Raw genomic sequence first — 72,089 nt, forward strand, 5'->3', positions numbered from 1 at the left:
CTCCCATACCCTCCTACCCTCCTTCTCCTCCCTCTCCCCTTCCCAGTCTCATTCTCCATTTAGATTCATTTTCAATTAACTTTGTACACAGAAGACCAACTCTATAGTAAGTAAAGATTTCAACAATTTGCACAGACACACACACAAAACTGTTTGAGAACAAGTTTTATAGTTAACGCTCATAACACAATTCATTAAGGATAGAAGTCCTGCATAGGAAGTTAGTGCACAGTGATTCCTGTTGTTAATTTAACAACTAACACTCTTATGTATGATGTCAGTGACAACTCGAGGCTCTTGACATGAGCTGTTTAGGCTATGGAAGCCTTTTGAATCCACAAGCTCCATCAATATTTAGACAAGGCCATATGCAAAGTGGAAGTTCTCTCCTCCCTTCAGAGAAAAGTACATCCTTCTTTGATGGCCACTTCTTTCTGCTGAGGTCTCACTCACAGAGATATTTCATGTAGAACATTTTTTGCCACAGTGTCTTGGCTTTCCATGCCTGAAATGCTCTCATGGGCTTTTCATCAACCTATAATTTAGAAAGACTTGAAGGAGGCATAGAGGATGAGCTGTGGTCTACAGCAAGCCTGGGAAGGGTACGATTTCAAGTCCTTGTTTCCCCAGCAAGAATATTTAGGATGTGATAGGGTCTTTGAATTATGCTGTCCATGTCCCTTGGTTTTTAACTCAGGGATCCCACTTCAGGCAAGGTATTAGCTCTTTATTATCTTCCCCTGTTTTATCAAAGATAATTGTTCTTAATACTGACTTCTCTTCTTTTCTTCTAAGTTTTAGCCTGAGCTCCATTGGTACTTGCCAAAGGTAAGAGTAGGAACAGTGGCCAGAAAGCTTCTGTGAGGCACCATTAATTCCCAAGGAGAGGCAATTGGCCAAAAAACCCACATGGAGTGTAAACTAGGTAAGTTTAAAAGTGTGGTTGAAACTCGGCAAAAACCTTTCTAATTTTGATCTCCCAAAGCTTGAGTGAAAAGAATGAGTCAAATAAGGGAGTCCCAGGTAGAACCTTGGAGCAGTCTAGTTCTTTGCTGTGGAAGTTCTCTGGTCATTAGTTGGGAGAAAAGATTTCCAGGGAGTTCTGAAATTTTCTCATTTTTCTACTTTTTTTTTCTATTTAGTTGACTTTAGCTTTTTCTATAATTTAGCTCTCTATCTCAACTTTTCTTTCTTCCTCAGAAAATCTATCATTGTGTTGCACACCATTAGGTTCTTAAACTGTGCCAAACTATATATATATTTTTTTGACAGGCAGAGTTAGACAGTGAGAGAGAGAGACAGAGAGAAAGGTCTTCCTTTTCCGTTGGTTCACCCCACAATGGCCACTACGGTGGCATGCTGCGGCCGGCACACCGCGCTGATCCGAAGCCAGGAGCCAGGTGCTTCTCCTGGTCTCCCATGTGGGTGCAGGATCCAAGCACTTGGGCCATCCTCCACTGTACTCCCAGGCCACAGCAGAGAGCTGGACTGGAAGAGGAGCAACCAGGACAGAATCCGGTGCCCCGACCGGGACTAGAACCCGGTGTGCCGGCACCGCAGGTGGAGGATTAGCCTATTGGGGCCACAATGCCGGCCAATTTCTTTTTTGTTTTGTTTTTAAAAACCACTTTTATTAATTAGTTATAAGTAATATAAATATTCCAAAAATATAAACAGACACTTAATGGCGACCCACATTTTAAGTGTTTGAATATGACAAATTTATCAAATCATGAAGCAAGGTAGTCAGAATCCCATAGCCCAGGCACAGTGGGAAGCAGATTCCCACCCTCCAATGGCATTGCGAATGGCACGGGACCAGGCGGAACGTGTCAGACTTGGGGTCATCACAAGAAGCTCAAAGGCCCATAGTGTACCGCTGCCAGGCAGGCCCTGTGACATCCACAGCACAGGGCGGCAGGGCAGACCGCTGAACCCCTCTACCCTGGGTGAACACTGACACTTACTGGCATTTAAAAGGAAGAATACAGAAAAAACAAAACCCCATTTTTCGAGAGAGGCAGCTTGAGTGGGCAGATAATAATCAACTGAAGACATGAGGGGTAACCGGCTGACCACCCTCCTCCAGTGGCCTGGCTGGGTCAGGGCTCAGGACAGCCTTCCATGGGAGGGAAGAGAGGTGAGAGCCACACCCAGCCATGGGGAGGGCATGATTAAAGCAGTGAGGCGGAGGTGGGGCTCGCTCTTTGGGGTCTCCTTGTGCTCACAATCATGGCAGCACTTCCTTTTTTTTTTTTTTTTTTTTTTTTACCCAGGGATACTTGCATTCACCAATAAGGACCACTGAAGGCCAGACACGCCCAGAGAGCAAGTGCACTAAGGGCCTGCTCCCACCACTTCTGGAGGCGGGAGGCCTGGCCTTTAGGTCTGCAAACCCAATGGAACAGCAGGAGTTCTGAGGCCCCGGAGAGGAAAAGCGACAGCCAGGAAGGATGCAGGCTTGAACAGAGAGAGCTGGGGATAGGCCCGGGGGAGACAGCAGAGAATCTCCCTGCCAAAGAAATGGGAGGGGCGGGGCCGCCTGCGTGGCTCTCCCCAGCCTCTGGGCCAGCACCGGCAGAGGACGGGGACCGCGGCCAGCGAATCACAGGCCGCGGGGGCGTCTCTGCGTCGCCCACCTTCCTTGTCAGCCCAGGGATGTAGCTTCACCAAAAACTAGGCCCCAAATGGCACGTTCAGAAAGAGAATTTCAACACAGGGGTCAGGAGAACGGAAATCGGCTCTCTGCCCTCTTCCGGGGCGGGCAGAGGACCGCCAAGACTAGGACGAGGTGTGAGGAAGGCAGGCCCGGCCGGAGCTGCGGGGAGGCATGGAGCCCGCTCACGCCAGGCACTCGGCTGGAGCCACAGGGTTCTGGAAACAGGGTCGCAATTTCTCAAAAGTGTCATGTTTCTGTCTGGAGCAGCGGGCTGGAGAAGGGTATTAGAAAGGGGTGTGCCCGAGTCGCCCCGAGGCGGCCTCTGCCCTTCCTTCCTCCTTGGCACTGCGGGGCGGCCATGATTTGGCAACGGAGCCTGCATGTCTTCAGCCTGCGAAGCCCAGGAGTTCCTGGGGGACACAAACGAGACCAACTAACCTGGGAAGAGTCTTGCTCTTTCAGCGGCTCCCCTGCCCCCAAACATGACATATTCTGGGGCCGCTGCTGCGTGTGGGCTTGCACCTCAGCAAGCAGGCAGCTCCTCGGGGCGGTGCTGTGGTGCTGTGCGCCTGCGCCCATCTAACCTGCCCTAGCGCTCTTCCCAGTCCCTCCGCGCTGCTTCCAGGCCCCGTTGGGTGAGGTGCTCCGGTTTCGGCTTGGTCATAAAGGCACAGTGTGGGCGAGGCCGCTTCAGGGAAGCCGGAAGGCTATGGGCCCGCAGCTGCCCGAGGCTGGAGTACACGTCGTCCGCTGCGTTCAGCTCCTGGACGTTGGGGCTCAGGTTCAACAACTCAGTGTCGGCCATGTAGTCAAACCAGCACTGCACGGGCACCACGTTCTCCGGGTGGAAGCTGTAGGAGGCAGGCAAGTTGTCCAGGACGAGCATTTTCCTCAGGCCCCTCCCGAGGCAGCCCTGGTGGAAGACACATGCCTCGCGAAAGAGGCGCACCCGGAACACCCCACAGCGCTCCAGCGGGTCCGTCACAGATCGGCGTGTGAAGAGAACACACGGTGAGGAGCTTCCCCATTCGTCTCAGGAACTCATCCTTTTGAGCCCGTACACCTGGTGAGTGGTCCCCTCCATCTCCACAGGCACTATGAAGTCAGCGTTGTTGATGGGATTAAAGGAGCTATGCACAAGGGTTTCATCCAGGTCAATGCCCTTACAGATCCTTCCTTGATCTTCTTATGTCACTCCTGGGAACAGGCAGGTCCCTGGGATCTTGCTTGGTGAGCACCATGGCGTCTTCCCTCTGCGCCTGGGTGATGATGGAGCTGTGTTCTAATAATCCCATGGCCAGGGCTGGCTGGGCGGGAGGACCGACGGGCGCGAAGGCTGAGCTGGGCTGTGTGGGGCTCGCTCCGGCTCCCACTCCTGAGATTCCGACTCCCACAGCTGTTCACATTCCCCCTCTGTTTCTTCCCCGGGCCGGAAAGGGAGGTGGCCTGTATGGAGGGCGGGCAGCCTGGGCAACGGCTCTCATGGGTGCCCTCAGCTCCGATCCCCTGGTGGAAGCTCCAGGTTTCTCAGTTTGGGTCCAACATGGAGCAAAGTATTTGATTATAAAGGATTGAATAAGTGGGGCCATGTCATGGCATAGTGGGTTAAGCTTCTGCCTGTAATGCTGGAATCCTATTTGACCACTGGTTCAACTCCTGATTTCTCTACTTGTGATCCAGCTCCCTGCTAATGTGCCTGGGAAAGCAACAGAAAATGACCCAAGCAACAGAAAAAAACCCAAGTTTGGGTCTCTGCACTGGATAGAGTTCCAGGCTCCTGGCTTTGGTATGGCCCAGCCCTGGCTGTTGCAGGGCTGTTGCAGCTAAAATAGGAACTCAGAAGCATGATTTAGACATAGTAAATTTTCTGGTCACTGGTGGTAGAAAGACAATTTCAATAGTCTATGTTGCTGCAGTCATTGGCTCTCTGATCAAAAAGTGTCTGGAAGAGCGAGTGCCATTGTGTTGATTCTCCCCTGCAACTCTAAGCTGTGGTTATCCCACCTGTGAGAACATGTAGCATACGGATCTCATTGCCTTTTTTGGGTAGTATCTCAGACAGAACTGAAATTTCTTTCCCATAATAGTCACTCACTTCTCATGGCTCCATGGAAAGACTTTTAGATTGTTTCCATAGTGGAGAAGAGGAATCAATCAATCAATCAATTTGGTTCTAAAACATTTCCAATATGGCATACCATATACTCTAATAAATCAATAAATTTGGTTCTAAAGCATTCACAATAAGATGCACTATACACTCTACCTACCTAAGCTTAGGATTAAGGTCTGTGTTTTCGTGAAGTGAACTTTGGTGGACTTTTAAATTTTTTATGAGACTCTGCACCTTTGCTGAGAAGGACCTGGTGAAGAGGGAATATCCAGACTTCCTGCCTCCTGGCAGCATGAGAGTCCTAGAATTTTCTATAGTCACTGTCAGTCCTTTATGATTTAGTCTCCTTGTTCCTAGGTGACTGTCCACCTTATCTTAAAATAACAACAGATCAGTTACAATAGAAGATGCACTTTTCAAGTATTGCCTCTTTTTATGACCTTTCTTCCTCCCTTTCTAGAGTGAGTGAGTCAGTGGGTGAATTTGTATAGAAAATACGGCAGGAAAATGTGGGCTGGTGGATGGAATTGTGTCTTTATGTGGTTGGGTCTCACAGCTTTCTATGGTTGCTTTACTCCTACTCACCTAGACCTTTTTTTGACCAACTTCTTCTCCACTTCTTCACCCTAACCCCCTGCAAACCACAACCACAGTTAAGTAATTCAACACACGAAACAAACAAAATGGCCTCTGTGTGAATGTGCTTCTCTGGTCACGCCACTGCTGTGAGAGATGCCTCTCTCATCAATAGTAATAGGCAGGTTCTGTACCCTCGAAGTGCAGAGGTGGGTGAAGCCTACACCCCTAGCTAGGGCCTGTTTCTTTCCTGGAAGCCAGGGGTAGGTGAGGTAAAAACACCAAGAATCCTAGGAAACTCAGAAGGGAGAGTAAGGAAAACCTCCCATGTTCATAGCCATCAGAGTCACTTGTTCATTGAGTCAAATTGATGACATGGTTGGGCATACTTGGGCTCCTGGTTAAGAGATGGTGAGAGAAATATTCTGGGATTGCATATTTAACATGTCTATATATGAGACAATTTTTAACAACTTTTTTTAGATTTATTTATTTATTTAAGAGGCAGAGTTACAGAGAGGCAGAGGCAGAGATAGATAATTGGGGGAGGAGCAGGGTAGGGGAAGAAGTCTTCCATCGCTAGCTCACTCCCTAGTTGGCCACAAAGGCCAGAGCTGCGCCAATCCAAAGATGCCAGGAGCCAATAGCTTCCTCCAGCTCTCCCACACAGGTGCAGGGGCCCAAGGACTTGGGCCATCTTCTGCTGCTTTCCCAGGCCATAGCAGAGAGCTAGATTGGAAGTGGAACACCTGGGACTCGAACTGGGTCCCATATGGGATGCTGGCACTGCAGGTGGTGGCTTTACCTCTATGCCAAAGAGCTGGCTGCCACAATTTTCTAATATAAATTTTTAAGAAAACCTTGAAAATTTACTGACATAGAATCCTAAAGCTTGAATTAAAATCTAAGGAAAAGGTTAAGTTCTAAGTGAAAATTATGCCTTTTGCAATTTTCCCATCCTAACTATCATTGTGTGAAGTGACAAGGATACTGGTGAGCACTGAAACGGCTGGGAAGCTTTTAGAAAATACTGTTGTCTCCGGCTTACCAAGACCAATTAAATGAGAAACATTGCCAAGTGGGGTAAACATTGCCAGTGCATTTAGTGAGCATCCAGGGTTGAGAAGCACTGCACTGTATGAACCATATCTATAAGAAGTGCTTCCAGAGGTTCACTAGTATGGGCCTCATACTACATTTTGTTACTAGGAAATAAGGAGGTGATGTGGATCCCCAGTGAGAGAGGCTGCCAACAAGTGTTGGTGTCTGAGGATGGTAGACACCAGGAAGGTTATCGATACTTTGGTGAGAACAGTTGCAGTGAGGTTTCACTTGGTTGAGGACATAAGGGACAGAAGAAAACTGTAGACTGAAATATTAAGAATTCTGGCTGTGAAGTGACAGTCTCAAGAGGGAATATAGGATTAAGAGTTTCTATTTTTCATTTATTAAATAATGGGTGGGATCTGAGTATATGTGTATGCTAAGGGGGAAGACAATGGACGAAGATTTGGGAGGAGGGAGGAGAAAATAGATGGCACATGATTTCTGAGAATGCAGAGGGATGGGATCCAGCCTTGGGCAGGGAGACAGAGATGAGGCTGCCACTGTGACAAAGGGGAACATGGAATTGCTGGTGTTGGTGATGACAGATCTTTAGGCAATGTCATGTTTGCCTGAAGGTCTCCCATTCCCTGGAAAGTAGAGTTGAGGCTGGTGGCAGCATTTCTTATCAAGCCATTCCCCTCTAAGGCCTCTGAATGTTTGAGCAGAATGATGGGTGGAGTTGAGTGAAGCCTCAGTTTTTCCACTTTCTTCACTCCCTCTGATAGTGACATGGAGGTAGGGAGGGGTTCTCTGGAGGGAGCTGAGGTGGGAGCAACTTGGGAGACCCTTGTTATCTCTGTGCAGCCCTCTTCATCTCTCATCACCCCTCACTACTTCTTTTTTAAAGTTTATTTATTTGACAGAGTGGCAGAGAGTGAGATGTTCCATCCATTTTTTCATTCCCCAAATGGCTACAACAGCCCAGGCTGGGTCACGGCTGAAGGCAGAAGCCTGGCACTCTATCTGGGTCTCCCACATGGGTGGCAGGGGCCCAAGCAATTGGGCCACCCTCTGCCACTTTCCCATGTGCCCCAGCAGGGAACTGGACCAGAAGCAGAGCAGCCAGGATTTGAACCAATGCCCATAGGGGATGCCATGTTGCAGATGGCAGTCCCCAGGTGGCATGCTTTTATAAAACAAGTATGTATCAGGGCTTGTGTTGTGGCTCAGTGGGTTAAGCCACCACCTGCAATGCCAGCATCCCATATAAGCACCAGTTTGAGTCTTGGCTGCCCCACCTCCATTTCAGCTCCCCATCAAGGCACCTGTATCCCTTACTACTACTGTCTGCATTTCCTCTGCCTCCTGCAGAGAGCAGAACCATTCTGTTTAATGTCTTCTTTCTTCTACTATGTCAGAAAATCAGCCTTTAATTGGCCACCAGTGCTATTTTTTTCTTAAGTATCTTTTTGTTGTGAATGCTCAAAGTTTGATAGTTTGTCAACACCATAAGTTAATCAGAGGTTCGTTTCTTTCTATGAGGCTTGCTGGTTGATATAGTTGGTTGGAAGTCATTATGTATTCTTAGAAGTTTTACAAGCCTTCTTTAAAAATGGAGGCCCAAATTAAATGGTGAGTAGAAACAAATGATGGGAGGCATGTTTTGGGGCAGTGATTTTTCATTTTTATTGTACTGTTCATTTTTTAGAAAAATTAAAATTTATATAAAGGGGCCAACTTTCATGTATTTCATATATACAATTTTAAGAACATAATGAAACTTCTTACCTTACCCTCCCTCTCTTGCTTCCACTCTCTTTGCTCCTTTCTTTCTTATTTTTCTTTTAATTTTTGCAATGACATACTTTAAATTTACTTTATAATCACAAGCTTAATCCTCCACTAAATACAGAATTCAACAATTAGTAAGTAGAAGATCCACTGTTCCTCAGGAGTATAGACAAGGCCTATAAACAGTAATCAAATCTGAAAATGTTAATTTCACTCACATATATTAAAAAAAAGAAAAAAAGAAAAATGCCTGTTTATATCCTTATCCCATTTCTCTCTCTCTCTCTCTCTTAAAGATTTATTTATTTGAAAGTCAGAGTTACACAGAGCGAGGGAGAGAGGGAGATAGAGAGGGAGAGAGGGAGAGGAAGAGAGGGGGAGAGGAGGGGGAGGGGAGGGGGAGGGAGAGGGAGAGGGACCAAGACTTTCCATCTGCTGGTTCACTCACCAAATGGCTTCAACAGCTGGGGCTGGGCCAGTCCAAAGCCAGGAGTCAGAAGCTTTTTATGGGTCTCCCGCATGGGTGCAGGGGTCCCAATACTTGGGCCATCCTCCTCTGCTTTTCCAGGCATGTTAGCAAGGAACTGTATTGGAAGTAGGTCAGCCAGGGCTTGAACCATTGCCCATTTGGAATGCTGGAATCACAGGCAGCAGCTTTTCCTGTTAGGCTATAATACCAGCTCCTTAGCCCATTTCTTAACTGGATTGTTTTGTTGTTGTTGAGTTTCTTGTGCTTGTTATAAATCCTGGATATTAATCCTTTATCTGTTATATAGTTTACAGATATTTTCTCCCATTTTGTCGGTTGTCTCTTCACTTGGTTGATTGTTTCCTTTGCTGTGCAGAAGATTCTTAGCATGATGTAATTCCATTTATCTATTTTTGCTTTTATTGCCTGTGCTTCCAGGGTCTTATCCAAGAAATCCTTGCCTATTCCAATTTCTTGCATTGTTTCCTCTGTGTATTCCTTTACTAATTTGATGGTTTCAGGTCTTAGGTTTAGATCCTTGATCCATTGTGAGTTGATTTTTGAATAGGGTGTAAGGTAGGGGTCTTGTTTTATTCTTCTGCATGTGGAGATCCAATTTTTCCAATACCATTTGTTAAAGAGACTGACCTTGCTCCAGGGAGTGATTTTAGCTCCTTTGTAAAAGATTAATTGGTTGTAGATGTATGGATTGATTTCTGGAATTTCTTTTCTGTTCCATTGGTCCACATGTCTGTTTTTTGCACCAATACCAGGATCTTTTGATTATAACTACATTGGTTCACTCCCCAAATGGCTGTAACGGCTGGAGCTGGGCTGACCCAAAACCATGAACCAGGAGCTTCTTCCTGGTCTCCCATGTAGGTGCAGGGGCCCAAGTACCTGGGCCATCTTCCACTGCTTTCCCAGACCATTAGCAGAGAGCTAGGTCAGAAGAGGAACAGCTGGGACATGAACTGGTGTCTATATGGGATGCCAACACTGCAAGTGGAGGCTTAGCCTACTACAGCACTGTGCCCCCACCCCACTTCCTGGTAATATGTCTTAAAATTTGTTGTGATGCCTCCAGATTTGTTTTTATTGTTTTATTTCTCAAAGCTCAAGTCTGGGGAACATGTGGTAAAGACTCTGAAAGATGGATTCAAATCATAGCATGCAACATCTACCAGAGGGCTACTTGACATCAGCTTTCTTCTTTGTAAACCAGAGGTCTAATTCACTTGATTTAAGATCCTGCTAGGAGGAGGCAGTCTTTGAGCTCAGTTCTTTTGCAATTACTGGTTGGCTTGATGATGCACCTAATGGAGAAACTGATTAAGAACTTTGAAAAAAGTTTTAATTGTGGTAAAATATACATAACATAAAACCATAGTAACCATTTTAAAGTGAATGTTTTAGTAATTTAAGTATATTCACTTTTTGTGTGACCAATCTCCAGAACTTGTAAAACAGAAACTGCACACTATTAAGAAACTTCCTATGCCTCTTTCCTTCCAGCTCCTGGCAAGCACCATTCTACTTTCTATCTATATTAATTTGGTGAATCTAGTTGGCTTATATGAGTGGAATGTAGAGTATTTGTATTTTTCAAAAAGTTGAAAGGGAGACACACACACACACACACATATATATCTGTATATATAGATATATATGTATATATGTGTATGTAAGTATACATGTATATATATGTATATAGATATAGATAGATATATGTCTATATATAGATATAGATATCTGTATATATGGATAATCTATTTTCTGTCCACTGGTTCACATCTGATATGTATGTAACAACTGGATCTGGACTTGGCCAGAACCAAGAACCAAGGAACCAAGCACCAGGAACTTTATCTATGTTTCCACGTAGATGGAAATAATCCAAGTACTTAAGTCCTCATCTGCTGCTTTTCAGGTAAAATAGCAGAATGCTTGATCAGAAGCTGAGGTAGGACTTAACTCCCAGGCACTCTCACATGGGATTTGGGCATCCTAAGTAGCAGCTTAACCTACTGTACCACAATGTATTTGACCTATGTTTTTATAGTTTCATGACTGGTTTATTTCACTTAGCATAGTGCTATCAAGTTTCATCCATGTTGTCACATGTGTCACTTAGCATAGTGCTAATCAAGTTTCATCCATGTTGTCACATGTGTCAGGATTCTCTTCCATTTTAAGGCTGAATAATATTTCATTGTAATTTATATGCCACATTTTGTTTATCCAATAATATGTTGACGGACAACTGAGTTGATTCCTATTTTTTGGCTATTACAAATAATGCTATTATGACAGGCTAAATAAATGTCTATTTTTTAAAAAGGTATTATTTATTTATTTGAAAGGAAGAGAGTTACAGAGAGGCAGAGGCAGAGGCAGAGAGAGAGAGAGGTCTTCCATCCGCTGGTTCACTCCCCAAAATGCCGCAAGAGCCAGAGCTAGGTTGATCTGAATCCAGGAGCTAGCAGCTTCTTCCAAGTCTCCCACGTGGGCCCAAAGACTTGGGCCATCTTCCACTGCTTTCCCAGGCCATAACAGAGAGCTGGATCTGAAGTGGAGCAGCTGGGACTGAAACCGGTGCCTGTATGGGATGCCAACACTGCAGGCGGCAGCTTTACCTGCTATGCCACAGTGCCGGCCCCATAAATGTCTGTTTGAAACTCTGCTTTGAATTCTTTTGGAATATACTCAGTACTCATAAATGGAATATTTGTATCATAAGGTAGCTATTTAATTTTTTGAGGAACTGCTCTACTCTTTTCCATAGTTGTTGTACCATTTCACATTCCATTCATGGGAAAATGGTTTAATTTTTTTTTTTAGATTTACTTATTTATTTGAAAGGCAGAATTAGAGAGAGAGAGAGGGAGATAGGGAGAGAGAGAGAGAGAGAAGGAGAGAGAGAGAGAGAGGGAAATCTTCCACCCCCAAATGGCCACAATAATTGGGGCTTGGCCAGGCTGAAGACAGGAGCCAGGAGCTTCATCCAGGCCTCCCACATGGATGGCAGGGTACCAAATACTTGGACCATCTTTTGCTTCTTTCACAGATAATTAGCAGTGAGTTAGATCAGAATTGGAGCAGTCAGGATTTGAATTAGTGCCCATATGGGATACAGTTATTGCAAGTGACAGCCTAACCCACTGTGCCACACACCGGTCCAAAAGTTTTAATTTTACCAGACTCAGACTAAAACTTCTACCTTTATTTTTTTCAACCCTTTAATAAGATGATATTTTATTGTTTAGTTATTTCCTGAATGCTTAGTTATGTCGAACAGTTTTTCATATGGCTATTGGCTGTTAGTGTGTCTTCTATGGAGAAATTTCTACAGAAATACTTTCCCATTTTCACATTAGGATTTTTTTTGTTGTTGTTAGTGAGATTAAGAATATTCAAACTGTAGGGTCTCATTAAGACTTTTAATTTTTCTGCAATAATTTCTATTGTGAAACATGGGATACTCCTTGAGTGAAATTTCAAATTTCAGTAACATTCAAAGTGAATGTGCCAGTTCTTTAATTTTAAGTTCTTTAACTTGTGATATTTTCTTTAGCTTTTTAAGATAAATCAGATGCCATGCCTCTTTTTTTTATTTTTTAATTTTTTTTGTTTTTTATTTTTTGCCAGGCAGAGTGGACAGTGAGAGAGAGAGACAGAGAGAAAGGTCTTCCTTTTGCCGTTGGTTCACCCTCCAATGGCCGCCGCGGCCGGCGTGCTGCGGCCGGCGCACCGCGCTGATCCGATGGCAGAAGCCAGGTACTTATCCTGGTCTCCCATGGGGTGCCTAAGCACTTGGGCCATCCTCCACTGCACTCCCTGGCCACAGCAGAGAGCTGGCCTGGAAGAGGGGCAACCAGGACAGAATCCGGCTCCCCGACCGGGACTAGAACCCGGTGTGCTGGCACCGCAAGGCGGAGGATTAGCCTAGTGAGCCACGGCGCCGGCTGCCATGTCTCTTGACATAGCAAGCAAAGAGGTATTCATTAGTCCCTTTGCTGATGACATGGTCCTATACTGAAGGGTTGGTTTCATCAGGAGTGTGGATTTAGAAGTGGAATGGTGATTGCAGAGGCCCAAATAAGCTGAGTTAGTATCTGTGCCATGAAGACCCTAGGCAGCAAACTCTATGGCCTGGGAAACATCTGCTGAACATTAAGAATGATAAGCTTTACATCTTAGGACTTTTATAGGAAAAATGATTAATGATCCCATTGTTTGAAGAATAATAACCCTATTGTTTGCCTCTCCCAGCATACAGATAATATTGGAGTGTGGGAGTGTAATATACTCCCACAATTAAAAACCTAGTCTGTAACTATTACCAGATATCCTTCTTTGATTTTTTATTTGATTGATATCTATGACATAAACCTGTCTTGTTTAAACCTGACAGAATGCACGTACACACCCTGTACAAAAAGTAGAAAACCTGTAATCAAACAAAAGCTTGTGAAGTAGCCAGTTCAGACTGCTTCCCGGCTTAAGTCCTCACACTGGCTTCTGAATAAACTCCAACTCTGACTTGGATTATTTTAGTTGACTTGAGAAACAGCTCAGAGTCAAGTATACTGTTTGTAGAATATGTTCTTGCTGGATAGAGTTACACAGCTCTCTTCAACAGATAAATGCAGTTAGATTTCAGCAGCTCTGGGTGGTGGCATGTATTCTGGGACCAACACCACCCATCCAATTAATGGGTCCATAAGATCCACATTGAAGTTCATAGCTGGCAAGTACATACACTGACTACTACTGTAAAAATCATTCAGGGGGCTAGCGCCATGGTGCACTAGGTTAATCCTCTGCCTGCGGCACCAGCATCCCATATGGGCGCTGATTCTAGTCCCGGTTGCTCCTCTTCCAGTCCAGCTCTCTGCTGTGGCTTGGGATAGCAGTAGAAGATGGCCCAAGTGCTCGGGCCCCTGCACCCACATTGGAGACCAGGAAGAAACTCCTGGCCCCTGGCTTTGGATCGGCGCAGTTCCGGCTGTTGCGGCCATTTGGAGAGTGAACACACGGAAGGAAGACCTTTCTCTTTGTCTTTCTCACTGTCTGTAACTCTGCCTGTCAAATAAATAATAATAAAAAAAATTATTCAGGCCAAGAATGTCTTGAAGTATCATGGATGTAGAGATTTGGGGCCTCATTGTACTTGTTAGTACCTTAGAAACAGACTCAGGGCTTACTTTTTTTTTTTTTTTTTTTTTTTGAGGCAGTTCTTATTTACCTGTAAATATTCTTAGCCCACTCCATGTTTAAGGCCATTCTGTGTACTGGACAAAAGCAAAATGACTCTAATTTCCTTAATTCTCCACATGTCTGGAGTTTCAGAACAATAATCTTTAATTATGTATGAAATTAGGAACTCAATTTTGTATTGTCTTCTGTAGAAATCTTGTTAGAGCTCTGATGAGAAAAATGATATGTGAGAAGAACAGCAAAAGTAAATACTCATTCCTTGGTTTCTCAGAGCGTTTCCTGGTGTTGGGTCACTCTGCTGTAAATATGGCTCTGTTGCATTTTGCTTATCTAATTTTGTGCCTAAATTTTGTCAACTTTTATAGAGGTTTTCTCATATGGAACTCCTAAAATTTTTCTACTTCTTTTTCTTCTTCTTCTTCTTCTTCTTTTTTTTTTTTTTTTTTGGTAGAGGTCAGAGTCAGAATTTTCTGAAACAAGTTTTGCTTGCTATTTTTTTTTTTTTGAACAAAAATCGAGTTATATAGTCCTATGACATTTTTTTGTTTTTGCTTTGGCTGTCAGGGACATCAATTTTAAACTTGGTCGTTCTTTACATCTCTCTGTATGTGTTTTTAAAGATTTATTTTATTTATTTAAAAGGCAGAGTTACACACACACACACACACACACAGAGGGAGGGATGGAGAGAGAGAGAGAGAGAGAGAGAGAGAGAGACAGACAGACACAGAACTCTTCCATCTGCTGGCTCACTTTCCAAATGGCCACAATGGCCAGGGCTGAGCCAGGCCAAAGCAAGGAGCCAGGAGTTTCTTCTGGGTCTCCCACATGGGTGCAGAGGCCCAAGGACATGGGCCATCCTCCACTGCTTTCTCAGGCACATTAGCAGGGATCAAAAGTGGAGCACCTGGGACTCCAACTGGCACCCAGATGGGATGCTGGCATCACAGGTGGTGGATTACCTGCAGTGCCACCACACTGGCCCCTGTTTTTATTTTTTGATGTCAGTATTCACCAACTTTGAGTTTTATTTGATGCTTGTATTTTAAAAATAGTTTTAATGTGGTATATTTTACAAACCACAAAAATAAACTATTTAGACTATAGAATCAAAGGTTTTTAGTAAGTGGATAGAATAGCTCCTATCATCACAACTCAATGCTAGAGTATTTTAATTATCACCACAAGATTCCTTCTCCCAGTCCCAGCGTACCAGTAATCTATTTTCTGTCTCTATGGATTACCCATTTTGAATATTACATATAAATAGACTCAGACAATATGTAGCCTTTTGTGACTGGCTTCTGTCACTATACATAATGTTTTCAAGAAAAATTCATGTAGTAGCATATTTCAGTATTTCATTCCTCTTTATTGCTGAATTATTCCACTATAGGGATATACCATGTTGTGTTCATCCATTCACCAGCTGATGGGCTGTTGGATTTTTTTTCATGTTTCAGCTATTATAAAGCTTCTATGAACATTCATATACAAGTCTCTGTGGATGTATGCTTTTATTTCTGTTGAGTAGATACCTAGGAATAGAATGGCTGGATATTGTAATTAATTTATGTTTCAGTTGGGAAAAAACTACTTGTTTTCCATAGTGAACACCATTTATATTTCTGTCAACAAGAGATGAGGCTTCCAGTTTCTCTATGTGGTCACTAACACTTAACATATTATCTGCCTTTTAGATTGTATTCATTTTAGTGAGTGTGCAGTGGTATGCCATTTTGGATTTAATTTGCATTGCCCTTGTGACAAAACATGTTAAACATCTTTTATGGGCTTATTGACCATTAATATATTTTCCTTAATGAGGTGTTTATTCAAAACTGTTTGCATATTTGAAGAATAGGGCTATCTGTCTTCTTAACACTGAATTGTAAGTCTTTATATGATTTGCAAATATTTTCTTCCCGTTCATAATTTGTCTATTTTCTTAACAGTATAATCTGAAGCATAAAACCTGAAAATTTTTGTTCTTTATTTATTTTAAAAAATTTTTGAGATAAAATACTTTTAATTTACATTAAAGAAAGGCTTAATGCTCTACTAAATAAAGTTAAACAAACAAAAAGTAAAACAACCAGAGTCCAGCAAAAGAATAGCAAGGGCTATAAACAATCATCAAATGAATGTATGTTCAACTTCAGTAATATAATTCTTTTTAGATTTATTTCTTTATTTTAAAGAAAACATTACAGAGAGAGGGAGAGACAGAGATACCTTCCATCCACTGGCTCACTCCCCAAATGGTCACAACAGCCAAGGCTGGGTCAGGCGGAAGCCAGAAGCCAGGAGTTTCATCTGGGTCTCCCACATGGGTACAGGGGCCCAAGTACTTGGGCCATCTTCTCTTGCTTTCCCAGACACATTAACAGGGAGCTGGGTAGGAAGTAAAACAGCTGGGACTTGAACTGGAGCTCATATGGGATGCTGCTGTCACAGGTAGCCTCTTAACTCCCTATGCCACAGTGCCAGCCCTGCTAATAAAAATTTTAAAATAGTAACAAATCATTAAACTATAGTGGTATATAATTCCTATCAATTTGTGAAACCTAAATTTTGAAAATTATTAATTTATCCATTTTTTTATAACTCATGCTTTAGCTAAGACATCTTAGCCTAATTCAAGGTCACAAAGATTTATCCTATGTTTACTTAAAAAATTGTGTAGGCCTCACTCTTACCTGTAGTTAAAAGCTACTAGGTCTTTGATTCACTTTGAGTTAATTTTTGTGAGTGATGTGAGGTGAGAATTTTAATTAATTCTTTTCATTATGAATATCTGATTGTTTCAGGACCATGTGTTGAAAGGATGGTTTGTATATTGTTGACTCTGCCTTTTGTTTTATTTTATTCTATTTTATTTTATTTGTGTCTTTACAGAAAAGCTGGAGTGGGTAGGCATACAGGTTTAATTAATGAATGAAGAATTGTGTTGGAATTCTATATACTTATACGAGAGAATAAACATATGGCTGATGTTTTAAAGCTTGGGCCACAGCTTTATTCTGTTTCCTTCATCTTCTTCATTCCCTCCCCAACCCTGCACTGAACATCTGCTTCTGTCCGATGAGAGGAAGTGAAAGATTTAGGTCAAGCACAAAAACAAACTATCTTACCACACTGTTCCCCTTTAAGAAAAAAGCTCCACCCTCCTGGGTCAATTTAGCACTGAATTACCCTATACTAAGAGTTCTGTAGTGATTTTTAGAAGCCGGCTTTTCCCAGGAAGCAGCACAGCTGTTGCTGGATCCGGGAGTTGTGAAATCAGTGTAGCTGACCACTTTCAAGGGTGCTGACAAGGGTCGAGAGAGACCATTCTTTGAGTATCACAGGACTTTCCCTTATAACTGCTTTTTTTTTTTTTTTTTTTTTTTTTTTTTTTTACTGATGACTGTCTTTTCCTCTTTTTTTTTTTTTTTTTTTTAAGATTTATTTATTTATTTGAAGGGGAGAGTGACACACTGAGAGAGGAAGAGACAAGGAAAGAGAGGGAGAGAGAGAGAGATAGTCTTGGGATACCAAGCCAGGAGCCAAGAACTCTCTCACATGGGTAACAAGGACTGTTAGTAGGTCATCATTTGCTACCTCCCCAGGCACATTAGCAGGAAGTGGGATCATAAGTGAAGGTGATACTTGGTCCCAGGCACTCATATATGGGATGCAGGCATCCCTAGGGTGGCTTAACCTGCTGCACCACAATGCCCACCCCTACGAATTTCTTTCTTTCTTTCTTTCTTTTTTTTTTTTTTAAGGGAAGGGGTTTATTGGTGAGGAAACCCAACAGACTGGAGGGAAGGGACGAAGAAGGAAAAGAGGGAGAAGGAGAGTGTAAGAGAGAGATCAAGAAAGACAGAGAGAGGGAGAGAGAGAGAGGGAGGGAGAGAGAGAGAGAGAAAGGGAGAGAGAGAGAGAAAGAAAGAGAGAGATTGAGAGAGGGCCATGTGTTCAGGAACAGGTCCTGTTAAACCTTTGCTGGGGGAGCAGGCAGGGAGTAGGAACGGCGAATCCAATTAGGATGGAGGTGGAGCTGACACCGGTGGTTGGGCCATAGGGTCACCTGGCTTCTAGCAATGATGACGGGGGCCAGAACCTAGGATGGTGTCCAAGGTGTAGATTGTGCCATAGATAAGACTGTGCCATTTTACTAACATTCCTCCCTTTTGTTTTTAATAAAGCAAGTATTGTATGGGATTACATTAGCCCCAAAATGAATTTCTTACTAGGAATATCTTTTTTTTTTTTTAAAAAAAGATTTATTTATTTATTTGAAAGTCAGAGTTACACACAGAGAAGGAGAGGTAGAGGTAGAGGTAGAGGTAGAGGTAGAGGTAGAGGTAGAGAGAGAGAGGTAGAGGTCTTCCATCTGCTGGTTCACTCCCCAGTTGGCTGTAACGGCTGAAGCTGTGCTGATCTGAAGCTGGGAGCCAGGAGCTTCTTCTGGGTCTCCCATGTGGGTGTAGGGCCCAAGGACTTTGGCCATCCTCTACTGCTTTACCAGGCCACAGCAGAGAGCTGGATCGGAAGTGGAGCAGCCAGGACTCGAACTGGTACCCATATGGGATGCCAGAACTGCAGACAGTGGCTTTACCTACCATGCTGCAGCACTGGCCCCACTAGGAATATCTTAAGAGAATATCACTGGAGGTGGAACTCTTCCCCATTCGGGTCCTACATGTATCAGTGGTGCTGTGTTGAAGTAACTCCAAGTAAGAGTAGGTTCAATGGATTGATGTGAGATAGCAAAATCAACATCCTTGTGGGAGTCTCTAGCAAAACATCCATTCTAGTGTCTTGTCTTTTTTAAACACAGGATGAAGTAGATCTTCTTTTGTGGAAATTTACAAGTTCCTCTGTTTTATAGTGCTGACCTATCAGCTGTAACTGGGGTACTTTTCTGCTCCAGCCTTGCTATAAATCCCTCATGATCAGGGTTGTAGCATCATCATTTTGGAGATAAAATATTAGCTTATATGTGTCTGGTACTTCTTATATACTGGAACCCTCTTCTTGCTTTTCCTGTGTTAACTCATTAAGCATGCCAATGTACTTTCATTTATGAAAGCACATTGTTGGAGGGAATAGGGGTGTAGAAGCAATGGAGATGGTATTTGGGTTAGGGCTTTAAGGTCAGGCAGAAAAGCCTAAGATGGTTTTGATGGATGAAGCTGAACAGTGGGGACCATTTTTGGGTCCATTTTTATTTCCTGTTCCTGAAATCACTGAAGCGAAGTCAAGAGGGAGGAAGTGCTGGCTCTTATCTCTCTCCTTTATTTAGATGTATGCTATTGACCCCTCCCCATCTGTCCGCACCTACTTCAGTGCCTGCTCTCCTTGGTGAGGCACTGGGTCACTGTCCAGTTTGTCCAGTTTGTACTTGGCAGGTAGGGTGCCTGCTGAGACTTTTCTGCCCTGTGTTTCATTGTGGCAGCCATTTATTTGCTAAGATTCATTAAAATTCCAACTCATTGCTTGTCAGAACCAGAAATTGCAGCTTTCTTTAAGTTAATAGTAGTTTTTCATATTTTCAGTATGGGATTCAGGAACAAGTGTCCTGGGAGGAAGGAAAAGGAGTGGAAAGAGACTAAAGGCCCAGAATATCTGGGGGGGGGGGGGGGGGAAGAGAGAGAGAGAAGATCTGGAAAGGAAGAAAAAGCTTTTGTCTATCTCAAAATGTTGCCAAGGTCTTGTCTGGATGGCAGATTTTTTTTTTTTTTTTTCAGAGAGAAAAGCAAGATTTATTTAAGTCAGGGACCTCCTGGTAGAGTGAATAGGAGGGGAGTGCTTCAAGAAAGGCATAACCCAAAGGGACTGATGGTAGTGGGGTTTAAAGCACAATTTTGGGGAAGAAAACTCCTTGACAATCAACTGGACAGTCAGTAATAAGGTTCGGACAAAACCCATCAAAAGACCTGATCTGTAATCTTATTTGCCCCCCTGGTTTGCTCATGAGCAAACAAAAATGCCATGGAGGGGTGGGATAGGTAACTTGTTTTTACGGTAAGCTGTGAGCTCAGAAGGGTGGAATTGCCACTCCCTTGCTATTCTCTTGATAAAATTGGAAGCTCCCAAGGAGCAGGGCAGGCACTTTTCTTCTTGTTAAAGATAAATTTTGGGGGATGCAAGCATTTTATGTCTTCAGTTTCCAGCAGGACCAACCTGGCTGCCTATTAACCAGTCTGACTCTTCACATTCCCTTCCCTGGAAGAATGGACCCTAACTTCTGTTAGAGGGTATGAAATGATGACTGCTCTGGCTTCTTCAAGCTGAGTAGGGGTGGAATAGGGAATAGCAGTCAAGACAGGGCTCCAGCAGGAGGTGGCCTCTCAAGTGGGAGGCAGTGTCAGCTTGAACAAACTGCTTCCATCCGAGGTTTCGTGTGCCTTGCCATCTAGAATTTCACTGTTTCAAGTCTGGAGAAAACAAATCTAACAAGCAGATTAAATTCACAGGTTCTAAAACAAAGGACAGAGTCATTATTAGAGGACCTAGGAAAGGTGCTGTCCAAACCACTTTTCAATGGGAAACAATTGAAAGGCAAACAGAAACTGACAGGAGGGACTTGATATTAATCAGGTGGCAATTAAGGCCTGGCCAGGTATGAGACCCAGACCTATCTATCTCTTCACATGGGGTCCTGGAAGAGGAGTCACAAGGGAGGTGGGAACCTCCTTTGGGAAGGCACTCTGTTGACTTCCATTACCTAGCTGGCCTGGGAGGAGAGCTGGGCTGAATAGAAGGCAGGTGGCATCGCTAAAAGGAAATTTACAGTTCTGCCTGCAATGTTACTGATCCTACTTGGCCGTCCCTTTAACAGCGGTACTTACTTTGGAAGCTGGGCTGAGTGAAGGACTTTTTCAGTTTAGAGCCAACTGGATCTGTAGCTCTGACCTGGGAGTCCATCGTCTCCAGGGCAGTTCTGTTTCCAGTGACCCAGCTGTAGGCTGGCAGAGCTGCAAGGGCTCTTCAGAAGCTGATTTCTGTGTCCATCTGAAGCCCTGGTTTTCCACATCTAAAACCAATGCCATTTGGGGTAGACTGGCCTTTTGGGTCTCCTTGATGGCAGATTGCTGTGTAAAACTGTTATTGATTGGCCTGCCACCTATCTTTACATTGCTCCTGCTGTCTAGCTTGTTCCTTTTCCTCCTGGTTTCTGGGAAAGTAGAACATAGAGGCAGTGGATGGCAGATTTAATAGAGATGCAGGCAGGGCCTTCATTGCTGCCCCCAAATAACAGCAGCATTTTATGTTTAGGACAGGTGGTGCTGTGTTACCAGTGAAAACTGGCTACCTACTTCAGTGCCGCATTAAAACGGACCCTGCCAAACTGAGTGTAGACTAAGGTAGAGTTCTCCTTAGTTTGACTAAATTTTAGCAGGATTTTCCCTGACTTTATGCTCCCAATCTGCTTTTCTTAGAGCATTTACTTTAGAAAGCTTGTCATTGTAAATTCTTCCTCTGCCCCTTTGAGATGAGGTCTTGACAGTTTTACAGCCCATGGATGTTTTTCTCAAGGACTTGGGAGTCAACTGGTTGAAATTTAGACGTCAAGAAAGAGCCCTTGTCTCAGCTCTGTGGGAAGGTAGGGGCCTAACTTCAGTAAGTGCCAACCAGCAACCACAGATGGCCTCATCACATTGACCACTAGTGTCCCCCAGTACTTTTCCATGAGCTCACTCCAGTGCTCAAAAGCTCTCCCACTGTTTCTGTTAAGAAGTTAAGTCAATTTCTCCCTGTTGCAGTATACTTGACCCTCCTCTATTGCAATAGCCTCGAATAAAGACTTTTTTGCTTGTTTAATTTTTTTTTTTTTTTTTTTTTTTTTTTTTTTTTTGACAGGCAGAGTGGACAGTGAGAGAGAGACAGAGAGAGAAAGGTCTTCCTTTGCCGCTGGTTCACCCTCCAATGGCCGCCGCTGCAGCCGGCGCACCGCGCTGATCCTGGCAGGAGCCAGGATCCAGGTGCTTTTCCTGGTCTCCCATGGGGTGCAGGGCCCAAGCACCTGGGCCATCCTCCACTGCACTCCCTGGCCATAGCAGAGAGCTGGCCTGGAAGAGGGGCAACCGGGACAGAATCCGGCGCCCCAACCGGGACTAGAACCCGGTGTGCCGGCGCCGCAAGGTGGAGGATTAGCCTATTGAGCCACGGCGCCGGCTCGCTTGTTTAATTTTGATGTAATTTTCTTCAAAATATAGAAACATACACAGTATTTTGTTAATTGGCTCTCAAGAAGTTTGAAAAGCCATTAACTGAGAACACAGGATAACTTTCTTAATGTACACCATTGTTTGGACTCATCATTGAGTTCTGACACATAAAACATTTGTAATGCTATCATTATTTTTTAAAATTATTTTTTTATTTGAAAGGAAGAGTGACAAAACACACTGAGACAGAGGGGGAGGGAGGGAGGGAGGGAGGGAGAGAGAGAGAAAGAGAGAGAGAGAGAAAGAAATAGAGAAAGAGATCCATCTTTCTTCTGCTTGTTCACTCCCCAAATAGTTGCAACAGCCAGGGCTGGACCAGGCTGAAGGCAGGAACTCCATCTGGGTCTCCCATGGGTGGTAGGAGCCTAAGTACTTGAGTCATCCTTCTCTATCCTCCCAGGTGCATTAGCAGGGAGTTGAATCAGAAGTAGAGCAGCCAGGACTTGAACTGGTGCTCTGATATGGGATGCTGCCATTTCAAATGCAGATGCAGCCCACTGTGCCACTATTCTGGCCCTTATTAATCAGCTTTAATAACTCCAAAACCAAATCAGAATACTTCTTTCTTTGTCTTGATATATATAAGGCATCTCAAACGCGCACACACACAGATACTTTAACACACATATAATTCATGTGGGTGTACACAATTAGTAATATCATTCTATCATCCACTATGTGCCAGACACTGAGTACATTCTATATATGATACTTTATAAACATTTCTTCATTTAATTCTTAATAGTCTCTCTGTAAGTTAGTTGTCACTTATCATTTCCCGGATGAGGAAGTTTAAGTTCAGAGAGACTAGCTAACTACCCCAAATCCCACAGCTGGTTCATGTCAGAAGTGTTATACTAAGCCAGTCATTCAGTCTGCAAATCCCTACATTAGATTTTCATGGTTACCTTTCAAGAATTAACTGAGGGACTGGGACTGTGGCATAGTGTGTAAAGCTGTTGCCTGCAGTGCCGGTATCCCATATGAGGGCCAGTTTGAGTCCTGTCTGCTCCACTTCTGATCAAGCTCTCTGCTATGGCTTGGGAAAGCAGTACAAGATGGCTCAAGTGCTTGGGCCCCTGCACCCATGTGGGAGACCTGGAAGAAGCTCTTGGCTCCTGGCTTCAGATGGGCCCAGTTCTGGCCATTGCAACCATTTAGGGAGTGAACCAGCAGATGGAAGACCTCTCTCTTTCTCTGCCTCTGCCTCTGTAACTCTGCCTTTCAAATAAATAAATAAATCTTTAAAAACAATAAGAATTCACTGAGCCACCTTACTAGGACTCTGGCCAAGAGGCAAGCCTGTATTTCCAAAGAGATTAAGAAAGGACTTCTAGGCTGGCATTGTGGCATATGGGTGAAGCTGCCATCTGCAACACCGGCATCCTATTTGAGCACCCATTCATGTCCTGGCTGCTTCATTTCCAATCCAGTTCTCTGCTAATGTGCCTGGGAAAAACAGTGACGGGTGGCCCAAGTGCTTGGGCCCCTGGATCCATATGAGGAACCTGGAAGAAGCTCCTGGCTACTGGCTGTGGCCTGGCTCAGCCCTGGCCATAATAGCCATTTGGGGAGTGAACTAGCAGATAGATCTTTCTATCTCTGTCTATCTGACTGTCTCTCTCTCTGTAACTTTGACTTTCAAACAAATAAATAAATTAAAAAAAAAGGCTTCTGTCACATTTTGTCTCCATTCTGCTTCCCAGAGACATTGTAGAATATTGCACTATTTCTTGAATGACCTCATCTCAAAGACTCCCCATCCGTAATCTGCTGCATGGCCTGGCCCATCTCTTGGAACAACTGCTCTGATTTTGATTCAGAGTTGCTCAGAGCAGGACAGCTGGGACCCTCCCCGGTGCTTCCTGCGCTCTGTATACTTCTGATGCTCTGGTATGCATTTCCTCAGTGCACATTGAAGACGTGGCAGTTTCCTCGCTGACTCACGCACAGGAGGAGATTCCAGCCTCTTCTCTGTCATTCTCTTAACCTTCTGTCCTCTCCGCAGTACTTGTTGATGAATGCATTGTGAACAATGCACGGTGACGTCACCAGCTCACAAGTGAGGACATTTCAGTAATAACAAAAGCATCAGGAAGCAGACAGCAATGGTTTCTCCTTATTCCAAAACATCCACAGTGCCAGAGAAGTCAACCACTGCTAAAAAACAAGTCTTTCTGGCATCCAGGTTTTATTCTCTGAGATAGAAAGGGCATTTCCAACACTGACTAACTTCAATAGATTTTATGTGAGACTGTGTGCTTAGAAGTATCACAGACCAAATGCAAAGCCACCCCCCTGCCCCCACCACCTAAAAAAGGCACTTCTGGGACAATGAATCCATGTATTGAAGCAAGTAACACGTAATTTACTACAGAGCATGGCCCTGTCATGCAGAGCACAGTGAGGATTTATTCTGGAAATCTCTAAAGGTACTCTGCAGGTGTAAGAACCTGGGCTATTCGAATCCAGAGGAGCAATGAGGGAGGTGGCTAAGATGTTCTGCTGCAATTTTGTTCCTTTCAACCTACTGTCTTGGATCTCTCTGGCTAGGCTTCTAAGGCTTAATTCTTATTATTTTTTTATTTAAGGTTTACTTATTTAAACATTGGAGTTACAGAAAGAGAGGGGAAGACAGAGAGAGAGAACTTCCATTTGCTGGTTCACTCCCCAAATGGCTGCAAATGCTGGAACTGGGCCAGGCTGAAGCCAGGAGCTTCTTCTGGGTGTCCCATGTGGGTGCAGGAGCCCAAGGACTTGGGCTGTCTTGTACTGTCTTCCTAGGCCACAGCAGAGAGCTGGACTGGAAGAAGAAACAACCAGGACTAGAGCCAGCACCCAAATGGGATGCTGGCGCTGCAGGTGGAGTATTAACCAAGTGCTCCATGGCGACGGGCCTGAATCATGTAAATATTAATAGAAGAATTCATTCATGATGTGCTTCCAGGAAGTTCAGGTTTTTCTTTTGAAGATTTTTTTCAGCATGAAAGACTCTTAGAGTGTAGCAGTTATTTTCTATTAATGAAGTTGTATACTATTTCATCATTAAGATGTTAAAACCCAAAACCAAAAAAGCAGTTCTTTACCTTAGGAAACATGATGTTGGATCCATTTGGAGTCCATTATAACTTGATCTCTTGGAGTCTACAGAGCTGCCCCTATGGCTACATATGAACAGTAAAAAATCAGATCATGTATGTGTTTTTCAATAGCAATAACAGAGGCAAGAATATGACAAAATTATACTTCAAAATTTTGTGAAGAAAATTGATTCCTAACCAGGATTCTACACTCAGCCCAATTCATAAGCAAATATGAAGATAAAATTAAAAATTGATTCACAGGTTTTGACAAATTTTATTTCCTATGTGATTTACTACTGGATATAAGACATCAAAATGAAAGAGTAAACTAAAAAAGAGAAAGATTTGGGACATAAGAAACAGGGGTCTTCCAAATGGTAGAGTTAGAAACATACCAGGGGACTCCAATTTAATCCCATCAAGGTGGCATGTACCAATGCCATCTCACTAGTCCAAGTGATCAATTTCAGTTCACAACTGATCATAATGAAAGGACTAAGAGTCAAAGGGAGCACATAAACAAGTCTAGTACCTGCTAATACTAACCGATAGAATAAATAAAGGGGAGAGTGATCCAACATGGGAAGCAAGATACTCAGCAGACTCATAGAATGGCAGATGTCCTAAACAGCACTCTGGCCTCAGAGTCAGCCCTAAAGGCATTCGGATCTGGCTGAAAAGCCCATGAGAGTATTTCAGGCATGGAAAGCCAAGACACTCTTGAAAAAAAAAAAAAAAAAAACCTAAATGAAAGATCTCTGTGAGTGAGATCCCAGTGGAAAGAACAGGTCTTCAAAGAAGGAGGTTCCTTTCTCTGAAGGGAGGAGAGAACCTCCACTTTGACTATGACCTTGTCTAAACAAGATAAGAGTCGGAGAACTCAGAGGGCTTCCATAGCCTTGGAAACTCATGACTGGTGCATAGGGAGATTACTGATGCCATAAACAGGAGTGTCAATTTGTAAAGTCAACAACAGGAGTCACTGTGCATTTACTCCTCATGTAGGATCTCTGTCCTTAATGTGCTGTATATTGAGGCTTAATGCTATAACGAGTACTCAAACAATATATTTCACTTTGTGTTTCTATGTGGGTGCAAACTGTTGAAATCTTTACTTAATGTATACTAAACTGATCTTCTGTTAACAAAAAAAAAAAGGGCTGGCGCCGCGGCTCACTAGGCTAATCCTGCACCTTGCGGCGCCGGCACACCGGGTTCTAGTCCCGGTCAGGGCGCCGTATTCTGTCCCGGTTGCCCCTCTTCCAGGCCAGCCCTCTGCTGTGGCCAGGGAGTGCAGTGGAGGATGGCCCAGGTGCTTGGGCCCTGCACCCCATGGGAGACCAGGAAAAGCACCTGGCTCCTGGCTCCTGCCATCGGATCAGCGCGGTGCTCTGGCCGCACCGCGCCGGCCGCGGCGGCCATTGGAGGGTGAACCAACGGCAAAAGGAAGACCTTTCTCTCTGTCTCTCTCTCTCACTGTCCACTCTGCCTGTCAAAAAAAAAAAAAAAAAAAGAAAAAAAAGAAAAAAAAAGAAGAAATTAGCAATTCCCAACTTGACTCTCGCTGGGATTAAACATGACAATAGGTCTGATCTGATTTCATTATCATTTAAAAAATCATCTATTATTTTTCACTTTATGTTTCTGTGTGGGAACAAACTGTTGAAATCTTTACTTAATGTATGCTAAACTGATCTTCTGTATATAAAGAGAATTGAAAATGAATCCTCATGTGAATGGAAGGGGAGAGGGAATGGGAAAGGGGAGGGTTGCGGGTGGGAGGGACGTTATGGGGGGGAAGCCATTGTAATCAATATTCTGTACTTTGGAAATTTATATTCATTAAATAAAAGTTAAAAAAAAAGAAACAGGGGTCTGAATACAGAAAGTGGAAAAGAATCTTCAAAATGAATAAAGATCCTAGAACAATGGTCATCCGTTGGTTGCACAGAGCAATGTCCAGAATTAAGTAAATGAGAAAGCTCCAGAAGAGATTTCCTTAAGATGATGAAATTAGGAGACTATTTGATGGGAGTTTTATTTTTTCTTTCTTTTTTCTAGAAAGCTTTTATTTAATAAATATAAATGTCATAAGTACAACTTTTGCGTTATAACTGTTTTCTCCCAATACCTGCACTCCCACCACCATGATGGAAGTTTTAGACAACAGGCAGAGAGTTTGGGATCAGATTACTGATAAGTAAATAGCAAATCAAACATACAGACAAAATCAGAAAAGAGAAAGCAACTTTAAACTTTTCACTTGTCTCTTATCGCCTTTCACCCCCAGTCACAAAAGCTTGTGCAGGAGATGAAAGCAGCTGTGGTAGCCTACATGTCTCAACTGCGAATGACGTTCACCTGCTTACCAGGTGTAAAGAGTGAATGTTGATCTAACCAAAATTTCGTTACAGCTCCATTGGTGAATGAGATGATGATGGTATTTAAGGAAAGAGTGTGTTTGTGATGGGGGGAGGGGTGGTTTAAAGAAAGCTGAAACTTCATCCTCCCTGGTGGAAAATAAAATTGATAATGAATAAAACTGAAAAATCAAGAAATATACAGTTATTTAGAGAGAAACTGAAACATTCCAAAAGAATCCTCTGAAGAAAAGGAAAGGTGGGGCTTCTGCAGGGGGTGCCATTTTAAAATATTTTATAGTAACTATATCTCTTCAAATTATGTGAAAGTATATGTGATAGAAAAAGAAGTGGCAGGAAGGAGGAGGACCTTTGGATATTCCCACAAGTAGGTCATTAGTCTTTGAATGAGGAAGAGTCCTCCTTCCAGGATACTCAGAATGAACATATTTCTGTTTCACTTAGAGCTAGAACAGCAAGATTATTATCTGGGCAGGATACATAGTAACCAGTGCAGTCTTTTTAATATGATTAAAAACGCTGGCCCTATAATTGACACAGATGTTCAGGTGTGAGTCATTGAAAAATTATCCTTTGTGAAATAAGGCTGGTCCAGGTGAGGCTGGCCTCAAAGAAAGAAAACCTAACATGGAGCAATATGAGCTCAGGTAAGGCAGTGATTGTAATTTTGGACACCAAATTTCCTTTGGCTTAAGTTACCTTGGGCTCAAGTCTCAGCCTCTTGCTTATAAGCCCTCTGTTGCTTTTCTCCATAACCCAGAGCAATGCTTCTGAAACTTGAATGAACTTTGAAGGACTTGTTAAAATACCTCTTCTGCGTCCTGTGTTCATGTCCATGCAGTAGGGCTCAGATTATTCATTTTTAACAGATTCTCATGTGCTTCTTCTGCTTATTGTTGTATTACACTTTGTGTAGCACTAAGTGCAGGATTCTGAGAGGTTCTGATGAACAACAGATTGGTTTGTCAAGAAGGAGTAGTTGTTGGTTTATTGTAAACTATTTCTATAATCAGAAGAGTGTGCAAAATGTATTTGATCAGTTTAAAGACTTTAAAAGGCCCAAAGCACCAATCAGCCAGGTCGAACAATGAAACATGTCAGAGAATCCTTTGGGGTGATTTGGTTAGCTTATATTTTATTTGGTTTTTAGCATCTGAGTTCTTGATTGAAACTATCCTTTAATTTTCCTCTTTTATCCTATTTTTCCTAGTTTAAAATTTATTTACTTGAGAGGTGAAGAGACACAGGAAAAGAGATACAGAGAGCTCCCATTTGTTGATTCATTCCTCAGATGCTTGCAATGGCCCCTGGTGGAAGCTGAAGCTTGTAGCTCATTCCAGGTCTCCTGTGTGAGTAGTAGAACCCCAGTCACTTCAGCCATTACTGCTGCTTCCAAGGGTCTGCATTAGCAGGAAGATAGAGTCAGGAGCCAGAGCTGATTATTGAACCCAGGTACTCTGATGTGGATGTCTTAACTAGCAACTTAAATAGCAGACCAAATGCCTATTTTTTGTTGGTTTTCGAAATAAAGGTTATATAAACCTCAGAAACAGAGCTGAGGATTTTTTTTGTTTTATGTATATTTAAGTAATTTGTGTTAAATTGTAATTAAATTATATAAATATTTTAAATATTTATTTGTTTATTTGAGAGGCGGAATTACCGAGAGAGAGAGGTCTTCCATCTATTGGTTTACTTCTCAAATGACCACAATGGCTGGAGCTGGGCCAATCCAAAGCCAGGAGCCAGGAGCTTCCTCTGGGTCTCCCACATGGGTACTGGGGCCCCAGCACTTGGGCCATCTTCCACTGCTTTCCCAGGCCATGGCGTGAAGCTGGATCAGAAGAGGAGCAGCTGGGACATGAACCAGTGCCTATACGGGATGCTGGTACCACTGGCAGAGGATTAACCTACTATACTACAGCACTGGCCCAATTAAATTATATTAAAAATTTATATGCCTTCAATAGCCAAATATTCTTTTACTATAAGAGGGAAAAGTGTCATAGATGCACACATGTGACTAAACTCCTGACCTAATATCTTTAACAGTTGTAAAACTATTAAACTTTTCTTCTGCTTAAACCAATTTTTATGTCAGTCATATTTTTCTTTTCTTTTTTTTTATTTTTAAAGGTTTATTTCTTAGCGAGAGAGAGAGAGAGAGAGAGAGGGAGAAAGAAAGAGATCCTCTATTTGTTATCATTCCCTAAATGGCTGAAATAGTCAGGGCTGGACCAGGCCAAAGCCAGGAGCCTGGAGCTTCATCAGGGACTCCCACCTGGGTGCAGAAGCCCAAGCATTTGGGCCATCCTCCACTGCCTTCCTAGAAGCATTAGCAGGGAGCTGGATCAGAAGTGGAGCAGCCAGGACTCAAACTGTAGCCTATATGAGGTGCTGGCATCACAGACCATGGCTTAACTCACAATGCAACAATGCTGGCCCCATTAGTCATTTTTCTGAAAATATTTATTATCTAAGTTTTCAAATGTATGTTTCCTTAAAAAATTTCTGATATTTGTTTTTCTTTTATTTTTTAATCCATCTTACAAGTTGGTAAATTTTATTAATTTTTAAATTTCACAATTTTTGGCTCTTTTAGTTGTCTCATATATTTTTAATTTGTCTGCTTATTTTTTATTATTTGTCATTCCTCCCATTAGGAGATGGGGTCTGTGTTTTTTCCACATTAATCTGGGTGGACTTGTGACTGCTTCAACCAATTAGCGTGGAAATGATGCTAAGGTCCTCTGAAACTGGGTCACAAAAGGCCAAGAAGTGCTGCCTTAATTACTGGAGCACTTGCTTTTGGAGTGCTGGCCTATCATGGGAGAAGTCTGATTACCCCAAGACTGCCCTGCTGGAGAGGCTGCACGTCAGCATCGCTGGAAAGCTGTGGTGAGCTTGTCCTTCACCCACCCAGCCATGGGATTCAAGAAAGTGAGATTGGAAGTGGATTTCCTGTCCCCACCATTCAATACATACTGTTTGAGTCACATGGTGGCTTTTAGAGTCATCATAACAGGTCCCACACATCATTGTGCAGAGACAAGTTGTTCTCCCTGTGTCTTGTTAAAATTCCTGAGCACCAGAATGAAGGGATATGGTAACATGCTTGTTTTGTGCCTCTATGCTTCAGCATGGTTCTTTGGATAGATAACAATGATGTTACACATAGGCAGTTGAGAGCCCATTTTTCTCAGTCTTTTGCCACCATTTCCCCATTTATTCACAGCCACTATGTTCAAGGATCAAGAAGTTTGGTTGGATACATAAATGTATACACAGTAACCACTGCCCTCACTTTGACTTGAAGTTGGCTTAGGATCTTTGTGTATGAGTGTGTGCTTTCAATTTGAGAGTAGTCACTGTTTATTATCTGACCAGATTGCAAAAATACCCTGACAGACACCCAATTCTTCCTTGTAATAAGACTGTTGATCTGGCCTTTCTTGTTGCCAGCATCTTTACCCTTTGCAAAATGGGTGGTCTTTTTCTTCATCCTATCTCATGGAGAAGATCATTTGAAGGGCCACAGGAATTTATTAGCTTCATTGAATTCTTTTCCAACAGTCTTGAGCTCATAAATTAGATCTGCCATACAAAGGATACCATATTCTCTGAAGGGACACTTTGACTACGACCTTGTCTAAATAAGATTGGAGTCGGCGAACTCAAAAGGCTTCCATAGTCTTGGCAACTTATGACAAGAGCCTAGGGGGATTACTGAGGCCATAAACAAGAGTGTCAGTTTGTTAATTCAACAACAGGAGTCACTGTGCACTTACTCCTCATGTAGGATCTCTGTCCTTAATGTGTTGTACAATGTGAATTAATGCTATAACTAGTACTCAAACAGTATTTTTCACTTTGTGTTTCTGTGTGGGTGCAAACTGTTGAAATCTTTACTTAATATATGCTAAAGTGATCTTCTGTATATAAAGAGAATTGAAAATGAATCTTGATGTGAATGGAAGGGGAGAGGGAGCGGGAAAGGGGAGGGTTGCAGGTGGGAGGGAAGTTATGGGGGGAAAAGCCATTGTAATCCATAAGCTGTACTTTGGAAATTTGTATTTACTAAATAAAAGTTAAAAAGAAAAAAAAAAGGATACCATATTTACCAAGAGAATGGGCAATCAGAATGTTCTCTGTCAAGGTGCTTATAGATTAGTTCATTTACTGATTTCAGATTTTGGTACTTACTGCCAAACAATATATGGTTCCACAATCCTCAGCATATCAATTGATGTTTTGCTGAGCTTAAAAAGATGCCAGTGATGATTTGGTAAAGGTGAAGAAACTACAACACTTTGGGGCTCACACCATTGCTACATATGATCCTGATGACAAATGCCAATTTGCCTTTTGCAAGTGTATAGAAATTGCCAGCTTTTCTTGCTATCCTTGCCATTCAAACTCCAGCTCTGTGACTCTGTCTGTATTCCTGTGGTAGTCCCTACCTTTTTATAGTTAAGCTTCCTCCTTGAATTTTGAACCAATCTGTGGGTAAACTACTTTCTCAGGCACTTGATGTTCAGCTCTGTAAAATTCCTCCATTTTTTCTTAAGGATTTCTGGCACAGTAGGAATATTCCTTTTTCTTTTCTTCTGCTCCTTCCATGGCTCCAGCCAGAAAAGCCTGACTTAGGATCTTTGTAAACTAACTGCCTGACTTAGAAGAAAAAATTTATCTGTTTATCTCTCTATCTTGTCTATTTATATTTATTTGAAAGAAATAGAGAGGAATTATCTCTCATCTGCTGGTTCACTCACCAAATACCCACAATAGCTGTGGCTGGGCCTGGCCTGAAACCAGGAGTTAGGATCTTAATCCAGGTCTCCTATGTGGGTGGCAGACACCAAAATATTTGAAGCCATCACCTGTTACTTCCTGGTGTGCCCATGAGCAGGAAACTGGAGTTGGGAGGGAGCAGGGTTGAACCCAGGCATTCTGACATAAGATATGGGCATCCCAACTGGTGTCTTAACCACTGCACCAAACATCTTCTCTATACTCAACCACTTTATTTTACTTTTAGAAATTTAAAAAAAAATTATTTTTTATTTGAAAGGCAGAGAGGTTTGGGCCATGCCAAAGCCAGGAGTCTGAAACTCAAACCAGGTCTCTTATGTGGATGGCAGTGACTTAGGTACTTGAGCCATCACATGCTGTTTTCCAGGGTGCACATTAGCAGGAATCAGGATGGAGCCAGGCCTTGAACTCTGTTATGAGATGTGGGCATCCCAAGTGCTGACTTATCCACTGTGTCAAATGCCTGCCCCTCAATCATTCTTTTAAAAAAGGCTTTTATTTTTATTTAAAGGCAGAGTCATATATATATATATATATATATATATATATATATATACACACACACATACATATATTTATACATAGAGAGAGAGAGAAAGAGAGAGATGTCTTCTGTTTGTGGGTTCACTCTGCAAATGGCCATGGCTGTGCCAGGCTGAAGCCAGGAGCTTCATCTGGGTCTTCCACATGAGTGGCAGGGACCCAAATACTTGGGCCACATTCTTCTGCTTTCCCAGGCCCGTTAGCAGGGAGCTGAATTGGAAGTGGAGCATCTGGGACCCCAAGCTGTGCTCACATGGGTTTCTGGTGTTATAGGCATTGAGTTAACCTGCTGCACCACAATGTCATTCTACCCCAATTATGTTAAAGAGTAAAATGTCTCTTGGCTTTTGACTTGGAAGCAGATTATCCCTCTATGATGGATTCATATTTCACAGATTTCGTCTATCAGATAATAAGTTGGGAGACATCGTGTCCCTAACCTAATCCTGTTCTATTCATTTTTTTTTTTTTCTGAAAAGTAAACCAAATAACACTTCAAGAGTACTTTCCCTTGGCATGGACTATTTGCTGAGACAGTTTGCTTTTCTCTTTGTGAAGATCCTAGGAGAAAGGCAACTTTGTAGCCTGGCCAAACATCATGGCTGCCAGAATCAGATTGTACCCGAAGTTCAGCCTTGTCTTTTCCACTAAAGTACTAGAAAGTATCATACAGGTGGTACTTCAATGAAACTGATGAATGATGTCTATTTAATAAGGTCTTTAGAGCTTTTATTTTACCCTCCTGGTCTGTATCAAATAGATCTTTATTTTTTCATACCTTTTCTGAAGAGTTTCCTCTTCTTTATTGCCATGCAGCCAGGTATTCAAATCCTTGCGTAAACTCCTTGGCAATCTATCCTATTTATTGGCAAGTAAAACAGGATATTCAGTAAAGTTGTCTCTGAACTTGGATCACTTACAGAGTTATAAAGTGTGTAAACTTTCATAGGGAAAATTCTGGAGGGAATTAATTGAGATTTGGCAAGGGCAGAAAACTTAGGAGAGTCCAGTTAATTCTATTTCCAACATGTGCTTTGGCTCTTCTTAGCTTCCTCATTTTCTCAGACTATGACAACATGCTGTTCTGCTTTTTTGTCCCCAGACTTGGCTCCCCACCAGTTGTTTTCCATGAAGCACTTACAGTGGTCTACAAGGACCCAGGCATGGTGTGAATGCATAGTTGATGCACAACCTATGTTTGATTGAATGCATACTGAGAAATTTTCTTCCTCACTGAAACCCACTGCCTAAAGAATCAACTCAACTTTCCTTAGTGCAGTCATTCTAGGCAATATATACACTAAGGCAATTGGGTGGCATTCAGAACAGGGAGAGGTGACATGAAGAGGAATGGGTGACAGGGCTGCCTGAAAGTTTAAACACAACATGTCAGATGTAACTGATAATAATTTATGTAAGTTTGTACATACATACAGATGTACTCTAACACATGCATATGAGCAATGGGGGTTTTTAGTGATGATAATTTGCTCTATAGTTTATATTTTGCATTGGGTGCTATTTTTATTTAAAAAACCCATTATTTATTTCTAAATAAATGAAAGGTAAAGTTAAAAAAATTCTTAGTTTCAAAAGTCAGTTAATTACATTCCAACTTCTTGTGTCACTAAAAAGTCTATTGAGACCAGTGTTTAACCAAAAATGAAGACAAGCTATTAAAATTGTTCCTCAAGAGAAGGTAGCTTGCTTCCCCTCTGGTGCTGGAAGCTCTGCCATGAACAAGACAGCAAGTGGGGTCGTGTGCTGGCAGAAGGGCAATGCTCAGGGCTGCCACATGGGTCCAAGTGACCTCTGGGCACTGAAGGAGCTGCTGTGTGAGGGAGCCTGATCTCAGGGACAGCCTCAGAGCTAATTTTATGAGAAGGGGTCAGACCTGAGAGTGGAAGTCTAAGTTGTAGTTTGTGAACAAAAATCACTTAATGAGAACTCTTTAAAATTGTTTTCCCTGACACAAAAGTTAAATCTTGGGAAAACACTAATTTGAGACACTGGGCAATGCCAAAGGCGAGCCTTCCCAGATTTGTGTCTTCCACTCACCACATCCCACTCTCTCAACTCCTCTTGACATAACGGAAGGGGAAACTCTAAAGACATTTCAATGAGATCACGCTTAAAAATTCCAATCCCTGTGGATTCTGGCCAGCTCTCACACTCATAACATTTTGCCTTCTGAGCTCTCAGCTTCAACTCTACTGAAAGTTTCCTTGCTCTTTCTGGAGCACTCGGCTCCACTCTCTTGTTCGGGCTTCTGCAATGGGTGCTTCCTCTCTTTTGCCCTAGATATTCACATGGCTCATCCTCTGGCTTAACTTAGGTCTTTCCCTGACCCCTCTTTCAGAGGCTTTGCTTGATCAGACTGCCTCCTCTGCCCCGTTTAACACTCCCTCCTATCTGATAGTCTACTTAGTATACCAGGGAATTCCGAAAGTTCATGAGAAAAAGGAATTAAAAGAAAATGCAAATTTTGCACAAACTTTTTGGAGTCCCCTTTTATGTCTTTTTACCGTCTGTCCCACTGTGGAGTGAGTTTTCCTGAGAGCAGAAGTATTGCCTTTTGTGAACACTGATGTGTCCCAGTGCTTGAAATAGAGTCTAGTATGTAGCTGGTGTAAACAGTTTTTATGCAATGGATGAGAGAATGAATGAATAAATGAGAGTACTTAAAAAACAGTTATTATGAAACAATAGTCATTGCTGAAGCATTTATAAATGCTCCTTGAGCACATAGCCTCAACACTGAGGATTTCTTTATACAAATACTTAACTTACATAAATTGAGCTTTAAAGAAATTAAGAGAAAGGAGGAGAAAAGAAAGGGACCAGGACTAGAGAGACAGGGAGGTGGGCAGACATACTGGGTAAGGTTAGGATGATAAGTGCAGTGGTTATTTGTCCCCTGCAGCAGTCAAAAGATTTAATTAAGCCCCAAACAGTCAATGTCTTTGGTGAAAATCCAAGAAAAGATTATATGCATGAGTTTAAGGATTTCCCTGAACAAAAAGAATGATATGAAAAAGAATTTCAAGGCACTTGGTAAGCGAATGGTGAAGGATTTGTTGACATGCTCAATGTAGGAATTGAGAAAGTAATCAAAAGCCCTAGAGAAATATTAGAGGAACTGATAAGATCACTTTCAGAAAAAAATTGAACTCTATGGGGGACTTATGGGGTTTTCAAGGGTAATTTGCATTAAATGAGATTTTCACTTTGTAGGCTGACACACCTAATCCTGGAGCAAGTGACTTGGTTATGAGAGGAAAAGAAAGATTAGGAGTTGATCTAGGTAGGCACTAAAACTGGTAGGGTTGATAGAGGAAGATATTTACGATGGAAGCAGTTCTGTAGCTCACCTATCATTCCAGCTGGTAAGTACTTAGGAAGGACCTTGATTTTGACCAGACCAAACTATCAGAAGTTGTGAAATCCAAGTACCTTTATCTGGTTTATTGTCACTTCTGTATTACAGAGAATAAAGATATTGAGTATGGGCTGTCAATTTCCTTGTTTCTTGTATGGTTGTGATTCATTAGGATTTTCCAGTGAGTATTACATGAACTAAACTTCTTATCTTTGTGCATATCAGTGCCATTGGAAGCCATTTTGTGATTTGTATGTGAGTGTTGTCCTCTTCAAAGATTTTTAAGTTTCTAACTCACTTGACCATGCATTCTTCACATAATCTTACCTCTGCAGGTCTTAAGTGGGAATGCATGTTCACAACTATGAGAGGAAGTGACAATAGGAGTGAAGGGAAGGTGTAAGGAGCTGGAGATCACGTAAAAGATTTGGCATGCTCCAGGAAAAACAAGAAAGTTTTTTTTTTTTTTTCTTTTAAATTAGCTTAAAGTTGAGGTGAAGGTGAATTTGTTTCTGCATGATTGTAGTGTACTTTTGGTCTCTCCTTTTGTGTTAGGTGGATTTGTTTGGGTGTGTTAGGGTGGGGCAAATGAAATGCATGGACCTTGATGAGTGATTGGTTCACACTAACTTGTGTTCTAACCCTGAGAAATCACTGATGCTTTTTTCCCTTTTTTTAAAAATGAACTGATTTATTTTTATTTGAAAGTCAGAGTTACACAGAGAGAGGAGAGGCAGAGAGAGAGAGAGAGAGAGAGAGAGAGAGAGAGGTCCTCCATCCGGTGGTTCACCTCCCAGTTGGCCGCAACGGCTGGAACTGCGATGATCTAAAAGCCAGGAGCCTCCTCCGGGTCTCCCATGTGGGTGCAGGGGCCCAAGGACCTGGGCCATCCTCCACAGCTTTCCCAGGCCATAGCAGAGAACTGGATCAAAAGTGGAGGAGCTGGGCCTCGAACCAGCGCCCATATGGGATGCTGGCACTTTAGGCCAGGGCATTAGCCCACTGTGCCACAGCGCCGGCCCTACCTTTTTTATTTTTCAAGAGGAGGGTAGGTAATAGACATCACCTGTGTGGCATAGGAAGCTATGTTTGTAGTATCCTCATAAATTCTGAAATCTGTTAACTGACCTAGGCCTAGTCTTCACTGTAAGATTTCCTGGTCTATTTTCTCTCCCCATTTTTCACTGTAAGATTTCCTCTCTCTCTTTCTCTCATACATACATACACTCCAACGCGAAAGGATATAGCCTTTTGTTAACCTGAAACATTTTATAAAGAACACAATGAAGTAAAATAGTAATACAATTTAGTCTGTGAGGATTATCACTGTGGAAAAATTGTGATCAAATGTCTAAATTTTCTCCATTATCTATGTCAATAAGGAAAATAGCTTCCTCATTTTCTTTCCCTTTTGTTCAGTTTTTAATGATTATAGAGAATTTTAGGTTTTGTTATAACACAGACTGACTGTCATGACAATTATCAGTTAAAATAAAATGAATGACCAAAAAAAGTTCAGCCCAAGAGATATACAATGTAGTTTACTGATGGAAAAGACACAGTCCTTAAACCACTGGGATTGAAATTTCATGGTCTCTGAGGATGACTCACTGCTTAGCTGTGTCATGAGTTTCATTCTGAAATGAAATACACTGTGTGGTTTCATTTGAGGCTTCGTGTTGATGCAAAAAGGAAATGAGCCCATATTGGGAAGTTAGGCTGAAATATATATATATGTATATACATATATATAAATAATGAATAAAGAGTCAAGCCATTGTGCTGTCATCCTCCTTACCTGTTTTCAGGCGTTACCAGATTGATCAATAGTTAGATAGCTCCTGTCTGTCTCCTTCACTTGGCTGAGAATTCATAGAGGGCAGGGACTGGATTAAGCAAACAAAGTCCTTGGAGAACAGCTGTGAAATGAACCAGTGAACATTATCTCTAATATTTTTTAACCTATCCTTAACTCAAATCTTCATTTAATTAATTAATTTTTTAAAAGATTTATTTATTTACTTGAGAGCAGAGTTAGAGGGAGAAGGAGAGGCAGAGAGAGAGAGAGAGAGAGAGAGAGAGAGGTCTTCCATTCGCTGGTTCACTCCCCAGTTGGCCACAATGGCTGGAGCTGTGCTGATCTGAAGCCAGGATCCAGGAGCTTCTTATGGGTCTCCCACGTGCGTGCAGGGGCCCAAGGGCTTGGGACATCTTCTACTGCTTTCCCAGGCCATAGCAGAGAGCTGGATCAGAAGTGGAGCAGCTGGGACGTGAACCAGCTCCCCAATGGGATGCTGGCACTTCAGGTGGTGGCTTTACCCACTAAGCCATTGTGCTGGCCCCTAATTAATTTTAAAAGCAGAGAGACAGTGATCCGGTGGGTGGAGGGAGGGAGAAGGGGGGAGAGAGAGAGAAACAGAGAGACAGAGGAGGAGAGAGAGATATCTCTCCCATCAACAGGCTCACTTTCCAAGTACCTTCAGAGGCCAGATTTGGGCCAGGCCAAATCTGGGAGCTGAGAACACAACCCACATCTTCAAGAACTTGGAAGGGAGGTCATTTGTCAGGGAAGCAGATACTTGCCTTAACAGGAAGCCAGAATCAGGAGTGAAGCCAGAACTTGAACCCAGGCACTTGATTTGAAATATGAGCATCTTGAGTGGCATCTTAACTGCTGTGCTGAATGCCTGCCTTGGATTAATCATTTTAAGTTAACTTTATGGTTATTTCAATTTCTTTCCACATTTTTTAAAGATTTTTTTTTATTCATTTGAAAGAGTTACAGAGAGGAAGAGGAAGAATAGAAGGAGACACACACACACACACACACACACACACCCCTTCTATCTGGTGGTTCACTCTCTAAATGACCACAATGGCTGGGGCTGGATCAAGCCAAAGCTAGGAACCTGGAGCTTATTCCAGGTCTCCCAAGTGGATGCAGGGGTACAAGCATTTGGACCATCTTCTCCTGCTTTTCTAGGTGCTTTAGCAGAGAGCTGGATCAGAAATGGAGCAGCTAGGTCTCATCTAACTGGCACCCATACAGGATGCCGATGTTGCAGGTGGAGGATTAACCTACTAACACTGCAATGCTGGCATCCCATATTTTTGAGATATGTAAAAATGTTCTAGACTTTGTTTCAAGGATACTAAATTTGGTATCTTATTTCAGGGACTTCATACTCTTAGGGTGAGGAACAATTCAGAAAGGAGAACTCTTAGGTAACCAAAGAAATTAGAGAATAAAAGGTTGTATATAGCCAAATGTCCAACAGAATTGTGAAGTGGTCTAGCTTATATACATAAATTTTTAAAAAATATTTTACTTATTTATTTGACAGGCAGAGTTACAGAAAGTGAGAGAGAGAGACAAAGGTCTTCCCTCCATTGGTTCACTCCCTAAGTGGCCATAACTGCTGGAGCTGCACCGATCCGAAGCCAGGAGCCAGGTGCTTCTACCTGGTCTTCCATGCGGGTACATGGGCCCAAGCACTTGGGCCATCCTCCACTGCTTTCCCAGGCCACAGCAGAGAGCTGGACTGGAAGAGGAGCAACTGGGACTAGAACCGGTGCCCATATGGGATGCTGGCACCGCAGGCAGAGGATTAACCTAGTGTGCCATGGCACCGGCCCCTATATACATAAATTTTTAAGTCAGCCTAGGACTGAAACTGTTTTCACCATTACCAGCTCTGAGACTCTGCTGGTCATTTGACCTAATCCCAGTTTACCCATTTGCAAAATGGGAATGATAACAATAATAAACTGCAAGGTTGTTATGAAGATTAAGTAATATCTTTCACATACATAATAATCTAACAGCAGTGCCAGATCAGTACGTCTGAGTTCTTAGTGATAGAAGGTGAGAATGGAAAGGACTGTGAAAACAGCTCCAGGCACTGAGTTTCTTTTAAAATTTCTGCTGTTAAGACTAGTGTCTGCTAATAATAACTGATAGAATTAAAAGGGAGAGAATGATCCAACATGGGAAGCAGAATACACAGCAGACTAATAGGATGGCAGATGTCCTAAACAGCACTCTGGCCTCAGAATCAGCCCTTAAGGCATTCAGATCTGGCTGAAAAGCCCATGAGAGTTTCGCAGGTGTGGAAAGCCAAGACACTGTGGCAAAAACAAACAAACAAACAAACAACAAAACAAAACAAAACAAACCTAAATGAAAAATCTCCGTGGGTGAGATCCCAGCGGAAAGAACGGGCCATCAAAGAAGGAGATACCTTTCTCTGAAGGGAGGAGAGAACTTCCACTTTGACTATGACCTTGTCTAATTAAGATCAGAGTTTGTGAACTCAAGAGGCTCCCACAGCCTTGGCAATTCATGAGAAGAGCCTTGGGTGACTACTGACATCATAAGAAACAATGTCAATTGTTAAATCAACAACAGGAATCACTGTGTACTTGTTCCCCATGTAGGATCTCTGTCCTTAATGTGTTATACTATGCGAATTAACGGTATTACTACTACTCAAACGGTACTTTATACTTTGTGTATCTGTGTGGGTGCAAACTGTTGACATCTTTACTTAGTATATACTAAATTGATCTTCTGTATATAAAGATAATTGAAAATGAATCTTGATGAAGAATGGGATGGGAGATGGGATGGTTGCAGGTGGGAGGGAGGTTATGTGGGGAAAAACTGCTATAATCCAAAAGTTTTACTTTCAAAATTTATATTTATTAAATAAAAGTTAAAAAGTTTTGCTGTTACTCCATGTAAAATATAATGTTTTACTAAAAGATAGCATTTGTTATTTGTAGATCACCATATAATTGGCAGGCTTTGGTAATAAACATTGATATCTATACTTGCTTTGGCAAACTTTACTGAAGTAAATATTTTGAATGCTCTTAAAAGAACACAGATGAAGGCCGGCGCCGCGGCTCACTAGGCTAATCCTCCACCTTGCGGCGCCGGCACACCAGGTTCTAGTCCCGGTTGGGGCACCGGATTCTGTCCCGGTTGCCCCTCTTCCAGGCCAACTCTGCTGTGGCCTGGGAGTGCAGTGGAGGATGGCCTAAGTACTTGGGTCCTGCACCCCATGGGAGACCAGGATAAGTACCTGGCTCCTGCCATCGGATCAGCGCGGTGCGCCGGCCGCAGAGGCCATTGGAGGGTGAACCAACGGCAAAGGAAGACCTTTCTCTCTGTCTCTCTCTCTCACTGTCCACTCTGCCTGTCCAAAACAAACAAACAAACACCCACAGATGAGAATCCAGAGAGCTGTTTAATTTTTGACAACCTTGTCCAAATTATAGCCATGCCATCGAGAGGTATATTTGTACTTTTAGAGAATAACACTTTTGATTCTGAGGAAAAAATACTAAGAGAATAGCTGAAGAAATCTTTGAAGTTCAAAAATTTTTCAAAATTGAATTGCCATTTTTTGACCTATATAAATATTTTCTTTCCTTTTGGAATGTGGATACGAATCTTTTAGAGGAGATCCACTTTTCTCTGCCTTATATTAGCTGTTTGTCTTGTGTTTTATTGAGAATGAGGCCAGACTAAGTGAACACTCTCAGTATCTCCGGAGAGGTTCCCTGGTTGTCCTTTTCCCCACCTCAGAATCAGGTAATCTGGTCTTTGGCTTGTCAAGAGCACTGCTGTTGATTCTGTCACTGCTCACCTTCTGTCAGCATTGTTCCATCCTCTCAGTCCTATTTTTCTTGTATCTTTAATCTCTCCTCCTCTGCCCACAAATATGGTCAGGGCCCTCCTTATCCTAAAATAACCCTCTTCTGACCCTGCTACTGGAGCAGGCTACTGCCTTATCTCTCTTCCGTTTGCCACCACACTTCTAAAAGAATACAAATTCTGCTTTCACTTCCTGTTCACATGTTCACTTCTCAACCCCTTGTCAAATGGCGTCTACCCTTCTACAAAATCTCCTTCTCGATGGGGAGTTGCCAGGAATTTCACATCCTACAAGTCTAACAGTCTTTCTCAGTCCTCATAGTTTTTGTCCTCTTTCAGGAGATTTTACTTTTTGAAACTTTCTCTTTCTGTGGCTTCTGCGACCCTAGCCTGCTGGTTCTTTTAGCTTTCTGAGAACTTCTCCATCTCCATCACTAGCTCATTTTTCTTCTTTCTGCTGCAAGTGAGGACATTCTCTTCTCTAAATCTTTGCCTTGGGTAACTTCTTGTTCATTGACTTGGTGTTGCACTCAAATTCCTTTAATCTATTTGTCTTCATCTCAAAAATCTTTATCCAGATGATTCCAAAATCTATGAATTTCCAACTACTGATAGAACTTTCTTACTCAGATAACCAGTCAGGATCTCAAACCCAGCATATGTAAAATGAAGGCCGTTAACTTACATTCACCGAACTCCAAATTTCATCTGTTTTTTGTTTTGTTAATGATACTACTATTAATGAGTCATCTTTCAAAATTCACAGCTCAGTTTTTATTCTTCCTCTCTTCTCATACTCCATGCTTTGTATGTTGTAGAATATGTTGTGGGGTAACTTGTAGATTCTATAGACTTTGTAGGGCACGGGGGTGGAGTGCGGGGGAAAAGCTATTTGGAGTCAGATAAATCTGAGTTCATATGGTTTTGCTACTCTCTACTCTTTTGGCCTTGAGCGAGTTACATAAGCTCACAAATATTGGTATACTCATGTATAAAACAAAAACAACATTCCCTACATGGATGATTGAGAGGATCTGATTAGAGCTGTATGGTTTATATGTAATCTTAGTAAGGAATAAATTCGTTCTTTTCCTCAGTGCTTGTTATATCTACATACCCACCTTTCTTTTCCATTAAATGGAATCGCATGTATCGGGGGACTTCACACAGTTCCTCACATGCATGTGCTCATCACTTGTTCTTTTCCTTTCCTTCCTTCCTTCTGCTTTTGCCCCCTCAGTTCAGGCCTGCAGTGCTTCTTGTCTGGACAGTTATTGTGGCTCTCTACTTGGCTCTGGCTCCTGCTCCCAACATTTGTACTTGCCCCACACACTGCTGGCTGGGTCACCATTCTTAGGCATGCTCTGATTAGGACACTCTTTTGCTCAAAACCTCCAGTGTTTCATCATTTACAGGAAGATGAAATAGGAAAACATGTAATACAAGTGTCTGTGGTGACACTTTCCCTGATCAACACTTGGAACTGTTCTCTCCTTTGACCCCACACAGAATTTGCACCTCTCATCTTCACCTTTTACCATTTTAATGGTTGTTCACACTTATCCACAGCACTCTCCAAGAGGCTGTGTGTAATTAATATGTTGATTTTTTTTAAATAGCTGGTCTATTAAGCCCTTAATATCTTTTGGGTAAAATAAATACAGCTTTGATACACAGACCTACTGTTGAAACTGAAATCTTTGATTAGAGGAGAAAGAGAAAATAAGAGGGATAATAATAATAGTAAATTGAGAAAGAAAGGCAATTTAGTTGAGGTATGAGGTAATTACTGGGATTGGATCAGAAAAGTAGACTATGCAAAGAAGTATGTGTTTTAAGGAAAGTAATAATTAGAATCATGTTGACAGAGGGAAGGAGTTTTGAAAACAGCCATTCTAATTCTTAACAACAGTATAATGCTCAATATTCCAAGGATTTGTGGGCAAACTGCCATATATTTGAAAATAGAGGAAACATCCTGGAAGGAGTGGGATGTGGTAAAGAGAGGAAATGACAGTGTGCTGGAAGTTGTAAGTCATCACATGAGCACCCCAAGTCCCAGCATGTGTCAGGCAGGCTGACGGTATCCATCCTGTTGCTATATACAGACAGAGCTAGAGTGGCCTGAGTACTTGGAGGAGTTTTGGGTTTGGGGACTTGAAGTGTTGAGTACTGATGGTGCTCAATAAAAGTTTGTCAGTGGATGGAACACAGATTTGTGATACAACATCTGAGTGAGATTCTTCCAGAACGAGTTCTAAGAGTAGGGTCCGCAACTCCAAAAATGCTTAGGTTTGCCAGGTCACTCAATGTCATTGGGTCAAGTAGGCTTGACTGGGTAGGTTCAATAATAATTATATCCAACTCTTCCAGAAGCCATTTATTTATTTGTTTATTTTTTGGTAAGGTTTAGGATTTATTTGGAAAGTAAGAAGAATACACAGGAATGTGAGGGCTTTATTTAAGGGAGGTGGGCTAAGAAGGCTGAATGGGGACGTGCATACCAACCACTTCCAGGGTTGTCGGTAGCCTTAGACAGAGAGTACACTCAAGAGAACAGGGTGTGCCCAGAAAGAAACCATTTATTTCACAACCTTAAATCATAAGTGAGAACTTGGATGGAGCTCAAGAAGGCTGTTGAGTAGCCACATTAAGTATGAATTTAAAAATTTTCTCTGAGATGACACAATAGCAGTTGAATCCTGATCGGCCCTCTTTTCTAATTATGACAGCATCCATCTAGGTGGTTGAAAAAGTTCTACTTCATCACAAATTAGTTAAAAAGCATCATGTTCAAAACACATTTTAAAGTATAATATACAATGTTGATGGCTCCATTGAGCACTTTTTGAAAATCAGGAGGCAGTCTCTGAGAGAACGTGATTCTGGTGAATTCTGTGTAAGTTGCTTGTATTCAGGGTTTGTAATGGCTCAGGCCATTATTGTCATCCCTTGTAGCGTTGTGTGTCTTAAATTTAAACACATTCCAATAATCCAGAGAAAATTTTATCATCAAATACACCTTTGTAAATATAGTGAGCAATAACAGAAGAAATGTCTAAACTATGAGTAATAATTTTTTAATTCAAATGTTAAGATTAAAAAAGTCTGGTTAACTTCTTTCTCCCAAATGGTTGTTTTTGCTTTTAAAAATTTAAAATTGTGACAGTGAACTGTTTCAAATGATACTTTTCAAGCTTTTCTTTTGTTTCACTCTAGTTTCTCATAGGATATAGGCCTCGTTGTATAATGTTCTGAAATTTCTTTTGAGGGAAACATCAAGGTATTTTATTTGGTCTTTTAAAGTTGAACTTTTCACTGAATTCCAGTGCTCTTCCTTAAAATTTCCATGATTAGCTTTTCAATAATTCTGTCAGTATCATGGACTCACATTATTATTCCAGGACATCTTGAAAGAAAGTCCCAAAACTTAGACATTAAATCTCCAAAATGCTAAGAGAAACTCTTTCAGTCAGCTTCTGAGAACAGCCTTCTGTTGATTTACTGCTTGTTTGGCAGGATATTGCAATCATGCTTTCCACTACCAGGTTCATGTGGGAAAACTCAGGAGCCACTCCATAACTGTCACATCTGTGGACCATTTCAGATTTTTCTGAATTTCCCTCATTATTGTCTGTATTTTCACTGGTTTCAAGTTTACTCATCAAACTTCCTGTTTTTAACCACTCATCCATGTTCCCAGTTGAAAATATAATTTGAAACTGTTCACTTGAAAAACTTAAATGTAGTATAACTTTACAACACAAAACCCCTTCAGAATTTGGGGTTATTTTTTGTTATGGGAGAATACACCATGTTTAGAGAAAGAACCAAACAAAGGTACTGTATTTATAAATAAAAAGTATTTGATCTCAAATTATAATAGTACTTTAATCTGTGGGAATTGTGTGTGAGTGTGTATATTTAAAAGTTAAAAAATGAGTTTTTAAAATATTAAATTTATTTTGCAAGGACAGATAAAATCCTCACTGATTCTTTAAAACATTTCTTTAAAAATTTTACTTATTTTAGAGGGAGGGAGGGAGGGAGGGAAGGAAAGAGAGAGAGAGAGAGAGAGAGAGAGAGAGAGAGATCTGCTATTTCACTCCCTAAATGCCCACAAGTGCTGGAGCTGGTCTCTGCAGAAACTGGAAACTAGTGACACAATGCAGATCTCACATATGGGTGACAGGGACCTAGTTACTTGAGCCATCGCTGCTTCCTCTCAGAGTCTGGATTATCAGGAAGCTGGAGCCAGGAGACAGAGCCAGGTATCAAACCCAGCTTCTCTGATGTGTAATATAGGCATCTTAACTGGTGTCTTAACCACTAGTCCACATTCTCTACACCTCAACTCCTATCAATAATTCTTAATAGTGCAGACTCATTAAAAACAAAATAAGAGACGAGCATTGTAGTGCAGTGGGTTAAGCAGCTGCTTGCAATGCTGTCATGCTCTGTTGGAGAACCAGTTTGTCCTGGCTGCTCCACATCTGGTCCAGATGTGCTAATGCACCTGGGAAAGCAGCTGAAGATGGCCCAAATACTTGAACCTCTGCCACTATGTGGACTTCCTGGCTCCAGGCTTTGCTGTTGAGGGCGTTTGAGGAATGAAGCAGCAGATGGAATATCTCTTTCTTCCTCTCTCTCTCTCTCTCCCTCACTCTCTGACTCTGCCTTTCAATTAAATAAATAAATCTTTAGAAACAAAACAAACAAGACCAAAGTGTAAAGACTGCGGACTTGCTTAGAGATTATGTAACCTGGTAAACCAGCACTGTTCTTCCCACCATGTCACTATAAGCTTTTCTCATCTTAGATGTTTTCAGCTTTCCTTATTGTAAGAGTGATGTTTATACTATATTATGTTACTCACTCTGATTGGAGCAAGGATGATAATTTGGCCAGCCTGGACAAACCAGTTGATCTTTTCTGTAGTTAGGGAATTGGGGCTAATACCTTCCAATTTAGTTGCTACATTTTGCAGTAGTCAGAATTCCAACATATCTCTATCTCTAATCTCCCTTTTTCTGGATGTAATGTAACCTATAGCTACTTTGGAAAAGACGTACTGTCCAAAAATATTCGTTAATACCTTCTGGAGACTAATCTGCTCTTTTGCAAATTAAGCACAGACTACTTTTGTCTTTTTAAATTCTTGCATTTCCTTTTTGCTTTTTAATTCTTCTTTCAAGCTTTTCACTATCATCTCTTGTTTCCGTTTTGGTGCTTATCCAAGAATACAAGAACAGCCAAGAGGCTCCCTAGATCTGCTCCTCTTCTGGGTCCAAACCATTTGTTTTAAAGGACTTGTTTATATATTTGAGTAGCAGAGTTACAGAGACAGAGACAGATTTTCTGTATGTTGGCTCATTCCCCAAATGGCTGCTATGGCCAAGGTAGAAGCCAGGAGCCTGGAACTCCATCCTGATCACCCACCCATGTGGGTGGTAGGGGCCCAAGCACTTGGGCCACTTTGCAGTGCTTTCCTAGGTGAATTAGCAGGGAATTGGATTGAAAGTGGAGCAGCTGAGTCTGGAACTGGAACTCATACAAGATGTTGGCATTGCAGTGGCTGCTTACTCCCTGTGTCACAACTCCTGCCATGGATTCACACCTTTTATATTGGCTTTTCAAAATGTTTTAGTTGAAGGTGTACCACATAGAGTGTTGAGGATATATGTTGATTGCTGAGAATATATTGATTTCCCAACACATATGAGGGTTCTTCAGAAGTTCATGGAACATATGTATCAAGAAAGGCTATGCATGATTTCAATATTTTTTTTGTACCAAAACAAACTTGTCTCTAATTCTATTGTTTCATGAACTCTTTGAAGTACCCTCATATTGGCAGAGGTAAAGCATTTTTTTTTTTTTCGCTTTTAGTTCAGCTGAGATAATTTGAGAATCTCCCGAAAATAACTAGTGGTGTAGGGGGAGTGGGGTGGTCGGGTGGTGGAGGAACATGAAAGTCAATAAATTCACACACAGCAGGGTCCTGCTCTATACTTTTTTTAAAAAAAATATTTTATTTATTTATTTGAAAGTCAGAGTTACACAGAGAAGGAGAGGCAGAAAGAGAGAGAGAGAAAGTCTTCCATCTGGTGGTTCACTCTCCAACTGGCTGCAACGGCCAAAGCTGCACCAATCTGAAGCCAGGAGCCTGGAGCTTCTTCTGGGTCTCCCACATGGGTGCAGGGGCCCAAACACTTGGGGCGTATTCCACTGCTTTCCCAGGCCATAGCAGAGAGCTGGATCGGAAGTAGAGCAGCCGAGACATGAACCGATGCCAATATGGGATGCTGGCATTGTAGGCAGTGGCTTTACCTGCTATGCCACAGTGTTGGCCCCTGCTCTATACCTTTTTTCTAGTGGAGATCCAATTTAGCCAGGACAGCTTTGGGGTGCATAGTCCTGGCTTCTGGAAGTTCTAAACCTCTCCGCGCTGGGCAAACACACTTCAAAATTTGTAGAGGTGGAAATAAAAGATACATAAACTTTGTTAAAATTTTTTTTGAAATTCATGCATAGTTTTCCCATAATATACAGTTTACAAGCTTTTTGAAGATTTCTATGCATGAATTCAGTTTTTTTTTTTCTTGCTTCAACTGATTTTTGATAAAAGTGCTCAGACTGGGACTGGTGCTGTGGTGTAATAAGTTAAGCTTCTGTGTGTGGCGCCGGCATCCCATATGGGCACCAGTTCGAGTCCCAGCTGCTGCACTTTTTTTTTTTTTAACAGGCAGAGTGGACAGTGCGAGAGAGAGACAGAGAGAAAGGTCTTCCTTTGCTGTTGGTTCACCCTCCAATGGCTGCTGCGGCCAGCGTGCTGCGGCCGGTGCATCGCGCTGATCTGAAGGCAGGAGCCAGGTGCTTCTCCTGGTCTCCCATGGGGTGCCGGACCCAAGCACTTGGGCCATCCTCCACTGCACTCCCTGGCCACAGCAGAGAGCTGGCCTGGAAGAGGGGCAACCGGGACAGAATCCGGCGCCCCGACCGGGACTAGAATCTGGTGTGCTGGCGCCACTAGGTGGAGGATTAGCCTGTTGAGCCGTGGCGCCGGCCTGCTGCACTTCTGATACAGCTACCTGCTAATGGCCTGGGAAGGCAGTAGAAGATGGCCCAGGGCAGGTGCTGTGACGTAGTGGGTAAAACCACTACCTGCAGTGCCAGCATCCCATATGGTCGGTGGTTCAAGTCTTGGCTGCTCCACTTCCGATCCAACTCGCTGCGATGGCCTGGGAAAGCAGTAGAGGATGGCCTAAGTCCTTGGGCCCCTGCACCTGCATGGGAGACCCAGAAGAAGCTCCTGGCTCCTGGCTTTATATCGGTGCAGCTCCGGCCTTTATGGCCAATTGGAGAGTGAAACAGAGGATAGAAGACCTCTTTCTCTCTGCCTTTTCTTCTATCTCTGTGTAACTCTGACTTTCAAATAAATAAATAAATTTTAAAAAATGTTGTATGTATCTGTATTGCTGCAAATATAGTTCTTTAAAACTTTGTTTTATACCTTTTGGCAAACCAATTATTAAGAATGTTATACTGGGGCTGGCACTGTGGCACAGTGGGTTAAAGCCATATGGGTGCCGGCTCTAGTCCCGGCTGCTCCACTTCCGATGTAGCTCTCTGCTATGGGCTGGGAAAGCAGTAGAAGGCTGAAGTCCTGGGCCCCTGCACCCACGTGAGAGACCTGGAAGAAGCTCCTGGCTTCTGGCTTTGGACTGGTGCAGCTCTGGCCGCTGTGGCCATCTGGGGAGTGAACCATCGGATGGAAGACTTCTCGCTCTCCCTCTCTCTGGCTCTCTCTCTCTGCCTCTCCTTTCTCTGTGTAGCTCTGACTTTCAAAAAAAAAAAAAAAAAACCAAAAAAAGAATGTTATACTACTGTAGTTTTAATGATCTGAGATTACTCTAAAATTTATTGTATATGCGTGAAATGGTCATTTTCCCATTCAATTACCATTTATATAATATAGCCATTGTCTATATTCCCACTAAACAAGGGTCTTTTTACTTCTTAAACTTCTTATTTGGTGAAATATTAAGCCTTTTTACTATAATGTAAATTTAAAATGTGATATCAAAAACTAGAAAGGGAGATGGAATAGGGGTGGGAGGGAAACAGGAGAACGGAGGGAGAGAGGAAGGTAATATCATTATGTTCTTAGAATTACATCTAGCTGGCGCCGCGGCTCATCAGGCTAATCCTCCACCTAGCGGCGCCGGTTCTAGTCCCAGTCGGGGTGCTGGATTCTGTCCTGGTTGCTCCTCTTCCAGGCCAGCTCTCTGCTGTGGCCTGGGAGTGCAGTAGAGGATGGCCCAAGTATTTGGGCCCTGCACCCTGTGGGAGACCAGGAGAAGCACCTGGCTCCTGCCATCGGATCAGTGCAGTGTGCTGGCTGCAGCGCACCGGCCGTGGCGGCCATTGGAGGGTGAACCAACGGCAAAGGAAGACCTTTCTGTCTGTCTCTCTCTCACTGTCCACTCTGCCTGTCAAAAAAAAAAAAAAATTACATCTATAAATTACATTGTCTGTTAAAATCTAATTAAAAATTAGAAAAAACAAAATAAACTTTTATTTTAATTCCATTTTCCACAAACTTTTTGAAGTACCTTCATGTTTTTATCTGAATGAGTGCAAAAGTTGAAAAGAAGATATTTAAAGGAGAAAAAAAACCCAGATAAATGGGACCTATCAAAATTAAAAGTTTTATGCCTCAAGTGACACTATCAAGAAAATGAAAGGGTAACTAAAGGAATGGGAGAAAACATTTGAAATTATGTCTCTGATAAAGCATTTGTATCCAGAATATGTATAGAACTTTTACAGCCAACAGTAAAAAGATAAATAATTCAACTAGAAAGAAGGAAATGAAGTGAATAGACTTTTCTAAAGAAGACAAAAATGTCAATGTCAATATTCACCTGAAAAGATGTATAATATCACTAATCACCAGGAAAAAGCAAATCAAAACCACAAAGACAACACTCATCCACTAGTGTGGCTGAAGTAAAGAAACACACAGAGCAAGTGTGTGTGCATGCAGCATGCACTGAATTGTGTATTTTTTGCTGGACTGCTGTTTCTTTGTAATATTCTGTGTCAGCTGAGCAATATGAAGCATTAATTCATTAGCTACTTTTGAGTTTCGCTGCCATGGATTTTATGGTTTAACACGTACGTTATGTACTTCATTTGATCCTTGCAAATGTAAGTTTGACAAAGCAGCTTATTATTTTCTTTCTTTAAAATTTATTTGAAAAAGGGAAGAGAGAGAGAGAAAGAGAGAGAGAGATATTGATTGATTGATTGATTCTCCTTGCTGTTTCATTGTTCAAATGCCTGTGGCAGGTTGAACCAGGTCAAAGTCAAGAGCCCCAGGAGGCCTTCTGAGTCTCTCTTTTGGGTGACAGGGAACTATGTACTTGAGCTATTTAATATGCTACCTCCCAGGATGTACATTAACAGGAAGCTGGATTGAAAGTGGAGGTGGAGTAGGAACCCAGATGCTCTGATATGAGATGTGGGCACCACAAACAGTGGTTTAACCTACTGCACCATAATGCTGACCTATATATTCTGTCTTTGAAGATAAAGAATCTTAGGCTGAGAACTTTTAAGTGACATGGCCAAGTCATTATATAAGTGGTTAAAGTAGGACTTAAATTTGAGTTTTTTTTTTTTATTAAGATACTGTACTAGTTTTCAAATAATTCTGCCTTACAGTTAATTGCAACAGTTAGATGGCTTTATTAATCTATATCACTTAATTTTAAGCCAAATTATGAGGTAAGTAGGCCAAATAATATTATATTTATCTTATAGCTGAGGAACATGACACTCACATGGTCACAAAACTCCTCTCATTATACATTGTTTTGATGTTTAAAGTGAAGGCTCCTCCCAAGGTGAGCATGAAGTTCCCTTCTTTTTTTTTTTAACTTTTATTTAATGAATATGAATCACCAAAGTACAGCTTATGGATTACGATTGCTTCCCCCCCACCCCCATAACTTCCCTCCCACCTGCAACCCTCCCCTTTCCCGCTCCCTCTCCCCTTCCATTCACATCAAGATTCGTTTTCAATTCTCTTTATATACAGAAGATCACTTTAGCATATATTAAGTAAAGGTTTCAACAGTTCGCCCCCACATAGAAACACAAAGTGAAAAATACTGTTTGAGTACTCGTTATAGCATTAAATCACAATGTACAGCACATTAAGGACAGAGATCCTACATGAGGAGTAAATGCACAGTGACTCCTGTTGTTGACTTAACAAATTGACACTCTTGTTGATGGCATCAGTAATCACCCTAGGCTCTTGTCATGAGTTGCCAAGGCTATGGAAGCCTTTTGAGTTTGCCGACTCTGATCATATTTAGACAAGGCCATGGTCAGAGTGGAAGTTCTCTCCTCCCTTCAGAGAAAGGTACCTCCTTTTTTGATGACCTGTTCTTTCCTTCTTTCCACTGGGATCTCACTCGCGGAGATCTTTCATTTAGGTTGTTTTTTTTTTTTTTTTTTTTTTTTTTTTTTTTTTTTTTGCCAGAGTGTCTTGACTTTCCATGCCTGAAATACTCTCATGGGCTTTTCAGCAAGATCCGCATGCCTTAAGGGCTGATTCTGAGGCCAGGGTGCTGTTTAGGACATCTGCCATTCTATGGGTCTGCTGTGTATCCCGCTCCCCATGTTGGATTGTTATCTCCCTTTTTTATTCTATCGGTTAGTATTTGCAGACACTAGTCTTGTTTATGTGAACCCTTTGAATCTTAGTCCTATCATTATGATCAATTGTGAACAGAAATTGATCACCTGGACTAGTGAGATGGCATTGGTACATGCCACCTTGATGGGATTGAATTGGAATCCCCTGGTATGTTTCTAACTCTGCCGTTTGGGGCAAGTCAGCTTGAGCATGTCCCAAATTGTACATCTCTTCCCTCTCTTATTCCCACTCTTATATTTAACAGCGATTATTTTTCAGTTATGTTTCAGCACTTAAGAATAACTGTGTATTGATTACAGAATTCAACCAAAAGTATTAAGTAGAACAAACAAAAAAATACTAAGAGGGATAACGTATTAAGTTGTTCATCAACATTCAGGGCAAGGGCTGATCAAGTCACCGTTTCTTATCGTGTTCATTTCACTTTAACAGGTTTCCTTTTTGGTGCTCGGTTAGTTGTCACCAATCAGGGAGAACATATGATATTTGTCCCTTTGGGACTGGCTTATTTCACTCAGCATAATGTTTTCCAGATTCAGAGTTCAACCAATAGTACTAGAACAAAAAAAATACTAAAGTGGATAAATTATTACATTGTACATCAACAGTCAGGGCAAGAGCTGATCAAGTCACTGTTTCTCATAGTGTCCATTTCACTTCAACAGGTTTCCCCTTTGGTGCTCAGTTAGTTGTCGCCGATCAGGGAGAACATATGATATTTGTCCCTTTGTGACTGGCTTAATTCATTCAGCATAATGTTTTCCAGATTCCTCCATCTTGTTGCAAATGACCGGGTTTCGTTGTTTTTGACTGCTGTGTAGTATTCTATAGAGTACATGTCCCATAATTTCTTTATCCAGTCTACTGTTGATGGGCATTTGGGTTGGTTCCAGGTCTTAGCTATTGTGAATTGAGCTGCAATAAACATTAATGTGCAGACTGCTTTTTTGTTTGCCAATTTAATTTCCTTTGGGTAAAATTCCAAGGAGTGGTATGGCTGGGTTGTATGGTAGGGTCATATTCAGGTTTCTGAGGAATCTCCAGACTGACTTCCATAGTGGCTTAACCAGTTTGCATTCCCACCAACAGTGGGTTAGTGTCCCTTTTCCCCCACATCCTCTCCAGCATCTATTGTTGGTAGATTTCTGAATGTGAGTCAACTTGTCTATGGTTCTGTCACTTTGTATTTTCCTCCCTGAGTAGTAGATGTGCTTGGAGATGTTCTTCCAGCCATGGTAAATGAATTTTTGTTGGATGATCTATACCTGCTTACAGAATTACTTTTGTATGCCTAATACATATCCTTGAAAAGTCTGTTCAAGGATATGGGAACAGCCTTTAGTTATAGAACTGAACAATATGGGGGTTAAATTAATGAAATCAAGATTTTCATTTTATTGACTTGTTCTCTAAACCATGTAAACCTCTCACAGACTCCCCAGAATATAGCAATTTGATTTAATTGGATGACAAAATTCTAACATATCAGGCTTAATATTTTATGGCAAATAATGTGCCTGGCATTTACAAAAAAATTTCTGCTGCATCAGCGCTTTGCAACCTGGCTGTAGAAAAATTATCTTTAATGTCTACTTTGGTATGAAAGTGCTTCAGGGGGGAGATTCTTCTCTGATTTCTCATTTACATTCATTTGTTTTTATTTATTTGCAATGATAATACAATCATAGATTTTAAAGAGGTGTTTCTGAAACATTTTCTCACCTTTTCCTTTTTCACATATTCTTGGTAACTAGAAACAAAGTATTGAGGCCAGTGCTGTAACGCAGCACATTAAAGCCCTGACTTGCAGTACTGGCATCCCATATAGGTGCTGGTTCAAGTCCTAGCTGCTCCACTTCTGATCCACTTTAGTGCTGATGCACATGGGAAAGCAGTACAAGATGGCTCAAGAATGGGTCCCTGCACCCACGTGGGAGACCTGGAAGAAGCTCCTGGATCCTGGTTTCAGATTGGCCCTGCTCTGGATGTTGCGGCCATTTGGGGAGTGAACCAGTGGATGGAAGACCACTCTTTCTCTGTCTCTATCTCTCTCTGTAACTGTGTCTTTCAAGTAAATAAAATAATTCTTTAAAGTAGTGAAATAATATTTTAAAAATGCTCCTTGTTCAAGAATTCTGTGCTCTTTTCTTCACTGAAAATGGAAAGGTAAATTTCAGTTCATTCCAGGAGATTGGTTCAGGAGAATTGGAGGTGTGAACATTGCCTAACAGTTTTTGAGCTATTTGCATAATCTTTTGATGACAATCAATTAAGTTTCAGATTGTGTCAATATTTCCTCTGCAAATCAACGACCATTGATCTTATGGAAAAGGAAACTTTTCCTTTTCATTTTCAACAGTTATAACACTTAAATCTTTTTCTTTCCCTTTCTTCCCTTCTCTCTCCTTTTTTTCTGTTTTCTTGTTGAAACATATAAAAATGCCCTGATGCTACTTTCTGTTTATTCATCATGTGGGAAATTATCATTCTTCCACTTTTTAAAAAAAAAACTGAAAGAAGTTCCTTAACGAAAAGGGCTTTTTGTGGTTGGCTGAGTTATATACAGAAAGTTGAAATGAATGGTACAAATCTTTAAGCCTTTCCCTACAACTCCCTAGAAGTGTACTCGTGAGAAATAGAGGAGTCAACTTCATAACAGCTTAATTGCTGTCATCTTCTCTTCGATATCTCTGTAAAGGCCACAAAGACTTAAGAGTATCGAGTCTCCCAGCTAACAAAAATTCAGTGATAAAACTAACCAGAAAAGAGTATAAACTTTCCTTTGAAAATGCCAAGAACTAGTCAAATATATGAGCTCTATAAGAGTACTTATAAAAATTTGTGGAAAAATAGAATTAAAAACATTTATAAAAAGATTTACTTGTTTTATTTGAAGACAGATTATATCGACAGATAGATACATAGATAGAAATCTTCTGTCTGCTGGTTCACTTCTCAAGTGACTGAAATGTCCAGGGCAAGGTCAGGCCAAAACCAGGAGCCTGGAGCTCCATCCAGGTCTTCCTTGTGGGTTGCAGGGGTCCAAGCACTTGGGACATCTTCCACTACTTTCTGAGGTGCATTAGCAGGGAGCTATATCAGAAATGGAGCAGCCAGGACTCAAACCAGTGCCTGTATGGGATGGTGTCATTGCAGGTGGCAGCTTAACACACTGCGCCCCAACACTGGTCCTAGAAAAATAGAATTAAAGGGTCCTAACAAACAGTAGGGTAAATGTAACAGGTTCTGGTGTTTTGCAGCACAGTGGGCTGACTGTGGCTCACAGTGGCGTGTTATTTTATTACTATGAATGGTATGTATGTTTACTGTGTATTATTCTGGAAGGGAAGACTACTAGGCTCCAACCACAGAGAAAAGATAAGGAAATGGAAAGACTGAATGCCCGGTATGGTCAGTTTAATCTATATGTATGTGTTGAAAAATTGTGTTGTATGCCTTAAAAATGTATGAATATTACATATTAATCCAAAATAAAAAATATAAAAATTATGAACCAAAAAATTAAGCTGAAGGTGCAAACATTTTGAGATTCATGCAGTTTTTTCATAATTCACATTTCCTGTGAACATTTTGAAGACCTCTTAAATCACACTTTTTTTAACTTTTATTTAGTAAATATAAATTTACAAAGTACAGTTTATGGATTACAATGGCTTTTCCACCCCCATAACTTCCCTCCCACCTGCAACCCTCCCCTTTCCCGCTCCCTCTCCCATTCCATTCACATCAAGATTCATTTTCAATTCTCTTTATATACAGAAGATCAGTTTAGTGTATATTAAGTAAAGATTTCATCAATTTGTACCCACACAGGACATAAAGTGTAAAATACTGTTTCAACACTAGTTATAGCATTAATTCACATTGAACAACACATAAAGGACAGAGATCCTACATGTGGAGTAAGTGCACAGTGACTCCTGTTGTTGACTTAACAAATTGACACTCTTGTTTATGGCATCAGTAATCTCCCTGGGCTCTAGTCATGAGTTGCCAAGGCTATGGAAGCCTTTTGAGTTCACCAACTTTGATCTTATTTCGACAAGGTCATAGTCAAAGTGGAAGTTCTCTCCTCCCTTCAGAGAAAGGTAGCTCCATCTTTGATGGTCCATTCTTTACTGGGATCTCACTCACAGAGATCTTTCATTTAGGTCCTTTTTTCTTTTTGCCAGAGTGTTTTGGCTTTCCATGCCTAAAATACTCTCACGGGCTCTTCAGCCACATCTGAATGCCTTAAGGGCTGATTCTGAGGCCGGAGTGCAGTTTAGGACATCTGCCATTCTACGAGTCTGCTGTGTATCTCGCTTCCCATGTTGGATTGTTCTCTCCCTTTTTTATTCTATCAGCTAGTATTTGCAGACACTAGTCTTGTTTATGTGATCCCTTTGACTCTTAGACCTATCAGTATGATCAATTGTGAACAGAAATTGATCACTTGGACTAGTGAGATGGCATTGGTACATGCCACCTTGATGGGATTGTATTGGAGTCCCCTGGCAAATTTCTATCTCCACCACTTGGGGCAAGTCAGCTTGAGCATGTCCCAAATTGTATCTCCCCCCTCTCTTATTCCCACTCTTATATTGAACAGGGATCACTTTTCAGTTAAATTTAAACACCTAAGAATAATTGTGTGTTAATTGCAGAGTTCAACCAATAGTATTAAGTAGAACAAAAAAATACTAAAAGGGATAAAGTATTACATTGTACATCAACAGTCAGGACAAGAGCTGATCAAGTCACTGTTTCTCATAGTGTCCATTTCACTTCAACAGGTTTCCTTTTTTTTTTTTTTTGACAGACAGAGTGGACAGTGAGAGAGAGAGACAGAGAGAAAGGTCTTCCTTTTTGCCATTGGTTCACCCTCCATTGGCCGCCGTGGCTGGCGCGCTGTGGCCAGTGCATTGCGCTGATCCGAAGCTAGGAGCAGGTGCTTCTCCTGGTCTCCCATGGGGTGCAGGGCCCAAGGACTTGGGCCATCCTCCACTGCACTCCCTGGCCACAGCAGAGAGCTGGCCTGGAAGAGGGGCAACCAGGATAGAATCTGGTGCCCCAACCGGCACTAGAACCCGGTGTGCCGGTGCCGCAAGGCGGAGGATTAGCCTATTGAGCCACAGCGCCATCACAACAGGTTTCCTTTTTGGTACTCGGTTAATTGTCACAGATCAGGGAGAACATATGATATTTGTTCCTTTGGGACTGGCTTAATTAACTCAGCATGATGTTTTCCAGATTCCTCCATTTTGTTGCAAATGACCGGGTTTCATTGTTTTTGACTGCTGTGTAGTATTCTATAGAGTACATGTCCCATAATTTCTTTATCCAGTCTACTGTTGATGGGCATTTGGGTTGGTTCCAGGTCTTAGCTATTGTGAATTGTGATTTCGCGTCTGTGGTCATCAGGGAAATTGGTCTGCAATTCTCTTTCTCTGCTGCATCTTTTTGTGGTTTAGGAATTAAGGTGATGCTGGCTTCATAGAAAGTATTTTGGAGGATTCCCTCTTTTTTGATTGTTCTGAATTGTTTGAGAAGAATTGGAGTTAGTTCTTCTTTAAATGTCTGGTAGAATTCAGCAGTGAATCCATGTGGTCCTGGGCTTTTCTTTGTTGGGAGGGCCTTTATTAATGTTTCAATTTCTGTCTCAGTTATGGGTCTGTTTAGGTTTCTATGTCTTCCTGTTTCAATTAAGGTAGGTTGCATGTGTCCAGGAATCTATCCATTTTTGATAGATTTCCCTGTTTGCTGGCATACAAGTCCTTGTAATAATTTCTGGTGATTCTTTTTATTTCTGTGGTGTCTGTTGTTACATTTCCTTTTTCATCTCTGATTTTATTGATTTGGATATTTTCTCTTCTTTTTTTAGTTAGTTGGGCCAATGGGGTGTCAATTTTGTTTATTTTTTCAAAAAACCAGCTCCTCGTTTGGCTGATTTTTTGTAATGTTTTTTTGGATTCAATCCTGTTGATTTCTTCTCTGATTTTAATTATTTCTCTTCTACTAGATTTGGGTCTGGTTTGCTGCAGTTTTCTAGATCCTTGAGATGAACTGAAAGCTCATTTATTTGGTGCCTTTCCAATTTCTTGATGTAGGCACCTATTGCTATAAACTTGCCTCTTAACACTGCTTTTGCTGTATCCCATAAGTTTTGATATGTTGTGCTGTTATCTTCATTTACTTCCAGAAAGGTTTTGATTTATCTTTTGATTTCTTCTATGACCCATTGTTCATTCAGGAGCATGTTGTTCAATCTCCATGTGTTTGTGTATGCTCTAGGGATTCCTGAGTTGCTAACTTCCAACTTCATTCCTTTATGGTCTGAGAAGCTGCATCGTATGATTCTAATTCTTTTGAATTTGCTGAGACTTGCTTTATGGCCTGGTATGTGGTCAGTGCTAGAGTAGGTTCCATGTATTGCTGAGAAGACTGAAAATTCTTCAAGTGTAGGATGAAAAGTTCTGTAGATATCTGTTAAAACCATTTGGGCTTTAGTGTCATTTAAGTCGACTGTTTCCTTGTTGATCTTCTGTGCGGTTGATCTATTTCTGAGAGTGGAGTATTGAAGTCCCCCAGTACTATTGTATTGGAGTCTAAGTCTCCCTTTAAGTCCCTAAACGAATCTTTTAAATAAACCAGTGCCCTGTAATTAGGTGCATATACATTGATAATCATTATATCTTCCTGTTGAATTGATCCCTTAATCATTATATAGTGTCCCTCTTTGTCTCTCTTAACAGTTTTTGTGGTAAAGTTTATGTTGTCCGATATTAAGATGGCTACGCCTGCTCTTTTTTCATTTCTGTTGGCATGGTATATCTTTTTCCAGCCTTTCACTTTCAGTCTGTATGCATCTTTGTTGGAAAGATGTGTTTCTTGTAAGCAGCAAATAGATGGGTTTTGTTCCTTAACCCATTCAGCCAATCTGTGTCTTTTAACTAGACAGTTCAGGCCATTAACATTCAATGTGACTATTGATAAGTAGTAACTTTGCCCTGCCATATTCGCAAAGATATTTTCTAACATATGCTTTGAACTTCCTGTGGTCTTTTGCTGTGAGGTTTCCTTCCTGTACCTTGTTTCATATTGATGACCGTGTTTCTGTGTTTCTATGTGTAACACATCTTTAAGCATCTTTTGCAGGGCTGGATGAGTGGCGACAAATTCTTTCAATTTCTGTTTGCTGTGAAAGGTCTTTATTTCACTTTCATTCACAAATGAGAGCTTTGCAGGATATAGTATTCTGGGCTTGCAGTTTTTCTCTCTTAGTACCTGGGCTATGTCTCGCCATTCCCTCCTAGCCTGTAGGGTTTCTGATGAGAAGTCTGCTGTGAGTCTAATTGGAGATCCTCTGAGAGTAATCTGATGTTTCTCTCTTGCACATTTTAGGATCTTTTCTTTGTGTTTCACTGTGGTGAGTTTGATACAATGTGTCATCGTGAGGATCTCTTTTGGTCATGTTTACTAGGGATTCTATGAGCTTCCTGTACTAGGATTTCTCTGTCCTTCTCCAAACCTGGGAAGTTCTCTGCAAGTATCTCACTAAAAAGGCCTTCTAATCCTTTCTCCCTCTCCATGCCTTCAGGAACTCCTAGAACCCGAATGTTGGGTTTTTAATAGTATCCTGTAGATTCCCAACAATATTTTTTAGATTTCTAATTTCCTCTTCTTTTCTTTGGTCTGACTGTATCCTTTCCTGTTCTCTGTCTTCTAAGTCTGATACTCTCTCCTCTGCTTCACTGAGTCTGTTTTTAAGGCTCTCTAATGTGTTTGTCATTTGATCTATTGAGCTCTTCATTTCATTTTGATTTCTCTTCACTGTCACACTTTCCTGTTCTACTAGTTTCTGCGTTTCATTTTGATTCCTCCTTGAGATTTCATTTTCATGAGAGAGATTTTCTGTCCTGTCCAGTAAGGATTTCTGTAGTTCAAGAATTTTTTGAAAACTTCTGAATGTTCTTAACATAAATTTTTTGAAATCCGTATCTTGCATTTCTTCTATCTTATCTTCATAATCTTGGCTTGGGGTGTCTTGTTCATTTGGGGGTGTCATAATGTCTTCCTTGTTTTTGTTTCCTCGGTTTCTGCTTTTGTTGCTTGTCATTGTGGAGATATCTTTGTATTCTTCTTCCCTTACTGTGGTGTTTTTTTCTTGTTATACTATGACTGTATTAAGTGGACTGTCTGCTTTTGTTGGAGCCTTAGAGGCTTGAGATGGGTGTGGCCTGAGAGCTCTGTTTTGTTCTTCAGGGTTAAGGGTGTGCAAAGGTGACACACCCAGGTTAGGCATGGTAAATCAATCTCTCTCTCTCTCTCTCTCTCTCTCTTTCTCTCTCTTTTTAATTCAGAAGGGAAGTAATCCTGCACAGCTGAGTGGAATTGAAGGTAGTCAGCTTCTGATCTCTGGCTTCTGTGGGTATAACATTTGCCTGCTCTTTCCCAAGGACAACACAAAGAATCTGTTCTGCCCTCAGTGTGGGCTCAAATTCTCCTGCAGTCTCCCACTGGGTTGCCAAGTTTACTGAATTGTTGCATCTCTGGAGAATACTCATGTGAACTCTGTGAGTTCTCTCACCCACCGTCTCTTTTTTTCACAGTCTCAGTTCATTAGCTCCACACATTCACTAGTTCCTAACCTCCTGTTATTTCACACCCCCCCCCCCCCCACCGAGTCAGGTTTTTCTGCCTGGCTGAGGGAGGGCACAGCCCTGAGGTCTCGCAGCTTTTACATATGTCCAAAATGGCACCTGCTCTTTCTCTTGCTCGCCTTTGAGAGGTGAGCGGAGAGAGAGAAACTCATGTCCATTCCGGTCCCTTTTTTTTTTTCCTCTCTCCCCTAGTTAGCCTGGTTAACTTTTCCCCATGGGGCTTCAAGCCTTGTTCCCTCTAGTCTCCTGCTTCCGCTTTCCCGCCGATGTCTCGGGCTAATGAGGTTTCAGCTCACCTAGCGTTCCAGTGCTGGTGCATAGATTCCACAGCTGGTGTCCTGAACCGTGGGCTCCCGTGCCCTCCACGCAGGTCCACCATGAATCACTAGTTCTGGAAGAGTTTCCTCTGCTGTTTCTTCCCCAACTCTTCCTTGAACCTGCAGTATCTGCACTTTTATTAAACTGCCTCTTCCTGGACTATCAGTGTGCTCCCTTCCTATTCCGCCATCTTGCCGGACTCCAACACTTTAAAAAAAAAAAAAAGATTTATTTATTTGGGCTGGCGCTGTGGTTCACTTGGCTATTCCTCTGCCTGTGGTGCCGGCACTCTGGGTTCTAGTCCTGGTTGGGGTGCTGGATTCTGTCCTGGTTGTTCCTCTTCCAGTCCAGCTCTCTGCTGTGGCCCCAAGAAGGCAGTGGAGGATGTGTGTGTGTGTGTGTGTGTGTGTGTTTAAAAGGTAGAGTGTCAGGGAGAGACAGAGATCTTCAATGTGCTGTTTCTCTTCTCGAATGCCTGTAGTAGTGGCAGCTTGGTCAGACTGAAGCCAGGAGCCAAGAACTCCACCTTGGTCTCCCGCATGAATGGAAAGAACTGAAGTAAGCACTCTGATTTGAGATATGTGTGTTCCAAGTGTCATGTGAGGATGAAGATGAAGTGTCAGGTTAACCTGTCATATCACAATGCCCACCCCTAAAACCTGTTTCATGAAATCTTGTTATGAAATATTTATTCCAATCAGTTAGGCTACTTTTATTTCCTAAAATATGTAAATTTATTTCCTAATAATAAACAAATTTTGAAAACCTACAATAAAAAGTACATTTAAATATGCAAAAGAACACATTTAAAAATCTCTTAGAGGACTTCTTAGCTAAAAAGTTTGAAACCTTGCTATATGAATATGTTGAGACAGGACAACTGAGGCTGATCATTGTTTCGTTCTCTCTGGGACCTTGGGAAGTTTTATAATCTAAGCTCCTAAAAGATGGTTTTCTTGGATCTCTTCCATAAAACTGATTTCACTGAGGATATCTGTGGACCATCTCACTTGAACATAATTCTTTAAGTTTACAATATCTTCATAGATACATTATACTATTAGTGTTTAGTATTTACTGATTATTTGAGTATATGAATATATGAAACTTTACATGTATTATCCTGCACAATATTAGTACCATAATATTTATTTAAAAGACTTATTTTATTTTTTCTTGAAAGGCAGAATTACAGAGAGAAAGAGGAAGATGAAATCTTCATGCCCTGGTTCATTACCCAAATGACTGCAATAGCTGGGGCTGGGCCTGGCTGAAGCCAGGAGCCTGGAACTCTATCAGAGTTTCCCACACAGGTGTCAGGAGTTCAAGTAGTTGGGGTGTCCTTAACTGTCTTTCCAGGCACATTAGCAGGGAGCTGGATTAGAAGTGGAGCCGCCACTACTTGTGCCAGTGTTCATATAGGATGGGGGCATTTCAGGTGGTAGCTTAACAGACTGTATCAGAATGTCAGCCCCAGCATCACAATCTTCATGAGGCTGGTATTATTATTAATTGAAAATGAGAAAACTGAGGCTCAGAAAAGTAAATTAACTTGTCCTAAGAGTGCACATAGCAAAAAAATGTTAGTGGGAAGATTTTTTCCCGATAGCCTTCCATTCTTAAGTTCTTTTCTACAGAATACCTTGGTATTATTCCTACCTAATTTCCAATTGACAGTATTTGCACTTGTACAGTTTTCTGATTTTAGAATCATTATTTTAAAGAATACTTAATTTTACTTGAAAGGCAATGTGACAGAGAAGGAGATACAGATATCTTCCATTCACTGGTTCAGTCCCCAAACACCAACAACAGCCAAGACTTGGCTAGATGAAGTCAAAAGCCTGGAACTCCAACTGGGTCTTAAGTGGACAGCTGAAACCAAGAACTTGGGCCATAACATGATGTCTTTTTTTTTTAGTGTCTTGGGTCTAAGGTTAAGTGTTATTATGATAGGCCACTCTGATATTTAATATTTTTATTTGAGAGAGACAGGGGCAAGTGGGCAGAGTACTTCTATCCATTCCCTGGTTCATTCTCCAAATGACTGAAATGTCCGGAAGAGGGTAGGGAGCCCTGAAGCTGTGAGATGGGAACCTAATTCAGATCTCCCACATGGGTGGCAGCTACTCAACCATTTGAGCCATCATTGTTGCCTTCCATGTTCCACATTAGCAGTAAGCTGGAATCAGGAGCCAGAGTCAAGTACCACACCCAGGCACTGTGATGTGGGATGCAGACATTATAACAAGAAGCTTAACCACTAGGTCAATATGCACTCTTATTCTGACTTTTCAAAACATGGTTTTATATATATATATATATATATATATATACACACACACACACACATATATGTATACATATACACATATATGTATATATATATATATATATATATATATATAGACAGGCAGAGTTAGACAGTGAGAGAGAGAGACAAAGAGAAAGGTCTTCCTTCCATTGGTTCACCCCCCAAATGGCCACTATGGCTGGTGCGCTGCCCCGATCTGAAGCCAGGAGCCAGGTGCTTCCTCCTAGTCTCCCATGCGGGTGCAGGGCCCAAGCACTTGGGCCATCCTCCACTGCCTTCCTGTGCCACAGCAGAGAGCTGGACTGGAAGAGGAGCAGCTGGGACAGAATCCGGTGCCCCGACCAGGACTAGAACCCAGGGTGCCGGTGCCACAGGCAGAGGATTAGCCAAGTGAGCTGCGGTGCTGGCCAAATCATGGTTATATTAATTTAAGCTCACTCAAGCATTTTGAGTAGCTAATATTGGGAAGCCATGTTGTTTTATCATTAGTACACACAAACTCGTTTTCCATGGGATGAATATGTAAACTTTTTGTATAAGTAATGACTAAACATTAGGTCCAGAGAATAGCATTTATTTTGGTGGTGGTGGTGGGGGAGGTAAGCATTTGTATTTAAGGATGGTTGTTAAACTAATCAGTGTTATTGTATCTTTTATATTAATGTTAAAATTTTACACTGTCATCAGAGGGAATTTAATGAGTGTCAGGCACAGCTAGGACCTATAAATTTATACCATTGTTTCACTTCATTCAAGTAATAATAATATCATGACACTGAGTAAAGAGCATGTGTTTCTACCAACCCCTTTGGTGGAAGCAGTGGATCTAGGAATACTTAATTTCCTTTGACTAAATCATGTAGGGTGATAGGTCCAATATAATTGGATGTTTGACAGAAGAAATGATAACAATTATCTTTTAGGTACCTTGTTTTCTGAATAACTTCCCCAAATATTAAGAAAAAATCATGACTTAATGCCTTAATTACAATATAGGTGAGAAGTAAAATGTCCTAAAAATTAAATTTAGGAGAAATTTTGACTTTTGCCAATTGCACTTCAGTATTAGAATGGTTAGACCTTTCCATAAAATGATGCATGATAGGAAAATTGAAGTCATTTATTCAGTTAATATTTTTGATGGTACTATACATAAGGTATAATGAAACATTAAATGAAAAGTGCCACAGATCCTGCTTTAAAGGAAAATAAAGAAATAACTATAACATAAATACAATAAGGAAAGAAACATTAGTGGTCCCAATTAAGTATTAGGAGTTTTAATTAGAAAGGAATTAGCTGGGATTTCAGTTTCAGCTGGGTAATCAGGGCAGCTATCTGAAAGGGTGGCATCAACAGCCTACTGCAGGAAGGCTCAGTGTATCCATGGACACAATCTTGGTCAACATAGCATTTTAAACCATTAAGTGACTTTTAAATAACTTCTGAGTATCTGATATAATTGTTAAATCTGTTGGCCCATTCTGAGTCAGTTGAAGGTTAGCTGATTTTGCCAATGAACTAGTCGATTAATATTTACATGGCTCTATACTCTCATGTCATTTTTAAAAAAGATTTATTTATTTATTTGAAAGTCAGAGTTACACACACACACACACAGAGAGAGAGAGAGGTCTTCCATCCGCTGGTATACTCCCCAGTTGGTCACAAAGGCCGGAGTTGCACTGATCCAAAGCCAGGAGCCAGGAGCTTCTTCCGGGTCTCCCACGCGGGTGCAGGAGCCCAAGGACTTGGGCCATCTTCCACTGACTTCCCAGGCCATAGCAGAAAGCTGGATCTGAAGTGTAGTGGAGCCCATATGGGATGCTGGCGCTTCAGGCCAGGGCGTTAACCCACTGCGCCATAGCCCCGGCCCCTCTCATGTCGTTCTTGAAATAAACCACAAAACTATATCATCTTTGCAGTAAGGTATATTTTCAAAGTTTGCCAAATCAGTTTGCTAGTTTTTTATAAGTTTGTATGGGAGAAATAGAGAATTTAACAGGGACTTAAGTGTGTCCACTTATGCTGATGAGGCATCCACTCCTAGCCTTGGATTCTCTACTTCTTCCTACCTCAATGGCTTTGATTTCTCCTACTCTGTCAATCAAAGTGGTTTTGTCTGAGTTGTGCCGGAAGTAAAGGTTCTAGTGAGGATAAAGATGTCATGGGTACATGAAAGTGTCAGTTGAAGTGAGAACTCAAGAGGTAAATATGGCTATGTAACTTATTTTTTTTTTTTTTACATTTAGACCTGCACTTATTATTTCAAGATAGAGATTCAGTATTCTAAGTTGGACATAGTTCTCAGATAATGCTGTATTGAGAGAATTGTTCCATTCCAGGGTAGGGGATTAAAAAACCATCTGTCAACTAAATAGTAATCTGGAAATTTTTCCTCAAGTGTCATTTTTTGGTTTTGTACTTTGGGTATATCTGTCCCCAAAGGAGCCTAGTCAACATGATGAGTTTGGTGGATTTACCAGTTATGTCGCTTTGTGGCCACAAGTAGAAACTCCCAGATCTATTAGCAGACTCATCTCAGCTGTTGTGATTCATCTACTGAAGGAGCACATTGAGAACAACCTATTTATCTAACTCATGTATTATTTTGGCTCTTCCCTCCATTTTGCCTGGGCTTTTATTGAGATTGTATTTCTGGAAACTATGGCAGGAATAGATCACCAGAGCAAAGAGAAACAAAGCCTCTGACCTAAGATCAAGCTGCCTTTCATTGCTCAACCCCTCACATTGTTGTGCTTTGTCCTTTCTTCCTCATTTAAATGCAGACAGCAGAACCAGTCAGGCCTGTAGTGCTTTATCACAGACATTGCATCCAATTGTGACAAATACGTCCACATATAATAGCAATGTGGCTTCCTGATTCTTTCCTGAAGCATTATTGCTTTATTATTGCAGATTGATAATTAACAAAAAGGAATGTCTCCAAAGAATTAATGCATTTAAGATGTATATTTTAAAAGATTTATTTATTTGATAGGCAGACTAACAGAAAGGGAGAGGCAGAGGCAGAGAGAGAAATCTTCCATCTGCTGGTTCACTCTCCAAATGGCCACAACAGCCAGGCTGGGTCAGGCCAAAGCCAGGAGCCAAGATCTTCTCTATCACATGGGTGCAGGGGCCCAAGTACTTGGGCCATCTTCTGTTGCTTTCTCAGGCAGATTAGCAGGGAACTGTATCAGAAGTGGAGCAGTCAGAAGTTGAACTGGCACCCATTTGGGATGGTGGCAGCTTAAACAACTACGCCACAGTGCCAGCTCCTACGATGCATGGTTTTTTATTTTTATTTTTTGACAGGCAGAGTTAGACAGTGAGAGAGAGAGAGAGAGAGAGAGAGAGAGACAGAGAGAAAGGTCTTCTTTCCATTGGTTCATTCCCCAAATGGCCGCTACAGCCAGCACGCTGCGCTGATCTGAAGCCAGGAGCCAGGTGCTTCCTCCTGGTCTCCCATGCGGGTGCAGGGCCCAAGCACTTGGGCCATCCTCCACTGCCTTCCTGTGCCACAGCAGAGAGCTGGACTGGAAGAGGAGCAACTGGGACAGAATCCGGTGCCCCGACCAGGACTAGAACCCAGGGTGCCGGTGCCACAAGCAGAGGATTAGCCTAGTGAGCCACGGCACCAGCCAACAATGTATGTTTTAAAGGCATATATGTTTTTGTTCTATTTGGCAGCAGGAATGCCCTAAGAATTTCTGGATGATCAGCTCTGTGGAAAAATCATTCTTTAAAGGTTTAAACCTTCTTTAAAGATTCTATTAAAAGTATGTACATTTAATTTTTACATTTTACATGAGTAAGAGTCAACCTTCAAAGACAAAGTTGTTGTGTACTGTTTGTGTTTAAAAGATATAGGCCCCTTTGTGTGTGGCAAGATTTATGGAAGTTCTCATTTCTGAAATGTTTTTAAATCTCTGGGGTTGTTTTTTAAAATAGTAAAATTGAACACTTATAATTAATATTAAAATTTAATTTCTATTCAGTTCTTTTTATGTGCTATATAGGCATATGCATTAACTCTTTTAATCTTCATTAAACACATTGGTTAGATACTCATATCCTAATTTTCCAGCTTAGGAAACTAAGACACTGAAGTAGGAGGAAGTTTGCTGAAGCCTGCACAGCTGGCAGGTGCCTAGGACTATGCTGCTTGTAGGACTATGCTCCATGACATATAGCAAGCTGTCATTTCATAGACAATGAAATTGAGAACTGAAGACATCAAATATCTAGTCCAGATCTTTGGCTGCAATGTGCTGGAGTTCAGATTTGACCTGAAGTACTTGGGCCTCTTTCCAATGTTTTTGTTTTTTTGTTTCAAGTTGACCTTTAACTTAAAAAGTTAAAGAAATGAATTATTCGATCTGAGGATCACCTGAAAAATAGTTTGGTTGCTTTTCCATTATGTTAGACAAACAGATGAAACTTGAAGAATGGAGGCATTTACTTTCATATTTCCAAGTATTATACAAAATACATACTCAGCATTGGTTTTTCCTGGTTGAGCTTTTTGATTGGGGGTCTTTGATCCATCTACCTTTGATTGGTCTTCATTAGGCTAGGTTGGGGCCAGGGCTGAAACCTTGACTTCAAAAGTGAGCAATTAATTAAATGTCTTGGGATTCCACAGGAGAGGAGTGTCCCCCATTGCTCCTGCCTAGTGTTACTAGACCGTCCTGAGAAGTCCAGGATTGTAAAGCTACGTCCTGGGACCTGAAGGTGTGTCTTGGGATTGTGGTTGCTAATGGAGTTGGGCTTGTACTGCAGAAGTCATCTGCAGGGAAACCTATCCACAGCTACTGAAAATTACATAACATATTAGCTTTCTGGTAAACAAGAAGATGGCACCATAGCTACAATTACTGACAGTATTTGGAAAAGCAGGGTACACTGCTGGAGTCCTGATTAGGATGGAGAGTCCTTTTTGAATATTATGTCTTTGAGGGTTAAGTGAATTAGGGAATGTTCAGCTTTCAGTGATGTTTGGAGCATAGATGCTAAGTATTTGCTCCTCTGTTTGTCTTCCAGTATCTCCAAATGCTTGTAATCAATGATCCTGTCAACCAAGAAACATTAGCAGCTAATTAATTATTGAATAAATTTTTTTTTTTTGGTGGGGAAACATAATGTGTGTCTGGCATTCTTGGGCTTTGTGTTGGGCACCAGAGTGCTTGCAGACTGGCCAGATCCTTAAGAAATATATTTTTAGAGACCTTTTATTGTGATAAATGTACATAACATAAAATGACCATTTCAGTGGCAGTGAGTACATTTAAAATGTGCAACAATCACCATTATCTACTTTTAGAACTTTTGGAAAATCATCTCAAACAGAAACTCTGTCCTCATTAATTAACTCTTCTTCCCTCTGCCTCCCAGTCCCTGGTGAACCTTTCTGTCTCAATGAATTTGGTGCAGCAGTAAAGATGCTGCTTGGATCCTGCATTCCATATTGGAGCACTTGGACTTGAGTACTGGTTCCCACTTCAGATTCCAGCTTCCCACTAGTGTAGACCTTGAGAGGAAGCAGAGAATGACTCAAGAAACTGGGTCCCTGCTACTGACATGGGAGACCTAGATTGAGTTCCAGGTTCCTACCTTTGGTCTGGCCTAGGCCCCATTGTCACAGGCATTTGGTAAGTGAACCAGCTATGGGAGATCCTTCTCTCTCTCTTTCTACATTTGTTTACCTCTCTCTTTCTCTATTTCAAATAAATAATAATTTAAAATAAAATATTTGCATGTTTCTTAAAAAAAGTAAAAAAGAAAAAGGAACTTTGTTCTCTTTGATCAACCGCTCCACATTCCCTCCTTGTCTCTTTGCACCAGCCTCTGGAAGCTATCTCTGCTTCTATGAGTTCAACTCTTTTAGACTTTATGCGTAAGTGAGATCATGTCATATTTTTCTGCCTGGTCTGTTTTACTTTCTGAAGTATCTTAAAGCAAATTCTAGACCTCATGTAATTCTATCCCTACATACCTCATTATATGCCTTTTAAAAATATAAACATTTTCTTTAATAGCCACAATTCCTTATCATGTTAATAATAATTCTTTGGTATTCTTTAATATCCAGTTTATATTCAAATGTCCTCATTTGTCTCAAAAATGTCTTTGGAGGTGGTTTGATGAACTGGGGTCCAAATAAAAATCAAAGATATTTTCTAAATATTACATTTATAATATAACATATATTTACATGTATATGTTAATAATATAAATTACATTTATAATATAAATTACATTTATAATATAACATATATATTACATTTATAATATAACACATATTTCATTATATTATAATCAAATCTATACATTAAATTATAATTATATTAAATCTAACATATATTTAATCTAAATATAACATATCTATAATCTAAATATAACATGCTTCACATGTTAGGTTTTTTTCTGACAGCCTGCTTAATGCCATCTTTTCAGCTTATATTTGAGTGGTTTTATGTAGGTCATAGTTTTGAAGGCCATTTTATCCCGTTCACTAGCTAGCTACTCCAGGTGGTAGGCTAATTATGACCCTTTACCCCTCTCCCTCCCATGATAGCCAGGTCCTAATTCCTGGAACCTGTCAATGTTACCATACATAGGGAACAAGATTTTGTAAATGTGATTAGGTGAAGGGTCTTGAGATGGCGAGATGGGCCCACACTGCACAGGTGGGCACTCAGTACAATCACAACTACCCTTGTTAGAAGGAGACAGAAGGAGCTTTGATGTAGAAGGAAGCAGTCACAGAGACAGCATCTAAAATACTGGCTTTGGAGATGGAAGAAGGGGCCACAAGTCAATGAATACAGGTGTCTTCTAGCAACTGAGATAGGCAAGAACAGGGATTCTTTTCTAAAGAGCTTAGAGCTTAGGTTGGCCTTACTGAAACTTTAATGTCTTCCTGGCTAAATAGATTTCTGATTCTGGTCTCCAGAAATATCAAGAATGAATTTGTGTTTTTTATATTTATTTTTATTTTTTCATTTTTGAAACTGGAGAACTTTTCTTTTTTAAAGATTTAATTTATTTGTTTGAGAGGTAGAGTTACAAAGAGACGTAGAGGGAGAGAGAGAGGTCTTCATCCACTGGTTCACTCCCTAGATGGCCAGGATGGCTGGAGCTGACCCAATCCACAGCCAGGAGCAGGAGCCAGGTGCTTCATCCTGGCAGGAGGTGAAGCATTTGGGCCATCTTCTACTGCTTTCCCAGGCCATAGCAGAGAGCTGGAATGGAAGAAATGCAACTGGACATGAACCAGCACCCATATGGGATTATGGTGCCAAAAGTAAAGTATTAGCCCACTAAGCCACAGTGCTGCCCTGAATTTGTGTTTTTTAAGCCAACAAGTTAATAGTAGTTTGTTGTAGAAGCAATAAGACTCTACTATACTGTGGCCTAACTGTATTTATTAAATGGGAATTCTTTTTTCTGTAGAAGATGAGATAATGCAGAAGCTAATGCTACCAGGAAGGCACTGTGCAGTTGATGGAAAAGTGACAAACTGGGAACTGAATTCTACACCCTGTTCTGCCAAAAAACTTGAGCCAAGTCATTTGGCTTTTCTGTCATTCATTTTCCACATATATAAAAAACAAGGGAATGGGTGGGATAAATTATCCATGAGGGTCCTTACTCCAGGGATTTGTTTTGGATCCTTGATCAAATATAAGTTGGCTGTAGATGTTTGGATTGATTTCTGGTGTTTCTATTCTGTTCCATTGGTCTGTCCATCTGTTTGTGTACCAGTACCATGCTGTTTTGATAACAACTGCCCTGTAGTATGTCCTGAAATCTGGTATTGTGATGCCTCCGGCTTTGTTTTTGTTGTACAAGATTGCTTTAGCTATTCGAGGTCTCCTGTGTCTCCATATGAATTTCAGCATCATTTTTCCCAGATCTGAGAAGAATGTCTTTGGTATTTTGATTGGTATTGCATTGAATCTGTAAATTGCTTTTGGGAGAACGGACATTTTGATGATGTTGATTCTTCGAATCCATGATCATGGAAGACTTTTCCATTTTTTGGTATCCTCTTCTATTTCTTTCTTTAAGATTTTGTAATTCTCATCATAGAGATCTTT

General features: G+C 41.4%; 1 pseudogene; it reads right to left on the reverse strand.

Moving 5' to 3' along the window:
• Positions 1 to 2,285: 2,285 nt before the first annotated feature.
• LOC138849518 (carboxy-terminal domain RNA polymerase II polypeptide A small phosphatase 2 pseudogene) lies at positions 2,286 to 45,652 on the reverse strand (annotated as a pseudogene).
• Between the last annotated feature and the right edge of the window lie 26,437 nt (positions 45,653 to 72,089).

Source organism: Oryctolagus cuniculus, chromosome 4 (assembly GCF_051225735.1).
Source record: "Oryctolagus cuniculus isolate XC-2025 breed Fujian yellow rabbit chromosome 4, ASM5122573v1, whole genome shotgun sequence".
Classification (NCBI taxonomy): Eukaryota; Metazoa; Chordata; class Mammalia; order Lagomorpha; family Leporidae; genus Oryctolagus; species Oryctolagus cuniculus.